The sequence below is a fragment of the Culex pipiens genome, chromosome 2, assembly GCF_016801865.2.
Source record: "Culex pipiens pallens isolate TS chromosome 2, TS_CPP_V2, whole genome shotgun sequence".
NCBI classification, from domain to species: Eukaryota; Metazoa; Arthropoda; class Insecta; order Diptera; family Culicidae; genus Culex; species Culex pipiens.
The window spans coordinates 124178237-124250325 of record NC_068938.1 but is presented as its reverse complement, the minus strand read 5'-3'; the positions used below and the strand labels follow the sequence as shown (position 1 = coordinate 124250325).

General features: G+C 35.1%; 4 protein-coding genes across 4 annotated transcripts in view; 1 reads left to right on the top strand and 3 right to left on the bottom strand.

Annotated features, from left to right (window-relative positions):
* LOC120415007 (uncharacterized) overlaps positions 1 to 26434 on the top strand; it is a 280829-nt gene extending 254395 nt beyond the window's left edge. Inside the window, exons 6-12 of the mRNA XM_039576367.1 lie at positions 5618 to 6020; positions 6079 to 7950; positions 13574 to 13782; positions 13845 to 14079; positions 18055 to 18205; positions 18258 to 18377; positions 25465 to 26434. Coding sequence (XP_039432301.1) covers positions 5618 to 6020; positions 6079 to 7950; positions 13574 to 13782; positions 13845 to 14079; positions 18055 to 18205; positions 18258 to 18377; positions 25465 to 25654 — 3180 coding nt within the window. The 3' untranslated portion in view covers positions 25655 to 26434. The remainder of the gene's footprint in view (positions 1 to 5617; positions 6021 to 6078; positions 7951 to 13573; positions 13783 to 13844; positions 14080 to 18054; positions 18206 to 18257; positions 18378 to 25464) is intronic.
* A 27061-nt stretch (positions 26435 to 53495) lies between these two features.
* LOC120415022 (putative odorant receptor 83c) lies at positions 53496 to 54985 on the bottom strand. Its single transcript, XM_039576387.2, has 4 exons — positions 54198 to 54985; positions 54043 to 54142; positions 53898 to 53987; positions 53496 to 53840 (listed from the first exon to the last, which is right to left on the bottom strand). Exons 1-4 carry the CDS (start codon positions 54983 to 54985, stop codon positions 53625 to 53627), a joined length of 1194 nt encoding a protein of 397 aa, XP_039432321.1. The 3' UTR covers positions 53496 to 53624.
* A 1043-nt stretch (positions 54986 to 56028) lies between these two features.
* LOC120414995 (putative odorant receptor 83c) lies at positions 56029 to 57397 on the bottom strand. The gene is made up of 4 exons (XM_039576353.1): positions 56610 to 57397; positions 56456 to 56555; positions 56302 to 56391; positions 56029 to 56241 (listed from the first exon to the last, which is right to left on the bottom strand). Exons 1-4 carry the CDS (start codon positions 57395 to 57397, stop codon positions 56029 to 56031), a joined length of 1191 nt encoding a protein of 396 aa, XP_039432287.1.
* A 363-nt stretch (positions 57398 to 57760) lies between these two features.
* On the bottom strand, positions 57761 to 61628 carry LOC120415023 (putative odorant receptor 83c). Its single transcript, XM_039576388.1, has 4 exons — positions 60841 to 61628; positions 60670 to 60769; positions 58034 to 58123; positions 57761 to 57970 (listed from the first exon to the last, which is right to left on the bottom strand). The coding sequence occupies exons 1-4, from the start codon at positions 61626 to 61628 to the stop codon at positions 57761 to 57763; spliced, it is 1188 nt and encodes a 395-aa protein (XP_039432322.1).
* Positions 61629 to 72089: the final 10461 nt, after the last annotated feature.

Here is a 72089-nt window from a genome sequence, read left to right as displayed (position 1 = left end):
AAAAAAAATAATTGGATGATAAAAAGTAAATTTTCGTAATACTAAACTGCCCATGTTCGCATAATTGTCCCATCCGAGTTTTTGAAGTAGTTTGGTTCAATTGCCTATAACATCCAGTACTTTCTTCTAGAAATCAGGAGGAAATCCAGTTTTTTCGTGAAAACTTAACACGTAGCCTTATGTATGGGACAAACTTCAAAAGCGTTTTTCTCAGCTTGCTGTTTTTGCTTATGAGACATTTATGCGAACATGGGCAGTATACAGCAGTTCCGTATGAAAGTTAAAGAAAAAAAATATAAGTGCTTCAATTTGGCTCATAATTTTTCTGGGGGTTCCTTGGCCAAAATAATTTAACCCGTATTTTTTTTTATTTGGCCATTAGGGTGGCCTATGCCGTGTTAGGGTTTTCGTAATTGAAACTTTTGGTACCCTAACATATATAGATCATCGCTTAAATTTTCGAGTTACCGCAGTTTTAGTGAAAAAAGTTGATTTTTTGCCGATTTCACAAATTTCCCGTTTTCGCTCGCGGCGTGTCGAAAAATCCGGATTTTATTTTCAAAAAATCATATCTCTGAATCCATTTAATGAACCTCGCCTAATTTTTGATTTGTTATGTAAAATTGTCCGACAAATCCATTTAAAATATTTTCAGATATAGGCTCTTTTGTCCAGACACCGTCAAAATGGCATTTGATGTTTTCATAAGACTTTTTCAAATGTTAGGCAAGATTTTTGAAACTCCTCATTATTTTTTCTTGAAAATCAAACTTATCATCTTTTATTTGCGCCGAAGGCAGCTAAAATCAGTTGAAATGGAGAGAAGTTATGATTTTTTGAAAATCGACGAAAATGGCAATTTTATGGACCACCCTAACACGGCGTAGGCCACCCTAATGGCCAAATAAAAATTACCGGTCGAATTATTTTGGCCAAAGAACCCCCAGAAAAATTTTGAGCCAAAAATTTATTATTTTTTTCTTTAACTTTCATATGTAACTGCTGAATATTTTGCATGGAAATTCTTTCACAATTGTTTATCAGTTTTTAAGTACTTTTATGTATTTATTATCCAATAAAATATGTTGTTGCAGCAATTCGTAGTTTGTTTTCATACTAAAAATACATATGGTACACTTGCCCCACCTGAACAAGATTTTTTTGAAGCTCTCAATAAATATAACGAAATGAGTCATTCTCCGTCAACTCACACAGCAGTTGCCCCGACCCCTCTTCGATTTGCGTGCAATTTTGCTCTAATGGGTTATTTTGGTTCCTGATCATGAATCCGAGGTCCATTTTTGTATATTTCGTGACGGTGGGGCGATACGACCCCTTTCATTTTTCTGGTTTTTTACTAAGACTCGTTTTTTCAGTGATTTGTAACTCGCAACCGTGAAGAGATAGAAATTTGGTGTCAAAGGGACTTTGGTGTAAAATTAGACGTCCAATTTGATGGCGTAATTCCGAAAAAACGTATTTTTCATCAAAAAAAGTTTAAAAATAGTTTTAAAATCGTTGCCATTTCCCGTTACTTAACTGTAAAAATCGTGAGACATGTCATTTTAAGGGAAATTTATTGTACTTTTCGAATCTGAAATAACCCAGAAGAGTCATTTCTTCATTCAGAACAAAATTTATCATTTTAAAATTACGGTTTTTTTTCTAACTTTGCAGGGTTGCATTTAAGAGTGTAACTTTGTTCTAAAAAGTTGTAGAGCAAACAAAAACAAAAAATTTGATATGTAGGCATAAGGAGTTTGCATGTATTTTTTACGAGTTATCAGAATTTTACAAAAAGGTTGTAGCGGAAAACGGCAAAAGTGATGAGAATTGGTCGAACGGCTTAGAGTGATTAAAATGGGTATATTTTCCCTATGTTCATGTAAAAATTTTTGGTTTTTCATGAAATGTGGTCGCAATAATATGAAATTCACAAAGCCAAAATATAAAATTTGTTGAACAGCATTTTTCTTCACATTTGAAACTTGTTTTTTTTCAACCAAAATAGTTATGATGTTCAGAGAAGTCTGTTCAACCAACCATGTAGGTATTTGGGTGGATTTAGCAAAGTTATCAAATTAATTTATAGCACTGACCAGATTACCCCACATGGGTGGTCGTCTTACCCCGCGTATTTCATATATATACGATTTAATTTTTTTTTCAAATTGCTTAAAAGTATTACAAGCTGGTTTTCATACCAACTAATTTATGTCATTTTTATAATGGACTATTAGTAGAACAATATGTACCTGATTTGAGATCAAAATAATCTGTACACGGAAAAAAATCAATTCTCGAAATCGTGAATTAAATTCACGAATGCAAGAACCACGAAGGAATATATTCACGTTTATGGTGCAAATGCACCATACTCATGAATAAATTCCTTCGTGGTTCTCACATTCGTGAACTTAATTCACGATTACGAGAATTGATTTTTTCTGTGTAGTGTTAATTTTATGTGACTTCTCCCTTAGGGTGGCCGTCTTACCCCCATCTCCCCTATGTCGAAAATCAGCCTTTTTTGCAGTCTGCTAAATGATATTATTATCATAACCTTTAAACAGCTCTATCCAACTTTACAAATTTAAATACCAAACCAAGGATCCTAAACAAGACCGAGAAGACCACATCCGGACAAAATTCGTTCAGCCAAAGCCAAGAAAATCTAGTGCTTTTTATCAACATTTCTTTTTCGAGTCGATTAGTATAAATGAAGGTGGGTCTGGGAGGTCAAATTAAAAAGTTCGTTTTTCGAGTGATACGTCGTTTTGGCGGTTATGTGGTAGTAGAATTAACTAATTGTATTGCTAGTAACAATTCCTCATATTGGAATTTTTAAGAATAGCGATCGTATGAGCGATTGTACCACTTGTCCTGAGTATTTGGCTTGCCCCACTTTCCCCCACTTTATGGGAAAAAGCAATTTTTATTATTTAAAATATTATTTGCTGCCGGATATTTCATAACTTTAGAAAAGTTAACCTTGAAAAATGAAAATAATCACTTGAAAAAAAAGCCAATCTCTTTATGTTTGAAGCCTGTGTAATTTTGAAACTTGATACAAAAGTCATATTTGTATGGAAGTTTGTGTTCAATCCATTTGAAAATCCTAGACCGGCTACAAAGTTATGAGAAAAGAAGTATGTTTTTGTTTTTCCAATTCAATATCCAGTGAAATTATGGGAAAGTATAATCTGTATCAGGCTTGGATTATGCTGATCAGTTCCACGAAAATGTATGGGGAAAATATCATCTCAGGATTTTGTCATAATGTGTTATCCATAATATTATCGAAACAATTAGAAAAATTGTCTCCTAGTGGTTTTCCAAAATTTTCCCGTTTTCGTGTACCCCCATGGCCAGCCTTTCTTCTCAGTAAAACATTGACCTTTGGACAGCACTCATAAAACCACCACTTTATGATTATTAGTTTCCGCCATCATTACCGGTAACCCCTCCGACAAAACTGATTATTCGCCAGTCCAGCTCTAGATTGGCACCAAACTTCACCACAGCAGCAGCTCACCGTTTCCACGTGGAAAAAAAAATCCAACTTTATCCCTTTCAAGTACCAAACTTTCCACTCTCAGGGTGGTGGCGGCGGCTTAAGCACAAATAGGAAAACTCTTTAATTAGTTTGTTTGTCCTTTTGATGACTCAGACGATAATTTGCTTTTGTCGCTCTCCGATTTCGGTGACAACCGCCGTCGGTGACTCACCTGCGTATTTTTATCTCAAAATGGATTTTTTCCTACCCCCCGGTTTTCGTGGAATCCCCCGGGTTGATACTCGATATAGCACATGATAATAATCGATTTAAAATTATGTAAATTGCGCTAATATCTAATTCAATTGCTCGTTGCTGGCTGAAACCAGAGGAAAAGTTATACTTTTTGCTGTCGGAAATGGTCCCAAATTCCCCACGCAGCATCTTTTTCCGATATCGGTGTCGAAATATTCATGAGTCTAATCGAATTAACCTATGGGCAGAATTTATTCAATTTTCAACGATTCTTCCCCTCTTTTTAAGGGAAAAAAGCGCTCCTTAATTTGAATATCTGTCTTCTGCTCTCGTTTTTGCTATATAAATTAAAGTAGACGCTGTGATTAAAGCATAAATTAAAAGTGTCATAAATAAGGGTCTCTTGTCGAACTAAGCTAAACGCGTAAACGCGTAAGATTTGTGCCCCGAAGGTATCGTCGGAACATCGTTGATCGTGGGATGGCAACACATGTCAGCTCTGCAGCGGAAAGTGCCTCACCAGGGCACCAGTCAGTCACGGGGGATTTGATCTGGTGACGAGAGTTGCCCCAGGGATATCATCCATTTAAGCTGGTAGAAGAGGACCGATTTCAGTGCTCTGATTTGAAAAATTGCTAAAATTGTTTTTAAATGTAAGGTTTGATATAAAAACTGGGGGGCTATGAAAGTTTTTTTTTCAATTTAAAATTTAAGATAGTTCAGATATTACGTAACTCAATATTTAACACATTCTAACTGGTCCTTTCCATCGCAACAAACTATAAAAAATGTCATTAAAATGTCGCAAACTCCCACCTCTCTCTACATGTAATATTTGAAAGCTCCACAATGTCTCCTGATTGGACACCATTTTAAATAATGATAACTCGGAAATAATTGGACAGATATGGAATGTTCAAAAAAAAACTTTCGTGAAATTATTTTTAATAAAAAAAAGCCAAAAAAGATCAATGATTACATTGCAAACCATCCAATATTTTCTGAGATATGGTCATTTCAAAAATGAGGTCCAATTGGGATAGTGAAAAACCATTTTTGATTACAAATGTCATTTGCATCTTAAAACTCGTTTTAAACTTTCGATTGCAAATTCGATTTTACAAAAAAAGGTCAACAATTTTTTTTTCAAAATATACTCGCTTGGATTTTTATCCTCAGAATAAAAATCTGTAGAGGTGACTACACGGATAAAAAAGATGAACTCTTTTTTCTCCGTGTAGTCTCTTTGGATGATTCCATAGCATTTATAACCCAAACTTGTGGTTTTTATTCTTTGGCTTAACTTTATTTTTTTAAATAAATTTACAATTCTGAACGATCTCATTTATATTTGAAACTTAAATCGCTCAAAGCAAATGTCTCTAGCCTTAAAATCAATTACACAGTGATTAGCCAGATAAGAAATCTAATTCTACATCTTCTGCATTCCCCTTCTTAATTATGTATGCAAACCGCAAACAAATTAAACGGATCGTTTCGCTGATGCGAACTGCCTTCTGATTGAAAACCCTTCTCGAGTTTATGGGCAATGCCTACTCGAACGTGAATTCACCGAAAGAGGCCAATTAGGAGCACGTTCCAATTGTAATGTGGTAATCACTTTAATTGTGCAGGAATTCGGTACTTACAAAACGCACGCAACGCCGTCCGGACGTTATTCAATTGAAATTGCTCCCACTTGAGCTTTGAATGGAAAAGGATTCAGCGTAATTTGATTCAAATGCCCACTGGTATAAAAGGCAGCAGACATGACCCCCCTTACTCAATTCACCATCTCAACCAACAATTATGCCGAGATCCAATTTCCCACTTAAATTCCCGTTTTCTTTCTTCTCCCCCGCACAGGTTTCATTTCTCGAACCGCTGAACCTTCAGCAACCCTTATCGGCAGCCGTCCCAAACAACTGCAGCAGCTTGGGACCGTCAGTGGTCGGCATCGGAACCGGAACTCTACCCCATCAACCGCAACCGTCCCTTCAGCAGCAGCAGCAGCAGCAACCTCAACAGCAGTTTGTACTTGCTCCTCCTACGTCGGTGGTCAATCCGCTTGAGCTCGAGGAAGAACTCATTGATGGTGTTCGGGAGACTGCGACGCTAGGACCAGCAACCGTTGCGATCAAAACCGTTGAGGAGGTTTTCGATACGAGACGGAGTTACAAGAGGAGCACCGGGAGATCGCAGCCACGACCTCATCGGAGACGCAGCAGCAACTCGGAGGTCAAGTACATCAATCAAAACTTTAGTTCAGGTAAGTTAGGGGGATGATGGGTGGTTTATGGGACTACTAAACTGTGGTTTGATTTCAGGATCTTCCGCGCCCATTTCTTCCGAAGAAGAGGACAACAACGACGACGATGAGGAGTTGAACAAGATTCCGGAACTCAACTCACCCGATAGCATCTCGGAAGACCTAATCAACCCTCTACCGCAACGTCACAGTCCAATCAAGACTACCGGACCCGACACAGCGAAACGGAATCCGTCTCCTTACTATTATTCGGACTTGTTGAAAAATAAGGGTGGACAGCAGGAACCTGAAGCGCAACAACAGACTGAAAATAAGACAACAGGAAGTCGAGCTTCATCGAGTGGAGCACGTCAACGAGAACCGGGAACTCGTTACAGGAAGAGCAGCAGCCTCGACACCCCAGCCGCGGAGAAAGAAGTCTGTCTTCCGAAGCGGTATTCCATCACCGAAGAGGGAGTTCGCATAATCCGGTGTGACTCACCCTCAACCACCACCTCCGACGACTCGGACTGCTCTGAATGTCGAAAAAGAAGAGACTGGCATGCGCAAGCGTTGGCAATAGTACGGTCGGCGAACTGTAACCTTCCACCGTCGGGCGATCCCTCAATGCCACCGCATCGAATGCTCGGTCCAGCAGCAGCAACAGTCTGTGCCTGTGCCACTCCCGCGTTCGGCGAGGACAACGATGAGCTCTTCCGACCGCGAAGTATCTTCTACGTGCATCAACCGGGCGCCCAAGACTGCGCCGACTGTTCGGTACTGAGCGATCACTCGGCTGCAGCGGCGGCGGTGCACGAAGACATGACGGGCGTCAGGACGCGCCAAATCTACGAGACGGCCTTCGATTCGAAGATTACCCGTTCGGACGACGACCTGGATGAAGTCGATCGGGTAACGAATCAATCGGTGCTGATTCAGCTCAGCAGAAGCAACAACAGCAGCACCAGCAACATGGTCTCCAGCCAAAACAAGGAGAATCGCGACCGAAGCAAGCGGGCGGACACCAAGCGACCAAAGAGCCTGCTGAAAACGCCCTCCTCAACCCAGATCCAAACCACGGTCGACATCGAGAACACCTCGGAAGCGAACCTCTCCCAGGATCTGGAGAAGCTCCAGCTAGACTCACAACTAGACAATATTACCAACGCCAACTCCACGTCTTCCTCGCAACTTCCACTTCGTGGTTACACGCCTTCCCCGCCCTCTACCGCACCCCTTCCGATGAAGTTCCCCGTCAAGCACGAGCGGTTCTTCATCAACAGCATCAAGAGTGCCCCCAACCTTCCCTCCTCGAACGCGGCCCAACATCCGCGCTTGCGGGATCTCCGCCTAGACATCCAGGCGATACGAAACAGCGAAGTTCCTCCTTCCGGCAGTTGTGACGGCAGCATCAACGATTCTTCCTACAATAGTCCTAAGAGCACCGAGCGGCCACGTTCCACCATGTGTCTCGAGCCGGAGCGGGTCCTCGAGCTCAAACGCAGCCATCGATCCCACAAGCAGCGGGGACGAAACTTCTCCTCAACGGAGAGCATGGCCACCTCGGACAGCGGCGGCAGCATGGAGTCCCTCAAGTCCAGCACCAGCGAGGGCAACCGCAGCACGTCCAGCTCCGACTCGCGTCAGTCCTCCTCCCTCAGCTCGCACAGTTCCGATTCCGGACCAACAATTGCCTTTCCGCTTCGCGCCCCCGTGGTCGTCCACAACAAGCTGAACATCCTGAGCCCCATCTCGGACAAATCGTCCCAGGAGCCCGGCTCGGAAACCTCGGACATCAACAGGAACAACTCGCAGAAACAATCGCAGGAGGAGATCAACGCGAGTGGAACCCTGAAGAAGGAGAACGACGAGAACGAGACTGCTGCGGTGAAGACGTCAACGGTGCCTAAGAGACGATCCGCCCCGAACAAGGCGCTGCTGCTGATAACAGGTTAGTGGGGTGTTACCAGGTCAATGGGATTCATGAATCATCCATAAGTTGGGGTAGCAGAGCTGCAAAGTTGGGTAGTTTTCATGATGATTCTTACTACAGCAACAACTCACATACAAAGTTATTGATAATTAGCCAGCTCTGATCCGGGCTTTTAAGAATTTGACGACTCCGACTACGACTCCAACTACTATTCCGGGTCCATCTAATTACCCGACTTCGACTACTGATTTCCATTGAGTCATATCTAAAAAGGCAGTGTCGCTGAGTAGGGTTTCTTTTCGACGCATCTGACTTCGACTCCAGTTTCTGAAAACTTAATGACTCCGACAACGACTACAGCTTATGGAGCTTTGGCGAATCCTTGAAGTCGGTCAATTCTTCAAAATGTCCCGACTCCATCAAATTCGACTCCAACTACATCTCCTTTACAAGGTTGTTGAAAATAAGCAACGGACTCCAACTCTGAGTCCAGCTGCGTGTCCGCTGACCTACTAAAACCCAAAAAAAAGTGTCTGGATGACCTAACATATTAACAATTAGGTCATAATGATCCGTAGATCAATGAAGCTACCAGGGTTGTCGAAACGGGAAGACCCAAAGAGACTCAACACAATCGACTTAGATTCCAACACTAACTTCTTTATCAAGTGTTGGAAAGTAGTCTACTGCGATGACTCCAACTCCGACTCCGGTTCCTCAAAACGACCCGATACCACCAACTCCGACTCCGACACTGCGGTACTGCAGTACCAACTCTAACTTCATCTTCTCAATGTTTGATGACTCCGACTCCGATTGCCAGCCTGAATGACTGTTAAAAAGACGGTCAGAAAGTTCTTGGTTATCGCAATCCATAGATCAATGAAGCTATCAGGGTTGCTGAGTCGCTTTTCCGAGCAAATCCAAGATCCAACTTCGTCTCCGGATGGTGACGGTCTAGCAATTCTAAAGCGACTAATGGCCTATCTACAATCACTTAGCTTAGAACATCTAAGTAAAGTAGTTACTTAGGAAAGTCTGCAACTTACGTTCGTCATCCACAATCAACTTAGAAAACTTGCTGGGCTGATATACGTTGCTATGCAGTTGTTTGTTTACCTTTGATATGGAAACGTCAACTTACCGTAGATTTTGAAATTTTCCAAACCAAACGTCAGTTTCTAATTTGATTACTTTTCCATTGTAGAAACTCAGATTCATTTCCATTGATTCAAATTCCTAAGCTAAGTGAAATTTTCTAAGCTAAGTGATTGTAGATAGGCCATAAAGCTCTCCAAAAAGAAACAACGCCACCGATTTACACTGCAACTGCAACAACTACTCCGGCTGATCAAAATTTGACGAGTTCAACTCCGACTTCAATTGCGACTACGGCACCACAGATCTGGAAGCTACCTTAATATGTTCTCTAATATAATCTAATCTAACCCATTCTTTCGGAAACATCTTGAAGGATGTCGGGGCTATAACTTCCAAAAATTGTCTTTTCAAAACGGCCTGGCCATCTGCGTAAAGTTAACCGCAAAGATGATTAGTTGATTTGGTGTTCAAACAACAATACACTGCTGAATCTACGAATAGGCTCATCGTCGTTGAGTTGATGAACTAGATCTTTAAGCTAATAGCTCCACACGGAAAGAAGGTTTATCGTGAATCTTACTAATTTTCGGTTAAAAACCCTAAAAAAATTGGTTGTTTTTCCAACCACGATTTTTTTTAGCTGGAAATCCTAAAAAAAATCCTGGATTTGACAGCTGGATCCAGGTCCTAAAAATGATAAATCTAGCTAAATTTTTAGTAAATTTTAGTAATTTGCAAGCTGGAAAAATGCTGTCAGTCTCAAAAGCTGTATGTTTTGAGAAGGTCTGTTAGCTATTTTAGCTAGATTTTATGGTATTCTAGGAAGTTTTATAGTTAGCCCAGCGAGTTTTTAGGCTGTTTCAACCAGTTTTTTTGGAATCATTCTCAAAATTTTCCATTGATGGCTGCGAAGCCAGGTATTTTCACACATCTTTTTAGCTAGTTTAGCCAACTTTGCTTGGTATAGCTAATTTTTCCACTATTTCTACAAGTTTTCTTTCAAAAGCCTCCGTTTCTGCCTGCAAAGCATGCATTATTCACCCAGCCTTTTGGCTGATTTAGCTCGTTTTTTGTTCTTTTAATTTTTCGACTGTTTCAACTGGTAATTTCGAAATCATTTTTAAAAATCCCTTGCTGCCTGTAAAGTTGTTTTTTATTTTCAAAAAGACTTTTGCTGGTGTAGCATGATTTTCCGCTATTCTTGGTACGTTTTTTGGTAGTCCAGCAAGTTTTTTGGATGTTTCAATAGTTTCCAGGCTTTTAAACTATGTTATAGTTGATCATCCTAATTGTACGGCTTTGTTGCGATATTCTATTGACAAATAAAAAAATGAAATACAGTAATACAAAAATACAAAAATACAAAAATACAAAAATACAAAAATACAAAAATACAAAAATACAAAAATACAAAAAAAAAAACAAAAATACAAAAAAAACTTACAAAGAGTTATTTTGGTTAAATTATAGTAAATTCATGTTAAATTTAAACTATGTTTTGCATTTAACAAAGTTTAAATATAACATCAAATTACTTTCACTTAAACAAAATAATTTTACTTTATCCAACTTAATTTAACTAAATTTAACTTAATTTAACATACTTTAACATAATTTAACTAAATTTAACTTAACTTGATTTAACTTAACTTAACCTAATTTAACTTAATTTAACTTAATTTAACTTAATTTAACTTAATTTAACTTAATTTAACTTAATTTAACTTAATTTAACTTAATTTAACTTAATTTAACTTAATTTAACTTAATTTAACATAATTTAACCTAATTTAACTAAATTTAACTTAATTAAACTTAACTGAACTTAATTTAACTTGATTCAACTTTATTTAGCTTAATTTAACTTTATTTAACTTTATTTGACTTTATTTAACTTTATTTAACTTAACTTAACTTAATTTATCTTAATTTAGCTAAATTTAACTAAATTTAACTTAATTCAACATAATTTAACTTAATTTAACTAAATTTTACTAAATTTAACTTAATTTAACTCAATTTAACTCAATTTAGCTTAATATAACTTAATGAAACTAAATTTAACTTAATTTAATTTAACTTAATCAAACTTATTTTAGCTTAATTAAAGTTAACTTAATTTAATTTAATTTAACTTAATTTAACTCAATTTAACTTAATTTAACTTAATTCAACTTAATTTAACTTAATTCAATTGAATTTAACTTAATTTATTTTAGTTTAACCTAATTTAACTTAAATAAACTTATTTTAACTTAATTAAAGTTAACTTAACTTAATTAAACTCAATTTAACTGAATTTTACCAAATAACTTTAAATTTAACTAAATTCTACCAAATTACATTAAATTTAACTGAATTCTGCCAAATGTAATAACATTTGAATAAATGTACTTACATTTACCTATATTCATCTACATTTACCTAAATTCAACTACATTTTTCTAAATATAACCATTTTCAACTTAATTAAGCTCAATTTAACTGATTTAATTTAATTTTACTTAATTAAACTTGATTGAAATTAATTTGACATATATTCACTGAATTTAACATAATTTCATCTCAATTTTACTTAATTTAACTTTATTTTACTTAATTTTACATAAATTTACTTTATTTTACTTAATTTTACTTAATTTTACATAATTTTACTTAATTATGCTTAATTTTATTTAATTTTGCTTAATTTTACTTAATTTTGCTAATTTTTTTTAATTTTACTAAATTTAACTTAACACAACTTAATTTAACCAAATTTGGGCAAATTCAACTAAATCACACAAAAAATAACTAATTTCAACTGAATGTATCTGAATTTAACTAAATTTTGCTTAATTTAACTATTTTTTTTAAATTCATCTTAATTCAACAAAATTTAATTGTACTTATCTAATCTTTACTTTATTTTACTAATTTAAACTAAATTTAATCAATTTTAACGAAATTTTACTAATTTCAACTAAATTTAACTAATTTTAACAAAATTTTATCAATTTAACTGATTTTAACTGAATTCTACATTTTTATTTAAATTTTACCAAATGTAACTTAATTTAAGTAACCTTAAATTGATTAAACTTAATTTCACTTAATTTAATTTAATTGAACTTAATTTAACTTCATTTCTAACAATATTTAACAATATTTATGGATGTGCTTAAAAGGCATTAGGCACCCTATTTGTTCGGAGCTGTCAAACATTGGCCAATCTATGTCTAGACATTCTGTACCCGCCGCCCCTCCAGGTGGACAGATGTCCATACAAAAAAGTATACTGTGGACAATCGCCAGCCTCCCCTTTCCCCTGCCAAAGTGTTTACGTGGTTTAGGGATGCTCCCACTTTATGTTAAGTACATGTTTTTACCTACGCATCATCCAAACAATAACGAGAGGCTCAACTTCTAACCACTTTCTCTCAACACAAAAAACTTCTCACCTTATCTCAGGAAGGTGCTGTGTCCTATCCCTCGCCTAGACCAGACCAAAATCCATGATAAAGCTGACAGACCAAATCTGTCAGACCAAGACTGTCAGACCAAAGAGCAAAAAGTAAACAATCTTGGTCTTCGACGTAGGTGCACACAAATCAACAAAAGAAAATTTGAAAAAGATTTTATTTTTCCAATTCAATGACTGGGTTTGGACTGCAAAATTGAATGGACGTCAGAAAATGATTAAACAGTGCGGCGTCCTGTCCACAGACAATTAAATTAGCAGTTAAAAGCCTTATTCTTCCACTTTAATTTTTGATCGCATTTTCGATTCACACCTGAAAAATCTTGAAATTATTTATACGGATTTGTGACTCCTCTCTTTCCACCATTCCCTTGCCTTATCTACTGAAACTTACCTTCAGGTGCCGATCCGCAGAAAACCTTCCAGGCTTTTGATTTATTCACTCACACAACACATTCTATCACCTTTTGCACTTGCACTTGCACTCAAACAGCACACATAACCATCAAAAAACTTCGCGAACTGAGCGGCTCAAACAGGATCGAACACGATACAAGACGATGCTTTGTTTTGGTCTCGAACTGATGACCTGTCAAAAAATCCATGTTGCCAGTTCCAGCTAATTTTTTGGTAAAATTACGCAAAATTGTGCTGAAACACCATTATTTTTGGTAAAATCTCTCCTGTCATTTTGATTTGGGCTGTCAGTTTTGGAAAGCAAATCAGCAATCAGGGTTAGCTATTTCACCAATCACAGGTTGGTAAATTTAGCTGTAATTTTAGCTGATTCAACCAAAAAAATCACTGTTTCACCAATTTGAAGCCAGCTAATTTGAATTGTTAAATTTTGGATAGAACTCTTTTCCGTGCAGAGAGCTCATGACGGGTTGGGTAGCTTTGGATGACGTATTAGCTTCGATGCCAACTCCAGTTTCTGGAAATTTAACGATCCAACTCTGTGAAACTAACTGAAGGCAAAGATAAAATCGCTCGTTGAGACTTAAAGATCTTTAGAAATGACCCTGGAATGAAATTCAATGACCCTTAAGAACACATATTCTCCCTCTTCTCCCCTAATAGGTCCCGAGATCCAGGGCTCCGACAGTGGCATCTCCCTTCATTCGCGCGAGGACGTCAAGTCGCGAACCAACTTCCTGAACCTGGGCATCCAGCGCGCCTCCCTAGGTCTGGAAAAGTCCGACAGCGGCAAGCCGACCCTCCCTCAGGAATTCAGCGATCTTCCATTCGACATGCCAAAGCTGCGCCGTCGGCGGGCCCACATGCAACAGGTTCGTTTTCAATGCTTGACCTCGGTCCAAACATCGCACTGACTCTGCCCAACCTTTTCCAGGAACCCTGCACCTCCGGCAGCGTCACCTCGGTGGACGTCGGCGACCTGCCGTTCGACATGCCAAAGCTGCGGCGGCGGCTCCGGATGCCCCAGAACCAGCAGATCCAGCAGCTCGCCGTTCCGTCCACTTCGGGAATCTTGCTGCAAACGAGCACCGAATCCAGCGGGCTGTCCCAAGCGTCGTCCAGCCTGTCGATGCGGGACTCGGACAACAGAGCGGCGGCACTGGCTGGGGGTAAGTATCGCAATCGCTGCTGCCAGTAGTAGGCCATTACATTTTTACGACCATATCACGTTGCGGTTTCGGTAAACATTTCAATCATGGCAGGCTTCGCGTCTGGAAGAGGGGTGCTCGTGTGTATTTGCCAGGGCAACACATCCCGCTTTTTAATAATTAATTTCCCACTCACTTCACGGCCTGCTGCGGTTGTTTTCCAAAGTCGGTACACCGATGCATGGACGCTACGAAGTGCTCATGTTACACACGCACGCTAATGACCGTTCTGACAGCAGCAGCAGGCCATGCAGCATGGGACTCGTGTACACCTTGAGCTAGGCAGCGGACAAGATTCGATCTCTAATGGACATTTCATCCATCAGATTGTGTGATTTATATGCGTAAAATGTTCATAAATTATGTATCGAACGTGGGTCGTAATGGTCAGAGCTTGAGCCGAAGGTGTTTGGTGGATGAGTTAATCTCTTCTCTTGTTTTTCGTTACAACCTGGAAAAGTTTGAGGGTTGGGCGCAGTATTGGTAGAACGTGAAAACTCACCCTTCTTGTACCTGGTGGTTGTTTTCTATCACACACTGCTGGTAGACAAAGACTCCTCTATCAGACGCAGACCACGTGCAACCGATTGGTATCGTTTGCACGTGGAGAGGAGGATACATGTAGATTGCACGATACGTTGTTGTCACCATCATGTTTTGCGTCAATTTTCTTCGAAAGCATAAAGAACTGGTGAATTTGAAAATGATCAATAGCTTATTTTGAATGTTTTCAATCATAGTACAAAAAACTAACTTAATCCACCTATGTGGTTGGAGCCTTCCTCACAACAATGGCTGTACACAAGTTTCATCTATTTTTTATATCCGGCTTCCAAAAAGTACATCGATATCACTTAAGTGGCCATGTCTCGAGACAGGGTTGCCAGATCTTCAATGTTTTGGACTCGTTGGAAAGGTCTTTGATAACCTAACCAACAATGGGTCGGATAGTGGATCCGGACATAGTTTACATACATTTAAGTGAGATCCGGCTTCATAAAAGTACATCAATATCACTTAAGTGGCCATATCTCGAGACAGGGTTGCCAGATCTTCAATGTTTTGGACTGGTTGGAAAGGTCTTTTGATAACCTAACCAACGTTGGGTTGGATGGTGGATCCGGACATAGTTTACATACATTTAAGTGAGATCCGGCTTCAAAAAAGTACATCAATATCACTTAAGTGGCCATATCTCGAGACAGGGCTGCCAGATCTTCAATGTTTTAGACTCGTTGGAAAGGTCTTTTGATAACCTAACCAACAATGGGTCGGATGGTGGATCCGGACATAGTTTACATACATTTAAGTGAGATCCTGCTTCAAAAAAGTACATCAATATCACTTAAGTGGCCATATCTCGAGACAGGGTTGCCAGATCTTCAATGTTTTGGACTCGTTGGAAAGGTCTTTTGATAATCTAACCAACAATAGGTCGGATAGTGGATCCGGACATAGTTTACATACATTTAAGTGAGATCCGGCTTTAAAAAAGTACATCAATATCACTTAAGAGGCCATATCTCGAGACAGGGTTGCCAGATCTTCAATGTTTTAGACTCGTTGGAAAGGTATTTTGATAACCTAACCAACAATGGGACGGATGGTGGATCCGGACATAGTTTACATACATTTAAGTGAGATCCGGCTTCAAAAAAGTACATCAATATCACTTAAGTGGCCATATCTCGAGACAGGGCTGCCAAATCTTCAATGTTTTGGACTCGTTGGAAAGGTCTTTTGATAATCTAACCAACAATGGGTCGGATGGTGGATCCGGACATAGTTTACATACATTTAAGTGAGATCCGGCTTCAAAAAAGTACATCAATATCACTTAAGTGGCCATATCTCGAGACAGGGTTGCCAGATCTTCAATGTTTTGGACTCGTTGGAAAGGTCTTTTGATAATCTAACCAACAATAGGTTGGATAGTGGATCCGGACATAGTTTACATACATTTAAGTGAGATCCGGCTTTAAAAAAGTACATCAATATCACTTAAGAGGCCATATCTCGAGACAGGGTTGCCAGATCTTCAATGTTTTAGACTCGTTGGAAAGGTATTTTGATAACCTAACCAACGATGGGTCGGATGATGGACCCGGACATAGTTTACATACATTTAAGTGAGATCCGGCTTCAAAAAAGTACATCAATATCACTTAAGTGGCCATATCTCGAGACAGGGCTGCCAAATCTTCAATGTTTTGGACTCGTTGGAAAGGTCTTTTGATAATCTAACCAACAATGGGTCGGATGGTGGATCCGGACATAGTTTACATACATTTAAGTGAGATCCGGCTTCAAAAAAGTACATCAATATCACTTAAGTGGCCATATCTCGAGACAGGGTTGCCAGATCTTCAATGTTTTGGACTCGTTGGAAAGGTCTTTTGATAATCTAACCAACAATAGGTCGGATAGTGGATCCGGACATAGTTTACATACATTTAAGTGAGATCCGGCTTTAAAAAAGTACATCAATATCACTTAAGAGGCCATATCTCGAGACAGGGTTGCCAGATCTTCAATGTTTTAGACTCGTTGGAAAGGTATTTTGATAACCTAACCAACGATGGGTCGGATGATGGACCCGGACATAGTTTACATACATTTAAGTGAGATCCGGCTTCAAAAAAGTACATCAATATCACTTAAGTGGCCATATCTCGAGACAGGGCTGCCAAATCTTCAATGTTTTGGACTCGTTGGAAAGGTCTTTTGATAATCTAACCAACGATGGGTCGGATGATGGACCCGGACATAGTTTACATACATTTAAGTGAGATCCGGCTTCAAAAAAGTACATCAATATCACTTAAGTGGCCATATCTCGAGACAGGGTTGCCAGATCTTCAATGTTTTGGACTCGTTGGAAAGGTCTTTTGATAACCTAACCAACGATGGGTCGGATGATGGACCTGGACATAGTTTACATACAGTTAAGTGAGATCCAAATATATGTGAAAACACATTTTTATACATAACTTTTGAACTACTTATCGAAACTTCAATCTGTATAAAACTCGATCTATGGGACCCTAAACCAAGTCGAATGCAACAAGTTCGGGTCAAATCGGTTCAGCCAGTGCCGAGAAACATGAGCTAGTTTGTTGGTCACATACATACATACACACACACATACACACACACATACACACACACATACACACACACATACACACAGACATTTGTTCAGTTTTCGATTCTGAGTCGATATGTATACATGAAGGTGGGTCTACGACGTTTTTATACGAAGTTCATTTTTAGAGCAGGATTATAGCCTTACCTCAGTGAGGAAGGCAAAAATGAAAAGAAACAGACATAATTAACTAATACTGCCGTTCTACGAACAGGTCCTCTAAACAAATGTGTTGGGTGTTTCTCGCTTGTTCACGTTTTTACAAACTATTTTTTTTGCTGTGCAGCCCTGCCCAATTACTGCTAGCCGAACCGAGCCCACCATTGTAAATGTTTAGCACGTGTGTCTCAATGTCTCCCAGCGTCACATGTTTGCTCATTTCCCTGTAAAACGAGCCTTTTTTTTGCTGCTGCAATTTTCCATTTCGCGCATCCCGCGCTTTTTTCCCGAGTCAAAGTGGTGGAGGGATTGGTTTATCAACATGTGTTTGGCATAAATAATGAATTAATCAGGCGACGGACACGAGCACTAATTGCTCCGAACAAATGAATTCAGGACCGGGGACTGAGCCACATGTGGTCATCCTCGTCGTTTCGGACACACATTCCAGTCACGCGTTGCCAGCCGATTGTTGAAACCGAACCGACGGCGATGATGATGTTTTGGAGGGCGCGAAACGATTACATCCAGTGATGCGATAACAACCATGTGTGGACCATGGGTAGAATAGTAATTTGCATTGATTGGACTAAACAAATGGCATTTTTTGTTCTCTCTTCTCTGAATTTCAGGATTTTTCAAGCAGAGTCTAACGCTGAATCTGAACGAGTGCAGCGCAAAGCCGGTGAAGAAGTTTGGCACGCTCGATCTTGGCCTCAACTTTAATACGGCCCGTTCGAACGTGGATCTGATCGATGCTTCCATTTCGCTGGATCGACAAGGGTAAAGAATGACAAAATTCAGGAAAACAAACACTAACTTTGAGTCATTTTAGCTGGTACCATGGATCGATCAGCCGAATAGACGCGGAAAAGATTTTGCGGCCACTGGGCGAAGGAAGCTTTCTGGTGCGGAATAGTGAATCAACCCGGCAGGACTATTCGCTCACTTTGAAGTAAGTAGATAGAGTGATAACTCAAAAAATGTTGAAAATTTTGAACTTTTTACAAAACGCAAATCAAAATAAAATTTCAAGAATATCTTAAACTCAATTACGGACTTCATTATAAACACCAAGCAACTAAAATCAATCTTATAGCATATGTATGGGTCCTGGACCCCGATCTGATTAACCTGAAGTATCAAATAGACGATTCAGATAGGTTGGCGAAGTCAACCTGTTCAAAGTTTTAAAATTTACGGCGGCGTCTTATGAATTGAAAGTGTTCTTTTCCAATCCTATTTCGTATCAGCTTGGGTACCTTTTTGAACATCCGGTACTTGCTGCTGCCTCCGGATTCTGCTGAGTAATAACTTGACTTGCTTGCCACGGTTCTGTAACCCACCGTACTGACATGGCTGAAATATCCGTACTGGAGTTCGTACCGTGCCGTGATCATCTCAGCAGGGTTGTTTCGCTGAAGTTCTGGTCTTCGTGGATCCTAGTCTAGGTGAAATTAAAACGGCCGATAAATTTCATGTTTCTTTATTGCTCTCCAAAATCCTTCTAACGATGGTCTCAGAAATTGCTCGGGAGAGGGTGAAGCAACGCCTAGATGATCATTTTAGACCAACCTGAATAAAACAAATTGAGATGATTTCCTCCTGTTTGTTCTGATTTATAACTTGTCAGGGATATCAAAAACTGCAAGCTAGAGCAGTTGATGTATCGATATGGCATGTGGTTAACATGCCGTCATCACACTCATGAGCTTATTTTGGCCAATGCTTGCGCTGTGTGTTTCAGGCCGTCGAAGTCTTTCCAGACATTCCGAAAGACAAGAACAGACCATTGGTAGTCACCAAAAAGTGGGCTGCTCTGAAGGAAACGGTAGTCAGTCGTTTTTAGGGAAACACCAGAGAAGTTCACATGGAAGAAAAGCAAGGATCGGTGTCCATCATGGCAGAAGAGTTTTAGTGGACGGGAAGTACGGTAAGAATGAAAGTCTCGAATATATCCTTTTTACAAAAATGTTGCACGGTAGGTACTTGAAGTTCCCGTCCCTGTTAGGGAAGCGGTCTGCAACCTGCAGTGTTGAAAATCCGACGACTATGATTTAATTTGCGATAAATCGTTGCCTGTTACACCGAACCAATAAGATTGCTGAGACTAGTCTTGATTCTCAGAATGCCACGACTAGCTGTCAGTCGTCAAGTGTACAATCGTTGATTGTAACAACATAATCATGTGGCTTTATATCAGGCAATCTTTATTCGCTAGGAAAGATTTTCTTTCAACCATGCCAACGAAAAAAGTCCCTGTTGCGCGGAATTTTCAACACAGCGCACAACTGTGCAACGTATTATTTTCCCTCACAAAACAAAGGCTGATTTTCTTAAACCAAAAAGTCATCAAATTATAAAGATGAACGAGGTAATTTTATAGTGGGAGGATCAAGTGAATAAAGGGGCTCAAAAGCGGAACCGTTTTGCCTTCCTCACTGAGGTAAGGCTATAATCCTGCTCTAAAAATGAACTTCGTATAAAAACGTCGTAGACCCACCTTCATGTATACATATCGACTCAGAATCGAAAACTGAACAAATGTCTGTGTGTATGTGTGTGTGTATGTGTGTGTGTATGTGTGTGTGTATGTGTGTGTGTATGTATGTATGTGACCAACAAACTAGCTCATGTTTCTCGGCACTGGCTGAACCGATTTGACCCGAACTTGTTGCATTCGACTTGGTTTAGGGTCCCATGGATCGAGTTTTATACAGATTGAAGTTTCGATAAGTAGTTCAAAAGTTATGTATAAAAATGTGTTTTCACATATATTTGGATCTCACTTAACTGTATGTAAACTATGTCCGGGTCTATCATCCGACCCATCGTTGGTTAGGTTATCAAAAGACCTTTCCAACGAGTCCAAAACATTGAAGATCTGGCAACCCTGTCTCGAGATATGGCCACTGAGGTGATATTGATGTACTTTTTTGAAGCCGGATCTCACTTAAATGTATGTAAACTATGTCCGAGTCCATCATCCGACCCATCGTTGGTTAGATTATCAAAAGACCTTTCCAACGAGTCTAAAACATTGAAGATCTGGCAACCCTGTCTCGAGATATGGCCCCTTAAGTGATATTGATGTACTTTTTTGAAGCCGGATCTCACTTAAATGTATGTAAACTATGTCCGGATCCACCATCCAACCTATTGTTGGTTAACTTATCAAAAGAACTTTCCAATGAGTCCAAAACATTGAAGATCTGGCAACCCTGTCTCGAGATATGGCCACTTATGTGATATTGATGTACTTTTTTGAAGCCGGATCTCACTTAAATGTATGTAAACTATGTCCGGCTCCACTATCCGACCCAACGTTGGTTAGGTTATCAAAATACCTTTCCAACGAGTCTAAAACATTAAAGATCTGGCAACCCTGTCTCGAGATATGGCCACTTAAGTGATATTGATGTACTTTTTTGAAGCCGGATCTCACTTAAATGTATGTAAACTATGTCCGGATCCTCTATCCGACCTATTGCTGGTTAGGTTATCAAAAGACCTTTCCAACGAGTCTAAAACATTGAAGATCTGGCAACCCTGTCTCGAGATATGGCCACTTAAGTGATATTGATGTACTTTTTTGAAGCCGGATCTCACTTAAATGTATGTAAACTATGTCCGAGTCCATCATCCGACCCATCGTTGGTTAGATTATCAAAAGACCTTTCCAACGAGTCTAAAACATTGAAGATCTGGCAACCCTGTCTCGAGATATGGCCCCTTAAGTGATATTGATGTACTTTTTTGAAGCCGGATCTCACTTAAATGTATGTAAACTTTGTCCGGATCCTCTATCCGATCTATTGCTGGTTAGGTTATCAAAAGACCTTTCCAACGAGTCTAAAACATTGAAGATCTGGCAACCCTGTCTCGAGATATGGCCCCTTAAGTGATATTGATGTACTTTTTTGAAGCCGGATCTCACTTAAATGTATGTAAACTATGTACGGATTCACTATCCGACCCATTGTTGGTTAGGTTATCAAAAGACCTTTCCAACGAGTGCAAAACATTGAAGATCTGGCAACCCTGTCTCGAGATATGGCCACTTAAGTGATATTGATGAACTTTTTTGAAGCCGGATCTCACTTAAATGTATGTAAACTATGTCCAGGTCCATCATCCGACCCATTGTTGGTTAGGTTAGGTTATCAAAAGACCTTTCCAACGAATGCAAAACATCGAAGATCTGGCAACCCTGTCTCGAGACATGGCCACTTAAGTGATATCGATGTACTTTTTGGAAGCCGGATCTAAAAAATTGATGAAACTTGTGTACAGCCATTGTTGTGAGGAAGGCTCCAACCACATAGGTGGATTAAGTTAGTTTTTAACTGTCAAAGTGGAACCATTTTACTGTTCGCAAGAAGCAGCAAGTATTGTAATCGATCATTAGGAAAATTATTGTAAAAAGTAAATGTGGTTTGTTGATACTCTGCTGCCTTGCCTGTACTGCAAAATGTTAACTTCTTCCTTAATCAAAAATAAAACCATCCTTTAACGATCCTGAGGTGTTTGGTGGTCTCTAATGCAAGTTTCTGCTCGAACCTAAGAGTCCAAAGGCTTGAATGGGGAGAGCAACCAAACCTATTTTTACCCCAAGGAACCTTCCACTCCAGGGTTCGAACTGACGACCTCTGGATTGCGAGCCTTACCGCCGCCAGTGATTCCACCGGAGCAGGCTTGGTTTGGTGTGTTGTTTGTACTTATAGCGTGGAGACGACTCCTACACTTGGAATGACTTAACGGCCTAACAACATCCAAGGCCGGGACCGACGTTTTACTTCCTCATCCGATGGAAGGTTGGAGCAGATTGGGAGCAGATGGGAATCGAACCCATGATCTTCCGATTACTAAGCGGACAGCTTTACCATTTGAACAAGCCTGCTGCCAGCCTGTTAACTTCTTTCTTTACCTAGCTTATTATGGAATTCAATTTCACGCAATGAACATGGCAGATTTCGTCAAGGGTTTCCAGAAGCGTTTATTACTTGCCAGTTTGCCAATTAATTACTCAAATTACTGGTCCAAAATGATTAATTAAAGAAATTACTTAATAACTTTTCACTACGATAAAAAAACATTTAATTTAAATTTAAGTATTCATTTCTACGGTTCTAAACTAAATTATTTATAAATAGCTCATTCGATATCTCTTTCAAAAATTATGCTGTTTACTTTTTTTGTACCAATTTGGATATTGTGATTTTCACGTATAATTTTTATTGAAAATAGCTATAGGCGATGAAACCGAAACTTTGGTTGATGTTTACATGATATCATATAGCGAGTTAATTGGTTTGAAATTTGGAATTGTTTTATTTGATTATAAAATTGATATTAGTATTTAAGCATCCCATTTTCCGGTGAAAAATAAGTAGCTCAATTGATATCTAGGACCTTTTTCAAAAAAAAAAACTCTGGATATGAGCAATGATAATTGTTCCATGGCCAATTTAACCTGTTCATTAGCTGATTCAAAATTCCATTATGTTTCACGTTTCAATCAACCGAACCATTATCAATCAATTGCAAAAGAAGTTTATTTAAGTCATAAAGCAAAAAAATATACTGTACTGTTTTACTTCATAATATAATTTAAAAATATTTTCAGTTTACTGGAAGTCAAATGCCATTAAAATATAGAAGTTGTTTGAAAAAAGGCCATAAACTTTTAAAATATTTGCAGCGGCTCTTCTTGAAAATTGTTAAATTCATCAAAATAACGTTAAATTTTAAAATGTTTTTCAAACATTGTTTTGACATTACTTTGTATGTTTTTTTCTCAAGCAAATTAAAAAAAACCTGTTACTGAAAATATGGATAATGTGAAATGAGACATTTATATTGGATTTAATTTCTGCATCTGAATATTAGTCGATTTTAATTTCACTGAGTTTAATTTTTAACATTGAAACATTTGTCTCAGAAATATTTCGAAATTTTTCGGGAAAATAGCTTAGCTCTTGATATAGAGATATTACAGGACTGTCAATTTCTGCAGATGATGAAATTATATAAAAAATGTAAATTTTAAATGGCTATCACTTGAAAACTTTGTTTTTATCAATGACAATTTTGACTGCCTATAAGAAGGAAAAGCATAAAAAATAATCAATTCTAATGTAGTTCTTGCAAAAAAAAAAAACATATTTTAATAATAACTTAATAAAAATGAAAAGATTTCGGATTCGCAAAACATTTTTCACGGGGTAACAGCTTCGATGATAAAAATAAATTTTAGGAGAGTTTTAGGAGAGAACTATGGTGAATAAGGCCTTCTACATACAGAATAGGTTTTTTTAATCTCAGTGTTTCACTCTTATTTGAAATTAATAAAATACTGTTGTAATTGATTATATATAAAAAATAAATAGTTTCATGGAAGAAGTACAATTTAAAAAATCAATTACTTTAATTGCTCAAACATTTCTGTAATTACCATTTAATTACTTTAAATCACTCTTATTACAATGAATTACTAAATAATTAAAGAATAACCTAATTACCAGCTGAAAATCAAAGTAATTATTAATTACTTGCCAGCCTGAGGCCTTGCTGGAAACCCTTGGATTTCGTTTCAAGTTCGCTGTGAGAGGGCTCATTACCAACAAAATCGCCAGGCCCCGGGGAACCTTCTTTGAGGGCACCGGCCACTCCAGGTTGTGGCCACTACTGTCGAAATGGCCATTATTATGTTCAGTATCAAAAAGCATGAATTTTGATACCCATATTGCCACAACTCGTATGGTTCTGTAAATGTCCCCCCAGGCCCCGAGGGAACCTTCTTTGAGGGCACCGGCCACTCCAGGTTGTGGCCACTACTGTCGAAATGGCCATTATTATGTTCAGTATCAAAAAGCATGAATTTTGATACCCATATTGCCACAACTCGTATGGTTCTGTAAATGTCCCCCCAGGCCCCGGGGGAACCTTCTTTGAGGGCACCGGCCACTCCAGGTTGTGGCCACTACTGTCGAAATGGCCATTATTATGTTCAGTATCAAAAAGCATGAATTTTGATACCCATATTGCCACAACTCGGATGGTTCTGTAAAAGTTCCCCCAGGCCCCGGGGGAACCTACTTCGAGGGTACCGGCCACTCCAGGTTTTTTCCACCACCAATTCGAAATTTTTCATGAGAACCGCCGCATCATAGTGGCTTCAACGCGGTCCGCTTCGCTCGAATTTCCTCCTTCTGCTGCTGGTGGTTCTTCCTTCTGGTTGCTGGTCCTCTTCTTCTATTGGCCGCTGCTGCTGCTGCTGCTCCGCGCCGGCCCGACGTGCACAGTTCGAGTGCTCGTTCCAAAGTGACTTGCTTTTGCGAAATTTTCTGCTTAAATAGCGGCAGAGCCGGAGAACGGCACAAAAGAGGCGCAGTCTCGAATGCATACGCTCGCTCTGATTGGTCATCTGTCCGATTTGTACTGAAAAATTACTCATTTTGGTTGAATGTTTTAAGTGCTTTAACTATGTTTAGTCAAACTATCTATGTAGTCAAACAATAGCTGAAGTCTTCCTCTTTCGATTGGTGGTCCAACCGTCTGTATTGATTCACAGGGAAAAAAGATATAAGCGTTCAAAATGTCCCCTTTTTTAACGCTTAAAAGTGACGCTTTGGATCGAATTTCTGAACTGGCCCCCCAATATAGTAAGTAGAGACATAGTCCTATGTAAAAAATCAATTGCCGTAATCGTGAATTGTTCACGTTTATAGTGCAAATGCACAATATTCATGAATAAATTCCTTCTTGGTTCGCAAATGACCCGTCGAGAGCGGGAGGTATTAAATTACAGAACGAAAAAGTCAAAGCTTTCATTTGAGGGAACTGAAAAATGTATTGACAGATGGAGCAATTTTGACAGCCAGAGTTGACTGTATTTCGAAATAATTAGAGAATGCTGTTTGAATAGATTAAAGATTTTATCGTAAAAGCAAGGTTTATTGGGAAATTTGAAAACGACAACTAGAAACCGCTTGTTCCAAAACAAATCCTCATTTTGTTACATTTTCCCTCTTTTTTTGCAGGAGCGCCAAGGGCTTCATGCACATGCGGATACAGCGCGACCCGGACTCGAGCCAGTACATCCTCGGTCAGTTTAGCCGGCCCTTCCCCACGATCCCGGACATGATACGACACTTTTGCCTCAACCGGCTGCCGGTGCGGGGCGCCGAGCACATGTGCCTGCTGGAACCGGTCATTGCGCAGATCCTCTAGGGCGCGGCCCCTTAAAGCTAGCTTTTATTTCATAGAGTGACGATAAAATCTCTTTCTCTAACAATCCCAATTTTGGGTGACGTCAAAGTTGTATAGAAACAAAGCTAAATTAAAACTGTTGGAAAATACGAGCGCGCGTAAAAAATGGCGCCAACTGTAGATTTTAGTCAGGTTAGTGAAAGGAAGGAACCCCACTTTAACCAGCAGAAACTTTAATACACTCACACACACACTCACTACTGTTTAGAAAGACACTTTCACAGAAGTCAACAATAACTTGTAAACAGTGAAAAGGTCGTTTGAAGAAAGTATATCGAGAAAGGTTTGCCAAAGTTGGCTGAAACTAGTTTGTGTTCCTTTTTGGGTTAGGTACTACTAAGTTTAACTTGTGACAATAAATCTTGCGTTTGTTTTCGATTGCCATTTGCCACATTTGTACAGAGATGAGTAAAATAATCCATCAGAGCTAGCTAACGATGTGTTTTAAGTGATTGAATGTCAGTTTGTGCTGTACTCTCAAATATTATATTGTGATAAAGTTACTTTGTTGAAGATTAATATAATTGCCGACAGCAAAGCAGAACGATTCTTCTGAGTTTCCAAGCCGTTATGGTTTCACTTAAGATTGCGAGTGTGAAAAAAACGAACACATTAGAGATGGAATAAGTACGAACAGAAATGCCAAAATTAAACTGTGAAAAGGGAATATTTGCAATTTTATAACCAACAAAAGAAAAACCAAGTGAAAGTGAAGTGCAATATAACAAAAAACCCAAAATTTTAGCACGTTACAAGCTAGTCCTAGGTTATAGCAGCTAGTCTTAGAAATGCAACAAGAAGCAAAAACTAGCAGGTTCTCACCAGAAACAGAAACAGCAAAAGCAGCAACAGCAGCCATTTAGTGAAAAGTTCACCAAAGTTGTTTTAGTCGTAGACTAGTCCGGTAGGACGAGTGCATTTTAATTTGAAACAGTTGCTCCAAACCGAGCCACACTCTCACACAAACACAAACACACAATCAAACGCCAAATTTCGAAATATTACATTCCAAAATGAACGATCAAATTCAGCAGAGAATATCTTACCATCAGTGCTGTGTAGAGTAGAGGAAATTATAATCTCCATAATACAAAATGGATTCCAGCGATCAATCCTTCTGAGGTGAAAAGTTGCCAACAGATTGATACTATTAAATTTGGGCAGATAACAAAAAAAGTGAGGAAGAAAGAACAGAAACACACACACACACACATACATATTAAAAGAATCACGTAGTGATGAAAAAACATTATTGAGGAAATATATTACAAAATATTTAGCAAGTTGTGTTTCATTCCGTCGTGACGCTTCAGTGGCCAAAATGCCTAACAAATTGACATTTTTGAAAAATTCGTTTTTTACGTGTTAAATCCCATTTAAAATTCAAATGCAAAGCGCCAGCTCCTTTTACGTACAATCAAGCTTTGGATTTAGGCTCAGTACACGCCCACCGGAACAAACCCCTGAATGCCCGCCAAAAAGTGTTTTTTGGTTTTATTAAATATATATTGAAAGAAGGCGCAAGCGTAGGCCTCGTGCTTATTTTTGTATAGGAAATCCAAAGTTTTTATTTTTGATGGGCTATTTCTCGGGAATGGTTTGGTTTAGTTTAAGATATGCGTTGATTCTTATGTAAAATTGTCCGGGAACACGAAGGTGATCAAATGTCGTTAACCGCGTTACGCTCCATGCATTTTTTTTAAATGTCATATTGAAATGTTTTACGAGGGGAAGGAGGGGATCCAAAAAATCCAAATTTTTGCGTTCCGTAATAAAAGAACGCTTCCCAAGAAAAGGTCTAGATAAAAAGTTAAATGTAACTTGCATTCAATATTGACTGCAAGTTGAATGGAGATGCATTGGAAATCAACCTTTTGCAACCAGCAGGGCAAATAAGGGGAAAAGACTTTATTTTCATTTGACTTCCTATCTGGAGCAACACGAGAAAAGGGCACATAAGAATTTTGACAGCTGAAACTATTTAGCTATTTCTGCGGCTTCAAATATTTTTTCACAAAACTAAAAGTGTAAAAAAACGCCTACCTTTTCCTGCTATCACTTACCACAACGGGTTTTGTTAAATAGTAACATGTTGCCTGTGGAATTGCAAAATAGTCTCATCTGTCAAAATGCTTATGCGCTCTTTTTAAATGTTGCTCCCGTAATGATAGGCTGGTGCAAATTGTTTTCTAAGTTTTTATCAGATTTAGGATCGAATTGATTACTGTGAGGACAGCACAAAAAAAAATAGTTGCACTCCCTCTTAAGCTGAAGAGAATTTTCTCAGCCATATGAAGAAAAAAAATATAATAAGACATACGAAGCTCTAGTTAATTTGCAATATGTCTTAACAACCTTTACGACCTTCTCTTAATTGTTTTTTTTTTCTTGTAAACAATTTTACAATTTTAAGAAGCAGTTTAGTGAATATCTTTCGCGATTTCAATTGTAATTATCTTAGTATCCAAGCTTCATAATAGACTTTTTGAGTTGTTTGAACTGTTCACCCGGGCAGACGGTAATAACAAAATTCATGCCATTTCAATAACAAATTCTGTTAAAATAACAAAAAGTGTTATGGAATCTTCCTGAAAAATCCATTTCTGCATAATGGTTTAATAACGGTTTATGTTATCATAACAAAATTTGTTATTGGTCTGATATTGATTGAAAGCCAACACAACTTGAGAATAACATTTTTTGTTATGGAAGAATAACTCCAATTGTTATTGGGATGATCGGATTAGTTGTTAAAATAACAAAAAATAATAACAAAGATTTGTTCGAAGAATAACTAAAAATGTTATTAGTCTGTTATTACAATAACATTCCAATAACAAAAAAATCATAACGACGAATAGCAAATCTTGTTATAAATAACGTAAAATGTTATTGGCCTAGTATTTTCAAATATCAAAAAATGTTATTCCCAAGCTATTTCCGTCTGCTCGGGCAAACAAATTAAATTTAGCACCGAGATTTTTGTTACTCACAATTTTACGTTTTGAAAAATACGGGACCTTTGATAAAATGTTTGATGCATCCCTTATAGTGCTGTATACAAAATTATTTACAGCAAAGATTGACTATTTTTACAATCCGATTTTTGCAGGATTGGGTCCGTAAATTCGACAAAGTGGAAATAAAAAGACTACAACTTCCTTGAATGCTGTCTATCCTTAATTGTAGACGTTATATTTCAAACCAGAAATAGAATAATAAAATGTGAAAAAAATGTTTTTTCCCCTTACAATTTGACTTGTTACATTTTTTCCAAATAATTGTTATGATTCACCTCCTAAATTTTTTAAAATTTTCACTACAAATAAAGCTTGAAAATACTGCAGAACTAAGTTTTGATAAGTTTTATATAAATTCATGAGGTTTCTGTAGCGAAATTATTGACCTAAGTTTCCAAACGGGCACCTATGCTTATGCTTAAATTTTCGACCTAGGTTTCCGAACATAACGTAGTACTAGGTTTCTGTCAAACTTTTAATTGTTTATATGTGAGCAATTCTCGCTGAAACCGTCCCACTAGATGCACATATTCTCAGATCGTTACGGAAATGTTTTCATTCGATTCATCGCATCAAAAAAACCATTAAAACAACCTTCGAACCAATGAAAATGTCATCCGTTAGCCACCTGTAAATAAAAACTTGTATTGAACTATGGATTTTTTCAAAAAAATGCCCTAATTTGGAGAAATGCTATCTCCCAACATACATTACACAGCAAATAAAGTAGTAATCCAGCTGCGTGTAAAAGGCCTGGGTGTAAAATAAATTTTGCATTATTCTATGAAATTCTGTGTAATATTACACCATGAAATATGTAGCCCATCAGTATGGGAAACCTACTTTATCGAAATGTCAAGCTCACATATACGTTTATCCTTTCCATTTTTTATCGGTCTGATGGCCGAGCGGGCTAAGGCGCCAGTCCTTACTGTAGGTGCTTGGTTTGAGTCCCGTCTGTTGCAACTTTTTTTTTGTGTTTACAAAAATTGTACATGCAGCGTGTAATATTAAGTGTCTTTTTTGACGAAGGTGATGTGCATGCTTTTGCATGCGATTTTACCATCGGATTTTTTGCTGTGTACCCAACATCAAAAAGTTATACATCGTTGGAAAGATAATCGTGAGGGCTTTCAATTGCACTTTGAAAAACATTTCAAAAATGATTTTTTAAGGGTAATTTTAAAGGTTTTTGAGAAACTTACTCTTAATTTTGAATTTTGACCGTGTTCGCAACTACTTATCATTACGTAACCATTTTCATTCGAAAGATTGGACGATTTTGCATGAAATCAACTTGTGAAAAGTAGTGTAATGAAATAGTTTTCGTATAGTTATTAGCGGATGAAAGAAATTGGTAAAATTTCAGTTAAAAATAACCAATGCTCAGACTTCAGAAATGAGGCTTATTTACAGTCAAAACAAAGCAGGAGTACTATTTTATGTACAGATATTTTTTAGGAAGGTCTGCTTTATTTGTATAACCTCAATCGTGCACAAAAAAGTGCAAAGTTGAAATAAATATTTTTTGATCAAGTTAAAATTTTGTGGGGCTGTTGATGCCATAAACACAAGCAAAAAACTCGATTTTCGTCCAAATCGGACTACGCCCCATAATAAGCAAAGCATGTACACAGAAGCAAAACTTGTTTTTCCAGGAAATTTGGATTACATCACATTTTAATTGTTATAATGACAGACCTAATCGTTTGTTGCTGATCCAGATTCGCATGAAATGTATCCTAATGCACCAGAACTAATAATCACACCTCGCAAGATTTCATTCTAGGAATGGGTTACACAGGTCTTCAAGTTTAGTTCGTTTGAATGGACCAGAAACACTTTATCTTTCATTCTTTTGATAGCCATTTTAAGAGAGAGTTCGATTAGTTATAAGAAAATGATTTTTTTTAACGGAGTGTACTTTTGTGAAACAGTGCTTAATTACAACTATGCTGTCGGCGTTCAATTCTCAACTAAAAGGATGAATATAAAAGCGATCCTTCTTCAACATTGGCTTCAATTACAGCATAATTCTTACTAGAGTTACTAGAGAGGAACAATGGAATTCGTGAAAGGACTACGTCGCTTCAGGATCTTCCAGCATTCTCAAACGAATCCCGCTGAATTTCATCGCCACGTGATTGTGGCTCCAAACGCGGCCGCTCGCCTGGCCGGGTTGGACATTTTCACCGAGGGTTACACAATTTTCCAGTGTACGGTGTTTTTCGGCATATTTTTCATAGGAGTTTATCTGTTTAATTGTGCGTTTACCGCGTACGAAGTACGTGACAATACGAAAGATTTGATATTTTGCCTTGTAACTTTTGGAATGGCTCCGCATGAATCGGTTAAATTTTACACTTTTTTGGTTTTTCGTGAAAAATTCCTATGGATGCATCAGTACACGATGAATTTGTACCGCGAGGAGTGTTGCGATCGTACCAAAAACATGATGATGGACAATATTTTCTTGCTGAGTGTGATTGTGAAAATGATGATGATTAGTTATGCTTTTTCTATCATTTCATTGGATTTGTTTCCTTTGGCTTATTCGTTGATCACGGGAGAGAAGATTTTTCCCTTTGGAATTTATATTCCATTTGTGGACCATACTACTTGGTTTGGGTATTTTGTTAATTTTATGCTGCAAATTTTGCTTACTATTTATGTAATATCTGAAAGCATGGGACCGGACAGCATGTACATGATAACGATGAGCTCGTTTATGCAAATCGATTTGATAATTTCGTCTCTAAAAGACTTGAGCAACAAAACTCTTGAAAATGACCCTAATGTTGGGCAAAATTTGAAAAGCATTGTCAAGCGCTACCAAGAACACGTGAAGTAAGTTATTTTTTGGATATTTCTGTATCTTCCCATCTAAACTTTTTTTTATTTAAGGTATTTGCAAACCGTCGAATCTGTGTACAGCATATTTTTCTTCGTTTCCTTCGTCAGCTTGGCCGCAACTCTTGTACTAGCATTGTTTGCAGTAGTCACTGTAAGTCATAGTTTAATATAGTCCAACTCATTAATATCAATTAAAACTTCTATCGCAGCTCTCGTGGTACCAGTGATACGTTTTCATCACCTTCATCAGCTATGAACTATTCTTCAGCTGCTTCCTGGGAACCATACTGGCCGTGAAGGTAAAAAGCACATAATTTCTCATTGGCACCCAACCTGTGATTTACCAACTTTCAGAGTGAACAACTGCAGCTGGCAATTTATGAGGTGCCGTGGTACAAGCTACCATTACCGAACCAGCGATCGATGCAAATTCTGCTGCATGCGTCCCAAAAGCCCGTTTGTTTGACGTTGATTTTCTACCCCATCGATATGCCCACGTTTTTACAAATGTACAAAACAATCTACAGCATTTTTACCATGCTGCTGACGGTTCGAGAGGAGTAGAGGAGGAAATGAAGTTAAAATGCTGTAAACTGACGCATTCAATGGAATATGAGATACTTTCTAAATCATATTATTAAAATAAAACGTTTTCAAAACAACCAATGCGCTAATAAAAATGTAAGCCAGATTTTATGTACACAATGAATGTTAAAAATCGTTAACCACCACCTGAAATGATATCAGTTTATACATATTTGCTTTTATTTAAGGTAATTTGATATTTATAACCTAGAATTTATTGCACAACGTTGTTTGTTTTCCATGAAAGATCGATTTTTAATCGATTCCCAGTGAGTAGATTGCTTTGCCGAGCAAGACAGGAATCGAACCCGTCACCTTCCGCTTACAAGGCGAAACCCGTAACCTTATTAGTTTTTGAAATGTCTAAGTATTAATGAACAAAAAAATCGGGAAAAAACATTTTGCAGTACATCGGAATTTCACAAAAAATTAAAATATTTTTAAACGAGCTCAATCAAGATAAATATGACTTTCAACAACAACAAATTTTCAACTTGTTTTCAGTCACCAGAAAAACTCGCAATTCGAATTTTTCAAAAATATTTAGACAAGGCCGAATGGTTTTTCTCCAAATCTTGTATGGAGAACTAGTGCTGTTCGCTACTCCCACATTTTGCATGCAATTTTTGCTTGTATACATACAGACTACAGACGGAGTATAATCAACTACCGTCAGTGAGGGGGGGAATTGAGTCTGGGGGGTGAGATTGTGTCAAAGTGATTTTTTACGGATTTTACAATTTCTCAGGTTATTCTCAATGAAACTAAATTCTGTTAAAAGGGTTGTGTAGGGGACATCTTAAGATGACTTCGCTGAAAAAATCTCGTTCCTAGACCAAAACCTGTTATTTTGGTAGCTGTTTAAAGTTGAGGTATGTTTTTGGCCAAAAATGACCTCTCGAAAAATCATTTTTCTAATATATTTGTTGAAATTGCTCGAAAACTACCCAAATGTTTGAAAATCTCGACTTCAAACATTGTAGCAAGTCAATACGATTCCCTCGAACAAGAAACAGTGTGGGATGACTTGTTTTTAGCATATCGTTGTATTTGCACATCATTTTAGTTTCATTTGACTCAATGTCTAAGGAGTGAGATCGGGTCAATTGGCATTTAAGGTAGTGTTCATCAAAATCCACCATATTTTGGGAAAATGTTAGTAAACTATCTAAGAACAAATCTACGTTGAAAGATTTCCGATGTTATTTAAATTGTTTTTGTTACTAAGAAATTACGAGAGGTGTATCGTTTTTTTACCCATAGTTACCCCCTCTGACGGTATTCAAATTTGGCTAAAATGGGGTCACATCACTCGAATGTTATGTCAAAAATAAGAAAAAAAAAGAAAAAAAAATTTCGTGATTCGATTATCCAAAGTCCCATACAAACCTTTGGATAATCGAGGCTTCGGCAAATCGAGTCTGGACTGTACTTTATGTTTTCAAGGACTTTTTCCACTGAACCTGAATCTGCTCCCAGAATTGAGAAAAAAAAAAATAAAATTACAGTTTGTGGTCATATTTTGGGTTTCTATCGATTTTTATGATTATTTTAATATACAGTCATGCCTCGGTTTTGCACGCCTCGGTTTTGCACTGCCCCGATTTTGATTCGTTCAGCTGCCTCGGTTAAGCACGGTCCAGTGCTTAACTGAAGCACAGAGCTTATGGGATTTTGGCTATATGGGAGACATTGGATTTAATCGTATGAAAAATCATGCAAACATCAAAAAATTATAGTGTTTTGGAATCGGGATGATGTCAGCTATCCATTAAAATTATAATTTCATGAAAATTTTCACAAAAAATACGTATTTTTACTGTATTTTGAAAATGCAATATTTCTCGAAAAAATACTAAAAATTATTGTTATTGCAATATGGGTATCAAATGATTGGAATTTTTTCATGCATTTCGAATATATAATCATTTCACACTCAAAATTTTTACAAAACTACGTATTTTCGAAAAAAAACTAAAAATTTCAGTTTTTACAATACTGGTATTAAATGATCGGGATTTTTTCATAACATTTCGAATGTAATAACAATTTTTTTTTGAAAATACTCAAAATTTTCACAAAACTACGTATTTTCGAAAAAATACTCAAAATTTCAGTTTTAACAATATGACTATAAAACGATCATGATTTTTTCATACACTTCGAATTTAATAACAATATTTTTTGAAGATACTCAAAATTTTCACAAAAATACGTATTTTCGAAACAAAATACTCAAAATTTCAGTTTAAACAATATGAGTATCAAACGATCAGGATTTTTTCATACATTTCGAATGTAAAATCATTTCTTTTGAAAACACTCAAAGTTTTCACAAAATTACGTATTTTCGAAAAAAAATACTAAAAATTTCAGTTTCACAATATGGTTACCAAATGATCGGGATTTTTTATACACTTCAAATGTTATAACAACATTTTTTGGAAAAAAAAACTCAAGATTTAGTTTTTAAATATGGGTATCAAACGCTCGGGATTTTTTCATACATTTCGAATGAAATTACAACTTTTTTTAAATACTGAAATTTTTCACAAAACTACTTAAAAATGTTTGAAAAAATCCCGATCGTTTGATACCCATATTGTATATAATGAAATTTTGAGTATTTTTTTTCGAAAATACGTTGTTTTGTGAAAATTTTAAGAATTTTCAAAAAAAGTTGTTATTACATTCGAAATGTATGAAAAAATCCCGATCGTTTGATATCCACATTGTAAAAACGAAGATTTTGAGTATTTGTTCGAAAATACGTAGTTTTGTGAAAATTTTGAGTATTTTCAAAAACAGTTGTTATTACATTCGAAATGTATGAAAATATCCCGATCGTTTGATATCCACATTGTTAAAACGAAGATTTTGAGTATTTGTTCGAAAATACGTAGTTTTGTGAAAAGTATGTAGTTTTGTGAAAAGTATTGAGTATTTTCAAAAAAAGATGTTATCACATTCGAAATGTATGAAAAAATCCTGATCGTTTGATACCCATATTGTAAAAACTGAAATTATGAGTATTTTTTCAAAAATACGTAGTTTTGTGAAAATTTAGAGTATTTTCAAAAAATGTTGTTATTACATTTGAAATGTATAAAAATATCGAGATCATTTGATACCCATATTGCAATAACAATATATTTTTGGTTTCTTTAGAGAAAAAAAAAACTGCATTTTCAAAACACAAGAAAAAAACGTTTTTTTGTGAAAATTTTCATGAAATTATAATTTTAATGGATAGCTGATATCATCCCGATTCCAAAACACTATAATTTTTTGATGTTTGCATGTTTTTCATACGATTAAAACCAATGTCTCCCATATAGCCAAAATCCCATAAACTCTGTGCCTCGGTTATGCACGCCTCGGTTTTGCATCCCCCATATGCGGTGTTAAACAGAGGTATGTCTGTAAACCCAAAATATGATCAAAAATCGATTTATCCATGCAAACGTGCATATCAAAATTCAATTCAAATTGTTTTCAGTTGATTGCACCTCTGTTTTCATCAATCTGAAGGTTAAAGTATTAAGTAGTCCAGATAAAATTCCTGCTTGCGATGATACACTATACCTTCCCTTTTTGAGCAAAGTGAACCATGAAGGGAAACATTTGTTTCTTTAAAAGTATTCACTCTTCAAAAAAATTGTGCTATTTGTTGCCTACGTTTACCTGGACTGTGTGGAATTTGATTTATCACAAATCTCCGATTGTGTAATACAACACATGCTGCAGATTCGGACACTCTTTTAACGTTTTCATATGACACGTGGTAGTAATGACTGCATACTTAATGTAAGTGTTAAAGGTGGATTTTTTCAGCGCGTGTGCACGTGTTTCGAAATATGCACCGCTAACATTATTTATAAATCAATACGAAGAGAGCTTATTTTGGGAGAGGTGGAGCCGTTTAAAAAGATGTAAATCTCATGTTGGATTGCCATTCTGCATAAAGGATCTTTGGTGACAATTCAACTAAACATTGGTTTATACGAATGTGTTGTTGGCTTACTTATAAAGATGTATGGTGTAATGAGGTTAGTAAATACTTCAACTCAATCAAAAAACAAACAGTTATGCTCTGTAATCACAGCACAACAAAAAAGCTTTCATATTATCAATGAAAACATAATTCACATTGTCAGTACAAATATTGTTTTGTATTTATAATGGTCTTGTTGTTTTCATTTATTTTGTATTTAGCTGCTAGAAGTTTAGAAAAATTCCATTAAACGATTAATTGGAAATGATTAAATCTTCAGTTAAAATTATCGACACGTGTCTTAATTGAACATTTACCAAATAGAAAATGTTAAGTCATACTATGCGGCAACAATGTAAAGAATATTCTCAGCCATGTTTACTGGCACGTGCCAGTAAAATATATGGTACATTTTAGCTGTAACTAGTAACAATCAACTAGTAACAAGTAACACACTTCAACAAAACGAAATACAACATGAACTAATGATGCATTTATAAGTACCGTAAACTGGGGTGACTTTGATAGCCCGGGGTGACTTTGATAGGTTTTTCAAATGCCCGTCAACTTAATATCTAAACATTTTTGAGAATTTTGAGTATGTAAGCATTAAGGGATAGCTTATTATCGAACATATATGCAAAAATGTGACTGTTACATTGGATGTATCAAAATTAGTGGCCAAATCCAATTTCTATCAATGTCACCCCGGGCTATCAAAGTCACCCCAGTTTACGGTAGTCGTAGAACTTTTGATTTCAACTTTATTTTGTATACTTTGATTTTAAATTAAAAATACTAACTGGACGATTGCTGAGTGTGTTTTGAAAATGTTGTTATCCGCCTTGAGCCCTCTACTACCCATTTTTCCAAATGAATTGAGTAGAGATGACAAAAGTTTGATAATTTGATAATCGCAAAGGGAAACATGTAACATATTATTTTCTGGAAATATTTTTGCAGTGTTTGGTCAACAAAACCTCCCTACAAACATTTATACCACTAAGGTTACGTAGGGATCCTTGCGCACTTTAGATAGGTGTTTACTAACATTCCTTCCGTTCCCCAAAGGATAACTTGGACCCGGTGAGGATCCCCTTATGCCCTGGGTAGCATTACAAACTCATCAAAACATGAAGACATGGTATCTCCCTTGTTGGATTATTGTTCCGGATGAGGGTCTAATACAACCACACCAAACAGTGGGATAAGCGTTGTGGAGCCATCCGTGGATAGGGCGTCCTTAAATGCTAATGCTAATGCTAATATTTTTGCAGTGTTTGGACAAAATTGGCTTTAATTTGGGGTGAAGATTCTTCAACTATAGGCGAGAATTATGCTCTTTCATTGAGCTTTTGTCTTGCAGACGCGTGAAGTTTTATTTTGATTATTTTTCTGTTTAAATCACTCCACAGCATTCTCTCACTAACTTGTAAAACAAATTAACATTTTAGTTAAGATTGTTATCTTAATTGTTTAGCTAAATATATAATGGCGTCATCCATAAAGTATGGAAAGCTTGAGTCAGGGTTATTCAAAGACACCCAAAAAGCAAAAACTAAAAATTTGGTCTATTGGACCTCCAGATCAGAACTTTCTGTTGAATTGGTTGACGAGTGCTGGGTTGTGCAATTCACGGCAGACAGGGAAATAAGTTCATTGAGTATTTACTGGATTAGGTACGATAACAGCATTACTTATAACTGGAATTCCTAATCTAGATATCACAATCTGACGATAACCAAAAATATTTTCATGGTTCTGCGGTTGTCCACGCTCCATACAAAAAAAAAAATGTTTGGATGAAAATTGTCCACGAGGAAGGGAGGGGAGAGAAGTTTGAGATTTCGAAACAGTGTCCACGTGGTTTATGGATGGTCCCTTATCAATTTTAGGCCGAATATAGATGTAGAGGATGATCCAATCATCATAATTAACTTGAATTTCATTACATTAGAGTCAAGTTTTGGTCATCGATGCGGAATAACAAACAACTAATAAATATCACATTCTAATAAAAAATAGACTTGGCGGAGATTTGGAGCTGTTAAAATAAAAATGCGTTTTTTTTAGGAATACTTGATTTTGAGTAAAGCCTCATCTACAATCAAGTCATCAAGTTGATCCAGATGTCCGTCGAGTATCGACTGACTGACATCGAAGTAATAGGGATCGCAACAACCGATGGTCGGTACTCGACTGACATCTGGATCAACTTGATGATTGTTTTGCGTAAGTTTGATTGTAGTTGAGGCTTTATAACAAGATAATTCGTCCAACGCAGACGCAGGCGCAAAAAATTGCACAAGTTCATTTTTTTCCAAAATCAGTCAGTTTGAAACTTAGGGGTTGCTTTGTTAAATGCTCGATGACAGGTAGACAATGATGACAAGCGCAAAGTTCAGCATCTGCTTCTGTTTTGGACGGAAAATCTTGTTCTTAGCTCGATTTTTTTTTTAAAGTTAGCTTTTTGCAATCATGACTTTCTGTGTCCAAACCCGAGCAGGGGTAAATAACACGGGAATACCAAATTTTGGTATTACTTGGGCAAATAACAGGGACCAAAATGTGCCCTTGGTTGCCCAGTAATCGATGGTAAAATACCATGAAATCATACCAAAGTCTTGTATGTGGAAGGGCACAACAATACCAAACCATGTTATTCCAAGGGTAAAATAATACCTCAAAATAAAACCATTTCAATACCAAGTTGAGGTCTTCTGGATTTTTGAACATTGTTTGAATACCAAAACTTGGTATTGCCATGGTTTAATTTTAAGTATTCCCGCGCCCTTGGAAAATCAGATTTTGGTATTCCTGTGGTCTTCCACATACTTGATTTTGGTATGATTTCATGGTATTTTACCACCTATTACTGGGCAACCAAGAGCACATTTTGGTCGCTGGTATTTGCACAAGAAATACCAAAATTTGGTATTTTCATACCATTTTTAGTGCAACAGTTGCAGTTAGTGAAAAAAAAACGGAAATGATCCATTTAGAGCGTCCAATTTCCCGTCCCGGGAAAAAAATCCCGGGAATTCCCGGGATTTCCCGAAAAAAAATATTTCCCGTTTCCCGGGAAATTAGTAAATTTCCCGGAAATTCCCGAAATTCAAGCATTTTCTTAAATTTTTGGAACTATTTTTTTGAAAATGCTCTGAAAAATAATAAATGAACAAACTCAACATGATTTTGTTCAATTAAACGTATTGTTTGGTTTATATATAATTAATCAGATTATCAGAAATTATGATATCAGAATTATTCCTGATAATATTAATTTTTGAAGCAACTGGGAATAGATCTTGCTTAATGAGTATTGAATTATTACAATTAGGTAAGCTTTTAACAAATTGATGTTATTTAATCAAAACATTATTAAGAGGCAGTATTTGTAGATTCTGCTCGGTTTGTTCTAGAGGTCGTATCGAGGTGCTCCGATTTGGATGAAACTTTTTAGGGTTTTTTTTTTTTTTTTTTTAATTTATATTTATTCAGTTTTTCTTTTCCATGTACATTCATTCAGTTAAAATATTATTGAGTGTCCAATCACAATCGATGACTTTTCACCTCAATTTTAAATACTAGCAACTTTCATTTATTCATGAAATATTGTAGCTTTCGCTATTCAGTGATTTCAAATGTAGGAGGTCCTACATGTACAAAAGGGAAAAGGGATACATTAAAACTAACTTATAAACTATATAAAGAGCGGATCAATGCAGCTGAAGACTGCAATGATTTTTGTCGAAATGCATCAATTATCTTATTGGACATAACATCCAAAGTGTCAACTTCGGCTAATTGATGAAGTTCACTGGTGCTGAACCAGGGAGGAAGTTTCAGAATCATTTTCAGAATTTTGTTCTGAATCCTCTGAAGTTTTTTCTTCCTGGTTAAGCAACAGCTTGTCCAGATCGGCACAGCATAAAGCATGGCAGGTCTGAAAATTTGTTTATAAATTAACAGTTTATTCTTGAGACAAAGTCTAGAATTCCTGTTTATAAGTGGATACAAACATTTAATATATTTGTTACACTTAACCTGGATACTTTCAATGTGATCCTTGTAAGTAAGGTTTTTGTCAAAAGCAAGTCCAAGATATTTCACTTGATCCTCCCACTTTAAATTTACCTCATTCATCTTTATAATGTGATGACTTTTTGGTTTAAGAAAATCAGCCCTTGGTTTGTGAGGGAAAATAATAAGTTGAGTTTTTGCAGCATTTGGAGTAATTTTCCATTCTTTCAAATAAGAATTGAAAATATCCAAGCTTTTTTGTAATCTTCTTGTGATGACACGAAGGCTTCTACCTTTGGCGGAGATGCTTGTATCATCAGCAAAAAGTGATTTCTGACATCCTGGGGGCAAATCAGGCAAGTCAGAAGTAAAAATATTGTATAAAATTGGACCCAAAATGCTTCCTTGAGGGACGCCAGCACGTACAGGTAGTTGATCAGATTTGCTGTTCTGATAACATACCTGTAGAGTACGATCCGTCAAATAATTTTGAATAATTTTCACGATATAAATCGGAAAATTAAACCTTTTCAATTTCGCAATCAAACCTTTATGCCAAACACTGTCAAATGCTTTTTCTATGTCTAGAAGAGCAGCGCCAGTAGAATAGCCCTCAGATTTGTTGCTTCGAATTTAATTTGAAACTCTCAACAACTGATGAGTAGTTGAATGCCCAAAGCGAAATCCAAACTGCTCATCAGCGAAAATTGAATTTTCATTAATGTGCGTCATCATTCTATTAAGAATTATTCTTTCGAATAATTTACTAATAGATGAAAGCAAACTAATGGGCCGATAGCTTGAAGCTTCGGCAGGATTTTTGTCCGGTTTCAAAATCGGAACTACTTTGGCATTTTTCCAACTACTGGGAAAATATGCCAAATCAAAACATTTGTTGCAAATTTTGACCAAGCTACTTAAAGTTGCTTCTGGTAATTTTTTAATTAAAATGTAAAAAATGCCATCCTCACCAGGGGCTTTCATATTTTTAAATTTTTTGATAATAGATTTTATTTCATTCAGTTCCGTATTAAAAACTTCATCTGATGAAAATTCTTGTTCAACAATATTCTGAAATTCTATTGAAATTTGATCTTCAATAGGACTTAAAACATTTAAGTTGAAATTATGGGCACTCTCAAACTGCTGAGCAAGTTTTTGAGCTTTCTCCCCATTAGTTAATAGAATGTTATCACCATCTTTTAAAGAAGGGATTGGTTTTTGAGGTTTCTTAAGAACCTTTGAAAGTTTCCAAAAAGGTTTGGAATAAGGTTTAATTTGTTCGACATCTCTTGCGAACTTTTCATTTCGCAGGAGAGTGAATCTGTGGTCAATAACCTTTTGCAAATCTTTTTGAATTCGCTTCAGTGCAGGATCACGAGAACGTTGATACTGTCTTCGGCGAACATTTTTCAGACGAATCAGAAGCTGAAGATCGTCATCAATAATGGGAGAATCAAATTTGACTTGGACTTTAGGAATAGCAATATTCCTAGCATCCAAAATTGCATTAGTTAAAGATTCCAAGGCTGAATCAATATCAGCTTTGGTTTCTAAAACAAAATCATGATTTAAATTGTTCTCAATATGATGCTGATACCTGTCCCAATTAGCTTTGTGGTAATTAAACACAGAACTATTGGGTCTGGTAACTGCTTCATGAGAAAGTGAAAAAGTTACTGGAAGGTGATCAGAATCAAAATCAGCATGAGTCACTAAAGGACCACAATACTGACTTTGATTTGTCAAAACCAAATCAATTGTTGATGGATTTCTAACAGAAGAAAAGCAAGTTGGCCCATTCGGATATAAAACCGAATAAAGACCAGAAGTGCAATCTCTGAATAGAATTTTACCATTGGAATTTACTTTTGAATTATTCCAAGATTGGTGTTTGGCATTAAAATCACCGATGATCAAAAATCGAGATCTATGCCGAGTAAGTTTATTCAAATCCCTTTTGAAATAATTTTTATTTTCCCCAGTGCATTGGAAAGGCAAATATGCAGCTGCAATCATAATTTTCCCAAAAGAAGTTTCAAGTTCAATGCCCAAACTTTCAATAACTTTCAACTTAAAGTCACGTAACGTGCTATAAGTCATACTAAGGTGGATAACTATAGCAACTCCACCGCCATTTCGATTCATTCTGTTATTGGTTATAACTTTATAATCTGGATCACTTTTCAAATAAGTGCCAGTTTTTAAAAATGTTTCGGTTACAACAGCAACATGCACGTTATGAACTCGTAAAAAGTTGAAAAATTCATTTTCTTTCGCTTTTAAAGAGCGAGCATTAAAATTCATAATTTTGATGGAATTAATTAGATCCATGATTAAACTTCAGGGTAAGAACAACATCATTCGCAAATTTTAATCCAATCTGGATAGCTTCCATCATGGATGTAGCATTACTCATTGTTTGAATCAAACCAAACAGTGAGTTTTGCAAAAAAGTCATTTTTTCAAAAGTAACATCGCCGAGATCAGAAGATCCCAAAGCGTTGCCAGCAGAAAAATTTTCAAATGAAATTTGAGGTACCTGCCCAATTTGAAAATTGGTAGAGGATTTAAAATTCGTGGATGAACCCGAACCCGAAACGACGTTGGCATAAGAAATACCATTGCTGTTACCTAACTTTTCCATGGTAGGGGTATTGTTCGAGTGAGACAGCACGAACGTTTGATTTAAAGATGCAGGTACAACCTGACTTTGAGAAAATTTCGGTTTGGTTTTCGGCTGATGCTTAGCACGAGAATCCAAAACCTTTTTTCTGATGGGGCAATCCCAGAAATTTGATTTGTGATTTCCACCACAATTTGCACATTTAAATTGGGTGACTTCTTTCACAGGACAATTGTAACTTTTTAGGGTTTGTTTGTCTATACATGAGATGAACTCATGCCAAATATGAGCCCTCTAGGTCAAAAGTTAGGGAATTTCATGGACTATAAGCCTACGGTATTAACTTTTTGGCCAATCGCAGTTTTTCTCATAGTTTTACGATTTTTCTAGAACAAACATTTTACAACGTTAGTTTTTGCCCTATAGGCCAAGAAGACGGCACTTTTTTGTCTCAATTTTGTCATATTCGGAATCCTCGGACAATTTCACGTAAGTTAGAAATATTGGAGTTGTAAATTTGATTGGAAAAATTGTCATTTAGAATGAATTACAATATTTTTTAACAATTTGTTGGATTAGGGGTAAAACAGGTTTTCGCCTACTTGATACAGCATTTGACGTATTGATCACAGGATAAATAAGATCCATTTCTTTTTTCAAAAATATTTTATTTAATTATTTTTTAAATCAAATTTACAACTCCAATACTTCTTACTTACGTGAAATTGTCCGAGGATTCCGAATATGACAAAATTGAGACCAAAAAGTGCCGCTATGGAGGCCTACAGGGCAAAAACTAACGTTGTAAAATGTTTGTTCTAGAAAAATCGTAAAACTATGAGAAAAACTGCGATTGGCCAAAAAGTTAATACCGTAGGCTTATAGTCCATGAAATTCCCTAACTTTTGACCTATGGGAGTATGGGTGTTGGAGGCTGTTGCCAAAAGTTATTAAGGTTTTAAAAAAATCCATTTTAACAGTAATTTGCAAAAGCTATGAGAAAAAGTTAAACCAATCCTGGATGTCTATGGCACATTTTGAAGGGCTTCAAAAGACCATTCGAATGCATCTAAGAGAGTTGGAATTGGTGAAGTTTTACGGAAATGCGAGCAATTTTAAGATTTTTCATGTTTTTTGGACCTCAAACTTCAATGCCCGTTTTACCCAGCTTCACTTTGTCGTAGAGGACTCATATTTGGCATGAGTTCATCTCATGTATAGACAAACAAACCCTGAAAGTTTCATCCAATTCGGAGCACCTCGATACGACCTGTTTCACATCGGTGAAAAACTCGCTCTTAACTCCTTACCTCCAAATTGAAATTGAGATTTTTTTACGTTTTTGTTTACCATGATCAAATGAGATGAAAATCGAATTTGTGCAAACAGAATTAATTCAATTGGTTGAATACCTAGTACTAAAGAAATTACAATTTGAAGTAAAAGAATTATGGAGAACTGGTGCAACTACAGGTGTTAGAGGGTTAAATGTGAAAAAATAGGAGACTTTTTGAGGCAAGTTTAAAATTTCTCGTAAAAGAATACCAAAATACATTTTCTTGTAGTTGAATGATTTTTTACATGCAGTCAAGCTATTAATTGATCTTCCCACTTATTTAAACCATAAATTTTGATGTCCTATACAATTTTGTTGCATAATATTAATTAAAACCAAGATCATAACAATTTTCAATAAATTCAAAATTTCCCGGGAATTCCCGGGATTTCCCGGGAAATTGGCTGAAAATTTCCCGTTTCCCGGGAAATTTGTAACCCCGGGAAATTGGACGCTCTAGATCCATTAGGGTGTAATATGGTTGTATGGAAAAAAATAAAGTTGTCCAAATTTAGCGAGCACAGCAATTTTTCAGTTCCTTTTGGGGTCCTAAACAACTCCCCAAAGTTTGGAATCGATTGGTTAAGTCCTCACTTCCCGAGCATGGGTAAATAACAAGGGAAATGCGTAATAATACCTTTCTCTGGTATCAATACCAAATTTTGGTATTCCTGGACCCTTTAAAATTTGTCTTAAGGATTATGCAAGAGCAAAATGAGCTATCATACCAATTAAAGGTATTGTTTTGATATTGCAAAATTGCAGAATTTGTCAATGGTCGAACACCACATATTGGTATTCTTTTGGTATTACAGTGTTTTATCAAATTCCTCTGAAACTTTGGGAAAATTTTGACCAATTTTGACAAAAATAATTAATTTTGCGCTAAAATGATGTCTCAAAGCGAATGCTTTCATTCAAAACCGGAAATTTCAAACTTGATTTTAAACATTTTTGATATACCCCCTACAGAAATGACTTGAAATTGTGGAAAATTTTCTAAGTCAGGATGGCACATTTTGGTATTATTTGAATATTGAAAGGTTTCATCAATTTTCTCTGAAACTATGGGAAATTTGTTAAAAAAAATATACGAGTTAATTAATTTTGCGCTAAAATGACTTGAAACCCAGTAATAGATGGTAAAATACCATGAAATCATACCAAAATCATGTATGTGAAAGACCACAAAAATACCAAAATATGATTTTCCAAGTGCGCGGGAATACCTAAAAATAAAACCATGGTAATACCAAGTTTTGGTATTCAAGCAATGTTCAAAAATCCAGAAGACCTCAACTTAGTATTGAAATGGTTCTATTTTGAGGTATTATTTTACCCTTGGAATAACATGGTTTGGTATTGTTGTGCCCTTACACATACAAGATTTTGGTATGATTTCATGGTATTTTACCATCTATTACTGGGCAACCAAGGGCACATTTTGGTCGCTGTTATTTGCCCAAGTAATACCAAAATTTGGTATTCCCGTGTTATTCACCCCTGCTCGGGTTTGCGCAAAGCGATTCAATTTTCCATATAAATTTGTATGGGAAAAAACATTTTTTGGGATTTAAATATTTATAAAATCCACGTTTCACACTGTACTAAAACCGGATTCATATTCGGATGCTCTGGAAGGTGCTCTACAACTTTCCCGAAGAGAGTATGGTGCTAACTTGCTCCTATAAAAAGATACAGCGTGTTCAAAACTCGTCTAAAACGTGTTTTTTGCTCGAAAATCACGTTTTAGACGAGTTTTGAGGACGCTGTATCTTCTTTCAGGGACAAGCTAGCACCATACTCTCTTCGGGAAAGTTGTAGAGCACCTTCCAGAGCATCCGAATATGAATCCGGTTTTAGTACAGTGTGAAACGTGGATTTTATAAATATCAAAATCCAAAAAATGGTTTTTCCCATACAAATTTATATGGAAAATTAAATCGCTTTGCGCAATGTGAGGACTAAACCAATCGTTCCCAAACTTTGGGGAGTTGTTTAGGACCCCAAAAGGAACTAAAAAATTGCTGTGCTGGAAAATCGATTTTGATATTACACCCTAATGATCCATATGCAACAGCCAAATCTACTCACCTGATGATTCCATGTTGTTCTTAGTGATATTCTTCACCACATCGAATGCATTTGTCGTTGATGAACGGCCTGTGCTTGAAGTTCTTAAAGATTTTTTTTTTTTTTTTTTTTTTTTTTTTTTTTTTTTTTTTTTTTTTTTTTTTTTTTTTTTTTTTTTTTTTTTTTTTTAAGGCCCACCACACTCCCCCACACCAAAAAGCTCTAGGAACTTCCTGGTAGTGGACGCAAACTATCCTTAGCTCGTACACACATAAACAAGAAAATTAAAAATAAAAATTGAGCCAAGGACTAATTAGATGTGCGGTGAGTTAAACTACAAGGATGGTATCCCAGTGGAAGAGTCTTCCTTTTAAGGGATCCACGAAATTAAAATTTATAATTTAAAAGCTAACATTGACGAGTGATTACTTAAAACTAAATTGTTTAATTAAATAGTTCGTTGAGTTTTTGTTTAAAATATTCTTTGATTTTTGCATTAAAAGTGGAGCGGTTATGTACTAATTGCAAATTGCTTGGAAGTGAATTATATAGCGTAGGTCCTGTAAACTTGATTCGTTTTTGGCCACGTGTTGTAACTGCTCTAATGCTTAGAATGTTATTCGATTGGCGGGTTCTTCGTGACAGATTCGAATTTGTAAATTCTATGGTGTGGTGAAATATAGGATTGTTAAGTACATCATGGACAAAAAGTAATGTCTGTTTTTCACAGAGAAAGGCTAGTGGTAATATGTTATGGCAATTATCAGAGTAAAGTTCATGAGTTGAATAAAGTATTGGTTTTTTGAAAATAATTTTCAGGCATCGGTTTTGTAAGGTTTGTAACTTTAATAAATGAGAACTAGCGGTATGTCCCCATACAGAAATTAGGTAATTTATTTGAGAGTGGATGTAGGCATAATAATATGTTAACAGCGTTTTTGATGGAACAAATATCCTTACCCTCCACAAAATTCCAATGTACGACGAAACACGTTTTTCAATTAAGTTAATGTGGTTAATCCAGGACAACACAGGATCAAATAGAATCCCCAAGTATTTAAAACAATACACTTTTTCAATTATGTTACAACCAAGCCTAACTTGATCGTGATCGGGCACAATTTTTCTAATAGATTTGAATATCATATATTTCGTTTTGGAAGCATTAAGCGACAATAAGTTTGCATTAAAATATTCATTCAAAATTCGAAGATCTTTTTCCATGAGTGATATTATTGTGTGAATGTCATTGTGAGGATAAAATAACGCAGTATCATCCGCAAAAAGTCTTGCATTTCCATTAAGTTTCAATCTACCCAGATCATTAATAAACAATAAGAATAATAATGGCCCAATGTTACTACCTTGTGGTACACCAACGTTGATGGGAGATAGAGAGCTACACTCACCTTCAATGTGAACAAATTGCTTTCTATTTGTTAAATAACTTTTGATTACTTCATTAGCAACACCTCTGATACCATAACATTCTAGTTTGTTAAGTAAAATGTTATGATTGAGCGTATCAAACGCCTTCTTCAAATCTAAAAAAAGACCTCCAACAAATTTCCCTTCATCAATTCCTTTCACAACCTCATCTACTAGTTCAATCACAGCTGTTTGAGTGCTAGACCCTTGTCTAAACCCATACTGGAATTTATAAAAAACATCATGTTTGTTAAAAAAATCAATCAGTCTAGATACTAGCATTTTTTCTAAAATTTTATTAAAAACCGACAACGTAGAAATTGGGCGATAATTATTACAATCCCAAGCATCACCAGATTTGTAAATTGGGACAACTTTTGCTATTTTCAGGCAGTCTGGATAAGAACCTGTTTGAACAATTAAATTAAAAATTTGAGATAAAATTTTTGCAAAGGCTACAGCATTCATTTTAAGAACAGCTGCTGGAATTTTGTCAGGTCCACTACTTTTCTTATTTTTCAAATTTTGTATTAATAATATAACTTCATTTACCGAGGAGGGCCGAAGAAATACGGACTCACTTACTCGTTGAACATTACGAAGTGGACAGACATTAGACGCAGGAATATTATTTGCCAAATTTTGTCCAATACTAGAAAAGAAATTATTAAAAACATTGCAAACTTCCACATTATTTGTTATTTCATTGCCGTTATTTATAAGTGTGATTTTTTCCCGACTAGTAGAGTGACCAAATATTGATCGAATATTTTTCCATAGTTTTGAGTAAGGCGTATTTGTTAATAAATTTTCAAAATATTTTTTTTCAGATTTTTAGAAGATTCTAAAAAATAACAAGATTGAAAAATAAGTGTTATTAAATTGAAACTGGATTGAAAATCACCAAAAATCAACTCGTTTTTCAAAGTATTTGGTTATCCCAACTTAGAGAAATTTCAACGTTTTAAAAAAAAATGAAAATTAGCTTTAACATTTTTGGGTTTCAAGTAATTTTAGCGCAAAATTAATTATCTCATCAAAATTTATTAAAAAAAATCCCATAGTTTCAGAGGAATTTGATGAAACTTTTCAATACCAAAACAATACCAAAATGTGCCAAAATTTTCCACAATTTCAAGTCATTTTTTTAAGGGGGTATATCAAAAATGTTTAAAATCAAGTTTGAAATTTCCGGTTTTCAATGAAAGCATTCGCTTTGAGACATTATTTTAGCGCAAAATTAATTATTTTGTCAAAATTGGTCAAAATTTTCCCATAGTTTCAGAGGAATTTGATAAAATACTGTAATACCAAAAGAATACCAAAATGTGGTGTTCGACCATTGACAAATTCTGCAATTTTGCAATATCAAAACAATACCTTAAATTGGTATGATAGCACATTTTGCTCTTGCATAATCCTTAAGACAAATTTTAAAGGGTCCAGGAATACCAAAATTTGGTATTGATACCAGAGAAAGGTATTATTACGCATTTCCCTTGTTATTTACCCATGCTCGGGAATGACATGCTGGACCCCAAAAAATCTAAATGTAAATATTGATAGACCTCTCTGATTGGTCGATGCACGAAGTGATTTGTTTTCCTTTTTTTGGTGCCCTCCAGAGATATCCGGAAAAAGATACGGGATCCATTTCCATAGATTTGACGTTTGCTGAAGGTGCCGAAAAATTGGTTATGTTCTGCTTGCAAAATACAAAAGGGAGCGTTCTTTTATTACGTAAATCGGATTTTTAGATCCCCTCCTCCCTCTTATAACAAAATTTCCATACAAAATTTAAAAATTTTGTATGGGCCGTAACACGGCCTCCGACCCCCCCTCCTCCCAACTGCGTTACGTAATAAAAGAACGCTCCCAAAGAGCTTTTACCATAAGGAACGCTACTCAACAATGGTTCTAGCAATAGTGAAAATGAACCATGGTATTTGGCATGGCATTTAAACAAGGTAGAAAATTAATATAAAAAGCAACTCAAATTTGCAAAAACTTAAATTCTAAAAAGTTATTTTAGTTGAGTTAACAACAATAGCAAAATGGAGTTCATCAAACGACTTCGTCGGTTCAAAATTTTCCATCATTCGCAAACCGACCCCGTTGAATTTCATGACAGTTCAATATTTCGATGGAACACAATTTTTGGGTTCCTCTCTGTGATTGTGTTTGTGTTGACCAGTGTTTACACGGCCTTCGATGTGCGTGATAATGCAAAAGATCTGATGTTTTGCCTGGTAACTTTTGGAATGGCCCCACATGAATCGGTTAAATTTTATACTTTTTTGGGTTTTCGAGAAAAATTTATCTGGTTGCATCAATATACGAGAAATTTGTATCGTGAGGAGTGTAATGCTCGAACCAGAACCATCATGATGGACAATCTCTTCATTCTGCATGTGATCGTCAAAACGATTTTCATCAGCTATAGTGTCGCGTACGTTGTGATGGTTTCATTGCCGTTGGTATTTTCGGTGGTCACCGGTGAAAAAATCCTTCCATTTGGCTTTCGGATGCCCTATTTTGACCAAACCACGTGGTTCGGATATAACAGTAACTATGCATTGCATTTTGTGCTAAGTCTGTACGTGCTGAGTGAGGGCATGGGCCCGGACAGCATGTTCATGGTGCTGATGATGAGCTCGTTTACGCAAATTGATTTGCTGAAATCGTCCCTCCAAGAGTTGAGCGAGAAAATTAACAGAAAAGAGCTTAATATTGGAAAACGCTTAAAACACATTATCAACCGTCATCAGGAGCATCTGAGGTGAGTATTCAATGTGAAATTGGACATATTAAGAAATGTTCGAAGCAAAAAATTCGAATTACATTTTATAAGATTTTACAAATATTTAGGCTGTTGAAAATATCTGTACGGGTGTTTAATGCATTTTCCATCAATTTATTCATAGAAATGTTTAAATTCTGGCTTTTAAGTTGAAAATTAAACTGTTTTAACCTTTTTTTAAATCTTCAGATATTTACAGACCATTGAAGCGGTATATCGGATTTTTTACTTTGTTTCTTTCGTGAGTTTTGGAGCTAATCTGGTGTTGTCTTTGTATGCTGTTGTAAAAGTAAGTCTATGATTTTTTTTTTGCAAAAAAACTTAATTTCGCTCCATTTTCTCTCGTAGCTTTCCTGGTACCAAGGATTAGCCTTCATGTTTTTCATAAGCTATGAACTTTTGTTCAGCTGCTTCACGGGCACTTTGCTGGCTATCAAGGTGAGTTGAGGAATATAACGTCATGATTCGAATTCCCGAACGCTTCGAAACCCGGACACCTCATCTTGTTTTATCAATTATTTGGGTATAAGTTCGCATTATAAATGTCAAAAATGGGTTATTTGATGAATTCTAACATCAACTTTCATTTAAAGTTTGTTTGAACGCTGTAGTTAATGTCAAACAATTAAATAAAATAAAATTATAAAATTACCAAAAAGCGAAACATTTCCCGTGAAATATTTCATAGGCGACCGAAGCACCGGGAAGGCAAAGCAGAAATTTATGGTTTTGATTTCCTTAAATTCAAGCCAATTTTTATATGAAATATCGTTTGTTTTTATGTTAACAGCTTATTTGAGCCCTAAAGAATGCCATTCACTAACATTTCAGTCCAAATTTGAGCGATTCATTAGCAAAAACGAGTGTCCGGAATTCGAAGCAAAAGTGTCCGGATTTCGAATCAGCTTTTATCAGTGTCCGGGATTCGAAGCACAACAATTCATTTTAATTTTCTAATTCTGACGAAAAATTGTTAGAAAAGACATATTTTGCATGCATTCTCTTAAAACTGACTGTTAATACTACATCCTGATGATATTTCTTCATTTCCAGCTTATTACATGATTTTTTGTCAGCTATAACAAAAATGATATGCTACTAAGTGTCCGGATTTCGAATCATGACGTTACTCCCAGCCTTACTTTAATTTCTAATTATTTCCAGAGTGAACAACTACAGCGCGCAATCTACGATGTTCCGTGGCACAAAATGTCCGTGGTCAACCAAAAGAAAATAAGATTGTTGCTGGAAGCATCACAAAAGCCATTAAGTTTGACGTTGATTTTCTATCGCATCGATATGCCCACGTTTTTGAAAATGTATAAAACCATTTACAGCATCTTCACTATGCTGTTGACCGTTCGGGGGGATTAGAAAGAACATCTTAAAACATAATTGAAATTTGAAATATTTTGTTGAATATTACAACCACCAGGTTTAGCCTGTTTGAGTAAGAACTGAGTTAGAAATAGAAATTAGGTTCAATATAAATATGCAAACGGATAGAAATCCTGCAAGCAAATCCGGTAACACTGTGTTGTTGAATTCGACAACTTGGAAATGTTTCCAAAATCGTCACAAGTAGATCCACCCTAACTTGTATTTAACTATATGACAAATCACAAAATTACCATTCAACAACCTCTCAGCCCTTTAGTATATAACCTAAATATAAGGCGAAAATCTATTTATAAACTGATTTTTGATTTAAAAAACGCATTGCACAGTGTTCGGAATGACAAAATTAAGGGGTTACATACATGTAAATCAGCAAAAATGTCAGAGGTTGGTATGAGCAGACTTTTAAACTTTTTTTAACTCTGTTTTCAGAGTATTAAAATATACATTTTCATCTATTAACAACACAAATTTGAGAACATTTGGTTGTTTCATTGCCGAGATTTAGCTTTTTGAAGCTAGCAGTTTCAAAAAAACGGGTGCCACGATATCTCAACACTGTTTTGGCGAAGACTCGTTAAACCGGTCCCGTGTGCATGACGAAGGCCGATTTTCAAAAAGTTTATTTTGAAAAAAGATAAAAATATTTTTGGTTTTTTATGTAAAAAATCGACAGTTTTTTTTTTAAAGCAAAATTTAAAAATCGGACTTCGTCATGCACATGGAATTATTTGAGTGTTTTCACCTCAAATTTCAGCCAATTTGGTCAATCCCATCTCGAGATATCGTGGCACCCGTGAATCAACTCGGTGTTTCGAAAAATGCGCTCAGAAAGTTTGACAGTCCGCTTTGCGCATGGCAAAATTTTGGGCTTAAACCGTCTCTTACTCAGTTCCATCATGAAATATCTTGATGAAACTCTCAGGAGTGATTGAAAATCATCTTTTTAGTGGATTCAATAAATTTTCTGTAGTATGAAATTTGGTGATTTCTTACATGTATGTAACCCATGTATGGAATAAATTGTTATCTCCTTTAATAGACAAAAATCCATCCTTTATTTGACTTTTTTGGAGTTTTTGACATACAGGAAGATGACCTTCCAGGGCGTCAACCGAAATCTAACTTTGATGGATGACGTTTCAAGGCTTTGGTGTCTTCGGCATAGTTGGAGAAGAAAATTTCATGAAAGTTTGTCTAGCATGCCAAATTTCTATCGCTGGATCTACACGAGATATACGCCATTTTTTCAAAAATAGTCGAAAAAAGCACTTTTTGGTGATAACTCAAAAGGTTAGCATTTTAGCGGCCAAGTGAGTTCTGAAGAGTTGTTTATGAAATAAAATCACACATTTTTGCTCAAGACAGTTGAATGTTTTGAGCCTTTATTTTATACGTCACGCTTAAATCAGCCAAAATTTACCCCCCTTTGTCACGCTTTTCCTACACTTATAACATGCAATTTCACACTTGTTCAGACCTCCCTCCTCCCTTAGAGCGTGACATACTTTATTTTTTCACACGGGGTGGACAAAATGTCATAAAACTTGGTATTCGCGTGGTCACTTGGGAAGGAATGACCCATATAGTATATTTTTAAATCACTGCAAAGATATTTCGATTAATTTTTTATAAGGACTATTTTCTTCTATTTTGCTGGGGTGATTGTTTTCAATGCTTTTTAAATTTTATTTGGCCTTTTTTTTAGAAAACTCATCAAGCATATGAGTTAAGAGTGGCATAACAGAACAAACATGATTTATTTATGCTCGATGTGGCTTCAATTCTGTTAGCGTTAATTTGCTTCTTCTTGAAACGACAACAACATGGTAAACATGCTGTAGATTGATTTGTAAACTTGCAAAAAAGTTGGCATATTAAGTGGAGCGAATATGATCGTCAAACAGATAGGTTCTTGGGACGCTTGAAGCATAAACCGAAGAGCGTTCTGATTCGGAATCGACAACTTGTACCAGGAAATCTGATAAATCTCATGCTGGAGTTGTTCGTTCTGTAAAAAAAGCTTATTGATAAACTGGAAGAAAATATGCTAAAAAAGTGTTAATACCTTGATATCCAGCAGTGTTCCCAAAAAACAACCAAAGAACAATTCATAGCTGATGAAACCAACGAAGATGTATCCTTGGTACCAAGAGAGCTAAACAGAAATCTATATTTTGGAACACGTCAGATAAGATTCATCAACAACTTACCGTTACCACAGCAAAAAGAGCCATTATCAGTACCGATGCCAAACTAACAAATGTTATAAAGAAATAAAAGCGATAAACTGTTTCAACAGTTCGCAAATATCTGAAAAAAAGTTAAAACTCATAATAATTGATCAAAACCTAGTTTCAAAACTCACTTTAAGTGCTCCTCATGACGTTTGATAACCGAATTAAGATGAGCTTGAAGGTTTTCATCATCTTTATCAAGTATTTGGGAAGTTTCTTTTAAAGACATCATTAGTAAATCGATTTGAGTGAAAGCACTCAACATCGTTATCATGTAGATAGTGTCGGCCGCCATATCCTCAGCAGAAACGTAAATCGTGTCGTACAGATGTACTGCGTAGTTGATCAAATATCCAAACCATTCAGTGCGATCCAAGTACGGAATGTAGAACCCGAAGGGAAGGATCTTCTCTCCCGTCATAATTGAAAACAACATTGGAGCTGTAATCAGTGAGATGCTAGTGAAAGCATAACACATAAGCATGACGATGATTGCAACTTTGAGCAGAAAAATGTTGTCCATCAGCATGGATTTAGTTTCAGCGTTGCATGCCTCGCGGTAAAGTTGTTTCGTGTACTGATGAATCCAGACCAGCTCCTTCCGGTAAACCAAATAAGTGTAGATTTTAGCCAATCCTTGTATTCCGATTCCACCCTCAACCAAACAATAAATCAAATCTCCTGTATCGAATCGTACTTCGTAAGCGGTAATAGCAGTACAGTAGAAGTAAACCGAAATCATCATGATCAAGGAGAACCAATTCCACGTGAGAACTTTGTAATTTTCACTAAACACATCCAGACCGATGATTTTGGCAATCCTGTTAGGAATCACAATTAGACTGTCGTAAAACTCGAACGGCTCCGTGTAAGAATGACGAAATAATTTGTAACTATTCAACTTTTTGATTAAAGTCATGGTGATGTACTTTTGCTTGGGCCAGTTATTCTTGTTCTGAGATTTTGTTAAGCAACTACTCCTATTTAAGGTTTATCAATGTGAAAAGCAATGGAATGTGGAAAATTATTTTCCAGCGAAAAAAACTTTCCTATCGTTTTGAAATTCACAGAGTAAACATATAACTAGAATAAGTGGCACCTTTAGTGAGGCAACTGACAATGTAATTGCATCAATAGTATCGATTAATTGTTGATCGTTTCTAGATTTACAACAATAGTTCGTGTTCCAAAACTCCAGCACTTGCTGCAACAGAAAAGCTTAAAATATTTGAACTTTTGAAGGATGAATAAAATCAAAAAGCATTCTTAATTGAGCTTCCTAGACCCACCATCGCGTGTATATATCGACTCAGCATCATATTCTGAGCAAATGTCTATGTGTAATTCGGCACTGGCTAAACCAATTTTGACCATTTTAGTCTCATTCGGGCGGATCGTCTTAGGACATAATTTAAAAAAATATCATAGAGCTCTGTGAATTAAACGAATGTTTTATGCTTTATTGATATCGGGTTTTGCGAATCTTGTCAATAGGTGCAAAATTGCGTTCTTAACTCAATTTGGCCCAAAAAATCAGAATTCTGGATTCGATTGCTTAGTAAAGGGAAGGTAGTGCATCGTCACAAGCTGGACCTTATCAACGACACCTTAGGAAGGCGACCTATGGAATGTTAACATTAACCTTAACATGTTAACATTAGTTGAGTTAAAAACTGCCACTGAATCCGCTTTGTAAATGCCGGCCCCGATACTCTTCAAGGGTGTTCCCCTCAGCAACAGGGAAAGATTTACTTTTACTATATTACACCCTAATGACCCAGGAAGGACGAACTATTTGCAATAACCGAGGTGAATTTTGTCTTTCAACTTCGTTTTCCAAAATTCGGAAAGAGTAAGATTTTTACAAAACTAGGAATTACAATACCTTGCAATCTTCAACAACTACATTTATTGCAAAAATCTTTATAAAATAAAGAATGAATCAAGTATCATTTAACCAAACTATTCTTCCTCCTGCACCGTCAGCAGCATTGTGAACATGCTGTAGATCGACTTGTAAACCTGTAAGAATGTTCCCATATCGAGAGGGGCAAAGATCACCGTCAAACATACTGGTTCCTGGGCGGATTTCAGCATAAACTGGAGCAACTTTTGGTGCGGAATGGATAGCTTGTACCAGGATATTTTGTAGATCTCATGCTGCAGTTGCTCGTTCTGGAATGGTGCAAAACCAGCGGTTAGAACAAGATTATTTCGATGAAACAGTTGAATCACCTTCATAGCCAGTAGTGTTCCCAGAAAGCACCCGAAGAATAGTTGATAGCTGATGAACGCGATAAAGACATAGCCTTGGTACCAGGAAAGCTGTAAAAGGTTTTTTTTTATATTAGTGAATTGATTATTTTATGAAAATTTTGAGCAGACTTACTTTGACTACAGCAAACAGCGACATGATCAAAACTGATGCCAAACATAGGAATGTGATGAAAAAGTTGAAACAGTAGACAATTTCTACAGTTCGTAAATAACTGGAAGAATGAACTTTTAAAATGAAAGTAATACTTATCCATTCACAAACTTACTGCAAATGTTCTTGATGGCGATTTATGAGCTTTTTGAAAAAGTTTTCCAAATCCTCGTGTTTTTGATCTACCATTTCGCTCATTTCTTCCAGTGACATTTTCAGCAAATCAATCTGTGTGAATGCACTCATTAATGTCATCATGTAGATTGAATCCGTTCCCATGTCCATAGAGGACACATAAACCGTCATAAAAATGTGCAAAACATAGTTAGAGAAATAACCAAACCACGTGAATCGATCCCAATAAGGAAGGTAGAAGCCAAAGGGGAGGATCTTTTCTCCAGATGCGATCGTAAACAGCAAAGGAGCAACGACCAATGAAATACTGGTGAAAGCATAGCACGTCAGCATAACCTTGAGTATAACACTTAGCAGAAATACACTGTCCATCAGAAAAGACTTCGTGCGGGGATTGCACTCCTCGCGGTACAATTCCTTCGTGTACTGATGAATCCACACCAACTTTTCACGAAAAATTAAAAACGTGAAAATTCTGCCGGCTCCCTGAATTCCAATTCCGATTGTCACCAGGCAAAAAATCAACTCCTCGGTACTTTCACGAACAGCATAAGCAGTATCGAAACTTGTGTAAAAGTACGTAAGCATACCCGTGACCACTGGTGCCAAATTCCAGGTGAAAACTTGGTGGTCCTTGTTCAATACGTTCAAATTGGTAAGTTTGGCAACCATGCTTGGAACCACAATTAGGCTGTCGAAGAATTCCGATGGATCGGTGAACGAATGTTGGAAAAATCGATAACGGCGAAGTCGTTTTATAAATTCCATGGTACGTTTCAGGTTCGGGAATCTCTTCTTTTCGAAACAGTCAAGAAAACTGGGTTTGATTTTATGGTGAGAAAAGGCTTTTATTCATTGTTGTTTGATTATACGTTGTGGAGAACATTCTAGAATTTAATAGTAGTTTACATAGTAGCTGTTGAGTGCTCTTCCGAGTAAAAATGACTTTGCAAATTGCAAAGGCAAATTCGCGGAAAAGTGTGCAAAACTGCGCAAAAACTAACTGTAAAAATGTAAAATTGCCAATTTGTTCAGTTTAAATCAAAAGACTTCATTAACTCGATCGGTATTTGAATAAATTTTAAGATTCAGCATTTTTTAATTCTATTTTTTGCGTTTTCTGTTTTATTATTATTCCTCCTCAACGGTCAGCAACATGGTGAACAAGCTGTAGATCGACTTGTAAACCTGCAGATATGTGCTCATATCGAGGGGAGCGAAAATCAGCGACATGCAGACGGATTCCTGTGAAGATTTCAGCACAAACTGGAGCATCTTCTGGTTCCGGATGGACAGCTTGTACCAGGTGACTCTGTAAATTTCGTGCTGCAGTTGTTCGTTCTGAGGTGAGTAAAGTGAAGTACGGTTAGAAATGGGATAAAATTGGTAAAAATGTACAGTTACCTTAATTGCTAGCAATGTGCCCAGAAAACAACCGAAGAACAGTTGGTAACTGAGGAACGCGATGAACACATAGCCCTGGTACCAGGAAAGCTGAACAGGATGAAAAAAGCTGTATAGTAAATATGTATACCCGAGCATGGGTAAATAACAAGGGAAATGCGTAATAATACCTTTCTCTGGTATCAATACCAAATTTTGGTATTCCTGGACCCTTTAAAATTTGTCTTAAGGATTATGCAAGAGCAAAATGTGCTATCATACCAATTTAAGGTATTGTTTTGATATTGCAAAATTGCAGAATTTGTCAATGGTCGAACACCACATTTTGGTATTCTTTTGGTATTACAGTGTTTTATCAAATTCCTCTGAAACTATGGGAAAATTTTGACCAATTTTGACAAAATAATTAATTTTGCGCTAAAATGATGTCTCAAAGCGAATGCTTTCATTGAAAACCAGAAATTTCAAACTTGATTTTAAACATTTTTGATATACCCCCTAAAGAAATGACTTGAAATTGTGGAAAATTTTCTAAGTTAGAATGGCACATTTTGGTATTATTTTGGTATTATAGTGTTTTATCAAAAATGAGATAATTAATTTTGCGCTAAAATGGCCTGAAACCCAAAAATGTTAAAGCTGATTTTTTTTTATATACTCACTAAGATTAATTAAAAAAAAAACGTTGAAATTTCTCTAAGTTGGGATAACTAAATACTTTGAAAAACGAGTTAATCGACAGATTATTGAATTTTGGTGAATTTCAATCCAGTTTCATTTAAATAACACTTATTTTTCAATCTTGTTATTTTTTAGAATCTTCAAGAACTTCAAGCACAGGCCGTTCATCAATGACAAATGCATTCGATGTGGTGAAGAATATCACTAAGAACAACATGGAATCATCAGGTGAGTAGATTTGGCTGTTGCATATGGATCATTTCCGTTTTTTCACTAACTGCAACTGTTGCACTAAAAATGGTATGAAAATACCAAATTTTGGTATTTCTTGTGCAAATACCAGCGACCAAAATGTGCTCTTGGTTGCCCAGTAATACATGGTAAAATACCATGAAATCATACCAAAATCATGTATGTAAATCTGATTTTCCAAGGGCGCGGGAATACCTAAAAAACAAAACCATCGCAATACCAAGTTTTGGTATTCAAGAAATGTTCAAAAATCCAGAAGACCTCAACTTGGTATTGAAATGGTTTTATTATGAGGTATTATTTTACCCTTGAAATAACATGGTTTGGTATTGTTGTGCCCTTCCACATACAAGACTTTGGTATGATTTCATGGTATTTTACCATCTATTACTGGGCAACCAAGGGCACATTTGGTCCCTGTTATTTGCCCAAGTAATACCAAAATTTGGTATTCCCGTGTTATTTACCCCTGCTCGGGTAATGTTACAATTATTAGATATCAGTAGGGATTTTTCACGACAAAAATTGGAATTTCGCAGCCTGCCAAGGGGCCATCCATAAACCACGTGGACACTTTGGGGGGGAGTGGGAGTTTGGCGATTGTTCTCTCTCCATAAAAAAAAGATTTTTTTGTATAGATAATTGTCCACGAAGGGAGGAGGGGGGTATGAGATTTCCAAAAAAGTGTCCACGTGGTTTGTGAATGGTCCCAATTACAAACATATCTGAAGTTCTAAGCAATATCACGGTACACTCAAATCTGCTCCGGATCCTATTAGACCATATTGAATCTTAAGAAGTTAAGAAAAGTACTTCAAAAGTTATGATAAAAACCATTTTGAAGAATGACTTAAAGATTGTAAAAAGAGTGGTTCTTGTAAAAAAAAAAACTTGTCATGTTATATATTTTTAGAAAGGTATTTTAAAAACCTATTCAATGAGCCTAAAGGATTGGAGATCTGATAAACTTTTCAAAAGTTATTGGCACTTAAGTGTTATTTACACATTTTTTTGAGGCCGAATCTCAGATATTTTGATGAAAACGTTGCCCGGATCTATTATGCGACCCAACGCTGTTATACGATTTTTATATTCAACTTTTTTATAAAAAAAGTAGAACTCCTAATGTAAGCTCATTTAATTTATTTTTAATATGTTGGTACTAAAAAAATACATCTTATGAGCCATAGTGCGTAATGATGCAAAATCTGGTTAAGAAAGTTTTTTTTTGAATTTTTTTTAATACCTAAAATATGACAAAAAAATAATTTATTTTTTTAAGCATAATTGAATTGGCAAAAAGTTTTCATGTCAAACTTATGCAACAATTTTTGTTTTTTTTTTCAGTAAAAATATTTCCAAAATTTTATAATTTGTTCAAAAAGGTTTTTCTGGATTTTTATTTACAAACGTTTTCAATTTTTTGAAGTTCGAATCCGTGAAGAGATAATAATTTGGTATCGTGGTATTTTATATAATATTGAACGCCCGTTTGGAAGGCGCACTGAATGATTGAATCTCACCTTGGTGAGATAAAGCCTTTCTTATTATAGAAATATATTTACATTACATCGTGTAATGCCATGTGGGAGAGTTCAAAGAAAGCGGAATAATAACGATTTCTGGAAATTAAAGATATCTTCTAAATTGTCTTATTTCAGAAAGTTTTGGAAAATCGCATGATTAAAGGAAGAAATACTTACTTTTAGTGCTGCAAACATAGCCATAACCAGAACTGATGATAAACAGGCAAAGGTTAAGAAAAAATTTACACGATAGACCTGCTCAACGGTTTTCAAATACCTGTAGTAAAATACAACAACAAAATAATTAATTTGTATTGATCATTACTGACCAAACATTAAAAAAAATACTTTAAATGCTCCTGGTGCCGTTTTATAACTTGTTTGAAGAAGTTGTCCAAATCCTTGTCCTCGTTATCGATCATCTTGTTCATTTCCACCAGCGACATCTTCAGCAGGTCAATTTGGGTGAACGAACTCATCAGCGTCATCATGTAGATACAATCCGTTCCCATATCCAGCGACGAAACGTAAGTCGTCAGGTAAATTTGTATCGCATAGTTGCAGAAATACCCAAACCACGTGTCACGATCAAGCTGTGGGATGTAGAAGCCAAAGGGTAGCGTTTTCTCTCCCGATTGGATCGTGTACAACAGTGGAACCAAAATCAACGAAATACTCGTGAAAGCATAGCACAGCAGCATTACTTTGACGATGACACTGACAAGAAAGATATCACTCATTAGCTTGGTTTTCGTGCGTGGACTGCACTCCTGGTGGTACAAATCCCGCGCATATTGATGGATCCAAACCATTTCTTTGCGATAAATCACACAGGTGAACACTTTCGTTGGAACTTGAAACCCAATTCCGATCGTCACCAAACAGAAAATCAACTCTTCAGTGCTGTGACGAACTTGGTACGCAGTTACGAAACTGGTGTAGAAATAAATCACCATTCCAACGAATACCGTGAACAAACGAAACGTGTAGACCTTGTAATCTTTGCTCAACACATTTATTCCGGTCACTTTGGCAATTCTGCTAGGTGCCACAATTAAACTATCGTAAAACTCGGACGGATCGGCGTAAGACGTTTTGAAAAATCTGTTGTAACGTAAACGTTGCACGAAATCCATGATTGGAACTCAATTCAGGCGAGTGGCACTTTAATTTTTAGAACTATTCAGAAAATCTTGCTTGTTTTTATTGGGAACAAAGTGGCTCCTCTATCCTTCTGTTGTACAAAATTATATGTTGCATCTCCACGTGCAAGATAGAGGCACCACGTGCGAAGGTATTTTTTGCTGAACCATATAGGGATGGATTGTTACCTTTCCCGAGCATGGGTAAATAACAAGGGAAATGCGTAATAATACCTTTCTCTGGTATCAATACCAAATTTTGGTATTCCTGGACCCTTTAAAATTTGTCTTAAGGATTATGCAAGAGCAAAATGTGGTATCATACCAATTTAAGGTATTGTTTTGATATTGCAAAATTTCAGAATTTGTCAATGGTCGAACACCACATATTGGTATTCTTTTGGTATTACAGTGTTTTATCAAATTCCTCTGAATCTATGGGAAAATTTTGACCAATTTTGACAAAATAATTAATTTTGCACTAAAATGATGTCTCAAAGCGAATGCTTTCATTGAAATCCGGAAATTTCAAACTTGATTTTAAACATTTTTGTTATACCCCCTAAAGAAATGACTTGAAATCAGGGCTGTGGAGTCGGAGTCGGAGTCGGAGCCGGAGTCGGTGGAGTCGGGTCTTTTTGGGGACCTGGAGTCGGAGTCGGAGTCGGAGTCGTCAAAACTCGAATAGCTGGAGTCGGAGTCGGAGTCGGAGTCGGCTAAATTTTATGAGCTGGAGTCGGAGTCGGAGCCGGAGTCGTAGATTTCTGATTGACCCGGAGTCGGAGCTGGAGTCGGAGTTATCAAAATATTTTATATAATTTCTGAACTTATTTATTGTTCAATATTTGTTATAATTCAGGTTAATTCCCATTTTTTAAATTTATTTATTGAATCGCGTGCACTGCGTTGACATTTTTATAATCAATTTATTTTTTTGGTCAAGATATTTATCAAATGTCATGATGTTTTCGAAGCATTTCTATTGTGATTGGAAAGCTCTTATTGTGTTATTTCACTAAGATCACAGAATCATAATCTGCTAATCCTCTCTTGTCAATGTTTGCATACACTATACTATAGTGTCATAACTCATAAAATAGTAAATAATTGTGGCTGTGTAGTCAAAAAATTAAAATATATTAAAATGGTTCTTTACTGTCTCTTTTTGCTTGTATTTACAGTATGTAAAATAAGTATTTACACCCCTTGGGCCCTATGCACATTTTGTGATGAAACATGTGAACAATTTAAAGTTTGACAGAAACCTAGTACTACGTTTTGCACAGAAACTCATGCCGAACATTTTGGTACAAGTTCATGAAAAGATGATTTTTATAAAAAGATCTATAACAAATACTATTACAAAAATCAAAAAAGGTACAAAAATAGTTTGTACACCATTCGAAAAATTAACATAAATAAAGTTATTTGATGACAATTCACCATAAATCCAGCCTCCCAACTCCAAATAGGCATCTTTGACCGATTAAAAAAGTAATTTGGATTGAGTATAAAGTTTACTAACTTCTTAGTATAAAAGTTTATATAACTCTGGAAATTCTATATAATACTTATATAAACTTAATTTTGCATACTTTTAATTCAACTAAATGTCAATATATTACTAAAGAATTGCTAAGGTTTTAAGTAGATCCTTTTTGTTAATAGGAAAATAAAGGTTCACTATCAGTACTAAACAAAAAAAATGTTACATTTGTAAAATTGACATTATAACTAAAATAATAAAATATCAATCTACTACTTGGACCGAAACATGCTGAAAACATTTAAAACAAACAAAAATAATCATTGAATTGATTACATATATCGATTACCTCAATATTTACAATTTCTCTTAAAGTGTTGATTCTTAAGGATCCACTACACGCGAACATTTTTTGATTCAATTTTTTACGGAAATTGTCATAACTCTGAAAAGAAAACAGTTAGAGTTCCACTTTATGTATTAGGTAGGTCCTGTAGAAATGTTATGCAAAGTTAACATAATTTTCGCAAGTTTTTTTTTTGCTTTTTGAAGAAACTTTTGAAACAATCCGATCAGTTTAGGTCGTGTAAACTTTGCATAACTTTTCTACAGAACATAATACAAAAAGTGGGACTCTAACTGTTTTCTATTCTGAGTTATGACAATTTCCGTAAAAAACTCGAAGCAAAAAATGTTTGCGTGTAGTGAATCCTTAAATAATATTTTTGAACAAGTCTAATTTTTCAAAATACCCTCAATCGGGGTGATATAATTGATATAATTTTAATTTTTTTTTTTCAAATATTAGAATTTTCTCATGATTTATATGTTTAAAGTGTGTACTGGGCTGGATCACACAATTTCCATATACGTCCTCTGAAATAAATTCAAAAGAGCTTTAAAAATTGTGACTTTAAAAATTGTCTATTTCAAAACCAGCGTATCTTTGATAGTTACTGTGTTTCTTTAAAATTTCAGCCTAAAATTATTCAAATGGATTTTATATGTCAATTCGATCATGAAGGTTAACTTTCTTTTAATATTTCATTTAAAAAAGTACAGTTGAAATTAGTGTAGCTAGTATATAAACTTAAAAAAATGAATGTAAATTTAAAGTAGTTAAATAAAAAGTTCCAATTTTTCAAACATTAAAATTTAAATTTATTTTGAAAATTGTTGTGCAGAAAATGCGTTTAAATCTGAAGATATTTATGATTTTTGTTTCAAAAATGCTGAAAACATGTAAAATAGAACAACGAACACTTATCTACCAAGCTTAGTATGGTTCCATATCATTCTGTTTGTATAAATAATTCGTATGTATAATTTTGTTAAACACCCCGAACATAAATGTCATTATTCGCGCGAGTGTGAACTGAAATGTGAGTGATGTGATTAATTGAAATTTTTAAAATATGTTAAATACAGATTAGGTGGCGGAGTCGGAGTCGGAGCCGGAGTCAACAATTTGTGGAAAGCTGGAGTCGGAGTCGGAGTCGGAGTCAGCTAGAGTTGGAAGGCCGGAGTCGGAGTCGGAGCCGGAGTCATCAATTTGTAGAAAGCCGGAGCCGGAGTCGGAGTCGGAGTCGGCTTAACTCAGAAAGCCGGAGTCGGAGTCGGAGTCGGAGTCGCTTGAAACATGACCCGACTCCGCAGCCCTGCTTGAAATTGTTGAAAATTTTCTAGGTCAGGATGGCACATTTTGGTATTATTTTGGTATTAAAGTGTTTTATCAAATTCCTCTGAAACTGTGGGAAAATTTTGACCAATTTTGACAAAATTATTAATTTTGCACTAAAATGATGTCTCAAAGCGAATGTTTTCATTGAAAACCGGAAATTTCAAACATGATTTTAAACATTTTTGATATACCCCCTACAGAAATGACTTGAAATTGTGGAAAAATTTCTAAGTCAGGATGGCACGTTTTGGTATTATTTTGGTATTAAAGTGTTTTATCAAATTCCTCTGAAACTATGGGAAAATTTTGACCAATTTTGACAAAATAATTAATTTTGCACTAAAATGATGTCTCAAAGCGAATGCTTTCATTGAAATCCGGAAATTTCAAACTTGATTTTAAACATTTTTGTTATACCCCCTAAAGAAATGACTTGAAATTGTTGAAAATTTTCTAAGTCAGGATGGCACATTTTGGTATTAAAGTGTTTTATCAAATTCCTCTGAAACTATGGGAAAATTTTGACCAATTTTGACAAAATTATTAATTTTGCACTAAAATGATGTCTCAAAGCGAATGTTTTCATTGAAAACCGGAAATTTCAAACATGATTTTAAACATTTTTGATATACCCCCTAAAGAAATGACTTGAAATTGTTGAAAATTTTCTAGGTCAGGATGGCACATTTTGGTATTATTTTGGTATTAAAGTGTTTTATCAAATTCCTCTGAAACTGTGGGAAAATTTTGACCAATTTTGACAAAATTATTAATTTTGCACTAAAATGATGTCTCAAAGCGAATGTTTTCATTGAAAACCGGAAATTTCAAACATGATTTTAAACATTTTTGATATACCCCCTACAGAAACGACTTGAAATTGTGGAAAAATTTCTAAGTCAGGATGGCACGTTTTGGTATTATTTTGGTATTAAAGTGTTTTATCAAATTCCTCTGAAACTATGGGAAAATTTTGACCAATTTTGACAAAATAATTAATTTTGCACTAAAATGATGTCTCAAAGCGAATGCTTTCATTGAAATCCGGAAATTTCAAACTTGATTTTAAACATTTTTGTTATACCCCCTAAAGAAATGACTTGAAATTGTTGAAAATTTTCTAAGTCAGGATGGCACATTTTGGTATTAAAGTGTTTTATCAAATTCCTCTGAAACTATGGGAAAATTTTGACCAATTTTGACAAAATAATTAATTTTGCACTAAAATGATGTCTCAAAGCAAATGCTTTCATTGAAAACCGGAAATTTCGAACTTGATTTTAAACATTTTTGATATACCCCCAACAGAAATGACTTGAAATTGTTGAAAATTTTCTAAGTCAGGATGGCACATTTTGGTATTAAAGTGTTTTATCAAATTCCTCTGAAACTATGGGAAAATTTTGACCAATTTTGACAAAATAATTAATTTTGCACTAAAATGATGTCTCAAAGCAAATGCTTTCATTGAAAACCGGAAATTTCGAACTTGATTTTAAACATTTTTGATATACCCCCAACAGAAATTACTTGAAATTGTGGAAAATTTTCTAAGTCAGGATGGGGACCATCCATAAACCACGTGGACACTTTTTTGAGAATCTCGAACCCCCCCCCCCCCTTCGTGGACAATTGTCCATACAAAAAAAATATTTTTTGTATGGAGCGTGGACAATCGCCATACCCCCCCCCCCCCCCCTAAACTGTCCACGTGGTTTATGGATGGTCCCATGGCACATTTTGGTATTATTTTGGTATTGAAAGGTTTCATCAATTTTCTCTGAAACTATGGGATTTTTTTTACCAATTTGGACAAGATAATAAATTTTGCGCTAAAATGACTTGAAAAAAAAAAACCAAATACTTTGAAAAACGAGTCAATCGAAAGATTATTGAATTTTGGTGAATTTCAATCCAGTTTTATTTTAATAACACTTATTTTTTCAATCTTGTTATTTTTCAGAATCTTCAAGAACTTCATGCACAGGCCGTTCATCAATGACAAATGCATTCGGTGTGGTGAAGAATATCAAAGAATATCACTAAGAACAACATGGAATCATCAGGTGAGTAGATTTGGCTGTTGCATATGGATCATTTCCGTTTTTTCACTAACTGCAACTGCTGCACTAAAAATGGTATGAAAATACCAAATTTTGGTATTACTTGTGCAAATATCAGCGACCAAAATGTGATCTTGGTTGCCCAGTAATAGATGGTAAAATACCATCAAATCATACCAAAATCATGTATGTGGAAGACCACAGGAATACCAAAATATGATTTTCCAAGGGCGCGGGAATACCTAAAATTAAAACCATGGCAATACCAAGTTTTGGTATTCAAGCAATGTTCAAAAATCCAGAAGACCTCAACTTGGTATTGAAATGGTTCTATTTTGAGGTATTATTTTACCTTTGGAATAACATGGTTTGGTATTGTTGTGCCTTCCACATACAAGCCTTTGGTATGATTTCATGGTATTTTACCATCTATTACTGGGCAACCAAGGGCACATTTTGGTCGCTGTTATTTGCTCAAGTAATACCAAAATTTGGTATTCCCGTGTTATTTACCCCTGCCCGAGCATGGGTAAATAACAAGGGAAATGCGTAATAATACCTTTCTCTGGTATCAATACCAAATTTTGGTATTCCTGGACCCTTTAAAATTTGTCTTAAGGATTATACAAGAGCAAAATGTGCTATCATACCAATTAAAGGTATTGTTTTGATATTGCAAAATTGCAGAATTTGTCAATGGTCGAACACCACATTTTGGTATTATTTTGGTATTAAAGTGTTTTATCAAATTCCTCTGAAACTATGAGAAAATTTTGACCAATTTTGACAAAATTATTAATTTTGCACTAAAATGATGTCTCAAAGCGAATACTTTCATTGAAAACCGGAAATTTCAAACTTGATTTTAAACATTTTTGATATACCCCTTACATAAATGACTTGAAATTGTGGAAAATTTTCTAAGTCAGGATGGCACATTTTGGTATTCTTTTGGTATTAAAGTGTTTTATCAAATTCCTCTGAAACTATGGGAAAATTTTGACCAATTTTGACAAAATAATTAATTTTGCACTAAAATGATGTCTCAAAGCGAATGCTTTCATTGAAAACCGGAAATTTCAAACTTGATTTTAAACATTTTTGATATACCCCCTGAAGAAATGACTTGAAATTGTGGAAAATTTTCTAAGTCAGGATGGCACATTTTGGTATTCTTTTGGTATTACAGTGTTTTATCAATTTTCTCTGAAACTATGGGATTTTTTTACCAATTTGGACAAGATAATAAATTTTGCGCTAAAATGACTTGAAAAAAAAACCAAATACTTTGAAAAACGAGTCAATCGAAAGATTATTGAATTTTAGTTAATTTCAATCCAGTTTTATTTTAATAACACTTATTTTTCAATCTTGTTATTTTTCAGAATCTTCAAGAACTTCATGCACAGGCCGTTCATCAATGACAAATGCATTCGATGTGGTGAAGAATATCACTAAGATCAACATGGAATCATCAGGTGAGTAGATTTGGCTGTTGCATATGGATCATTTCCGTTTTTTCACTAACTGCAACTGCTGCACTAAAAATGGTATGAAAATACCAAATTTTTGTATTACATATGCAAAAACCAGTGACCAAAATGTGCTCTTGGTTGCCCAGTAATAGATGGTAAAATACCATCAAATCATACCAAAATCATGTATGTGGAAGACCACAGGAATACCAAAATATGATTTTCTAAGGGCGCGGGAATACCTAAAAATTAAACCATGGCAATACCAAGTTTTGGTATTCAAGCAATGTTCAAAAATTCAGAAGACCTCAACTTGGTATTGAAATGGTTTTATTTTGAGGTATTATTTTACCCTTGGAATAACATGGTTTGGTATTGTTGTGCCCTTCCACATACTAGACTTTGGTATGATTTCATGGTATTTTACCATCTATTGCTGGGCAACCAAGGGCACATTTTGGTCCCTGTTATTTGCTCAAGTAATACCAAAATTTGGTATTCCCGTGTTATTTACCCCTGCTCGGGTTTGTGCGCGTGTCAGAATCTCAGAAATTGTTTATTTAAATTGAAAAGTATTTTTTAAATACGTTAGCACGTGACTCAAATTAAAAAAAAATATGATTCAAATAATATGTCCTTACAAACAAATATGATTTTTTTCTGGGAGTTTATCCTGCCTTTTAGTAATGATTTTTTTTAAATGACTTTCAAGCCATTTTTTGAGAAGATTTCAATTCATTTAAACATGAGCAGTTCTTCCAAAATAAGTTCGACTTCTACAATATTTTTCAAACTTTTTATTTTATTTTTAAAAACAGGCTTTTCTTGCTTGTCGTAAATTATTTGTGAGTTTTTCCATTCAGTTCCATTCCAACATGAGCAGTTCTTTGAAAAAATAAGTTCGACTTCAAAAATATTTTGGAAGTTTATTTTCATTTTTAAAAACAACCGATTCTTGATTGTCAAAACATTTTTGTGAGTTATTCCATTCTTTCAAATATGAGCAGTTCTTCAAAAAAAGGTCGACTTCTAAAATATGTTTTAAGCTTATATTTTATTTTTACAAACTATTTTTGACTTTTTATTAGTTTAAGAACCTTGTTTAGGGCATTCTCTTGCTATTTCACTAGTGAAAACTGATCTTTTTTTTTTAACAAAATACTGCATTTCAATACCATTTTGTCAAGAGCAGTAAAACACTGTTTCCAAATTGCCTGTTCTGTAATTGTGGGATTTTATTGTACCTCCCACAATTAAGAAACACCTCATTTTAACTGAAAATTCCACCAAAAAATGATCAAGCTTTTAACAAAACCATAGTCTACGATTGTGTTCATTGGTTTTAGTGATTGTAGTCATTATTCTGTTGAAAATATGTAATTCTGAAGTGAACACAAGTTTGTTTACATCTATAAGAAAAAAGTGTTCCGAAATTGTGGATTTTGTGAGTCAACGATTTTCTTCAAAAATTTACATTAAGCATTAAAATGTGCAGTTTTTTGGCACATCAATCGAAAGATCACAACAAAAGCTTTCAAATGAAGGTAAAAGCGAATCATTGTGTTCAATTATCGATTTTCTATGATTTTTAGAACATTGACCGAGCTGTTAACTGTTCAGAATGTGTGGGATGACTCTCTTTCTGTAATATTTTTTATGTGTTTATTTTATTTTTAAAAATCGATGGAATATTTTAGAAACTTTTACATTCTTTAAAATTGAAATACTTTTGATAAAAGAAAAATTCTTGCTTCTTAAATATTGTTGCAAGTTTTCTATCCTTTTTCAATCTATCTGTCATGGTCACAATAGATTCTAAGAAAAATTTGACTGCAAAAACATAGCTGTATTTTTGTATTTTTGTATTTTTGTATTTTTGTATTTTTGTATTTTTGTATTTTTGTATTTTTGTATTTTTGTATTTTTGTATTTTTGTATTTTTGTATTTTTGTATTTTTGTATTTTTGTATTTTTGTATTTTTGTATTTTTGTATTTTTGTATTTTTATATTTTTGTTTTTTTGTATTTTTGTATTTTTGTATTTTTGTATTTTTGTATTTTTGTATTTTTGTATTTTTGTATTTTTGTATTTTTGTATTTTTGTATTTTTGTATTTTTGTATTTTTGTATTTTTGTATTTTTGTATTTTTGTATTTTTGTATTTTTGTATTTTTGTATTTTTGTATTTTTGTATTTTTGTATTTTTGTATTTTTGTATTTTTGTATTTTTGTATTTTTGTATTTTTGTATTTTTGTATTTTTTGTATTTTTGTATTTTTGTATTTTTGTATTTTTGTATTTTTGTATTTTTGTATTTTTGTATTTTTGTATTTTTGTATTTTTTGTATTTTTGTATTTTTGTATTTTTGTATTTTTGTATTTTTGTATTTTTGTATTTTTGTATTTTTGTATTTTTGTATTTTTGTATTTTTGTATTTTGTATTTTTGTATTTTTGTATTTTTGTATTTTTGTATTTTTGTATTTTTGTATTTTTGTATTTTTGTATTTTTGTATTTTTGTATTTTTGTATTTTTGTATTTTTGTATTTTTTGTATTTTTGTATTTTTGTATTTTTGTATTTTTGTATTTTTGTATTTTTGTATTTTTGTATTTTTGTATTTTTGTATTTTTGTATTTTTGTATTTTTGTATTTTTGTATTTTTGTATTTTTGTATTTTTGTATTTTTGTATTTTTGTATTTTTGTATTTTTGTATTTTTGTATTTTTGTATTTTTGTATTTTTGTATTTTTGTATTTTTGTATTTTTGTATTTTTGTATTTTTGTATTTTTGTATTTTTGTATTTTTGTATTTTTGTATTTTTGTATTTTTGTATTTTTGTATTGTTGTATTTTTGTATTTTTGTATTTTTTGTATTTTTGTATTTTTGTATTTTTGTATTTTTGTATTTTTGTATTTTTGTATTTTTGTATTTTTGTATTTTTGTATTTTTGTATTTTTGTATTTTTGTATTTTTGTATTTTTGTATTTTTGTATTTTTGTATTTTTGTATTTTTGTATTTTTGTATTTTTGTATTTTGTATTTTTGTATTTTTGTATTTTTGTATTTTTGTATTTTTGTATTTTTTTATTTTTGTATTTTTGTATTTTTGTATTTTTGTATTTTTGTATTTTTGTATTTTTGTATTTTTGTATTTTTGTATTTTTGTATTTTTGTATTTTTGTATTTTTGTATTTTTGTATTTTTGTATTTTTGTATTTTTTGTATTTTTTGTATTTTTGTATTTTTTGTATTTTTGTATTTGTGTATTTGTGTATTTTTGTATTTTTGTATTTTTGTATTTTTGTATTTTGTATTTTGTATTTTTGTATTTTTGTATTTTTGTATTTTTGTATTTTTGTATTTTTGTATTTTTGTATTTTTGTATTTTTGTATTTTTGTATTTTTGTATTTTTGTATTTTTGTATTTTTGTATTTTTGTATTTTTGTATTTTTGTATTTTTGTATTTTTGTATTTTTGTATTTTTGTATTTTTGTATTTTTGTATTTTTGTATTTTTGTATTTTTGTATTTTTGTATTTTTGTATTTTTGTATTTTGTATTTTTGTATTTTTGTATTTTTGTATTTTTGTATTTTTGTATTTTTGTATTTTTTGTATTTTTGTATTTTTGTATTTTTGTATTTTTGTATTTTTGTATTTTTGTATTTTTGTATTTTTGTATTATTGTATTTTTGTATTTTGTATTTTGTATTTTTGTATTTTTGTATTTTTGTATTTTTGTATTTT

Bases quoted from the DNA above. Each gene is read 5' to 3' on its own strand.
- LOC120415022 (XM_039576387.2), bottom strand. From the start codon at position 54,985: ATGACTTTAATCAAAAAGTTGAATAGTTACAAATTATTTCGTCATTCT. The intron at 54,143-54,197 runs GTGAGTTTTGAA...ACTTTTTTTCAG, and splicing joins CGTCATGAGGAGCACTTAAA to ATATTTGCGAACTGTTGAAA. The intron at 53,841-53,897 runs GTATTAACACTT...CTTTTTTTACAG, and splicing joins GAACACTGCTGGATATCAAG to AACGAACAACTCCAGCATGA.
- LOC120414995 (XM_039576353.1), bottom strand. From the start codon at position 57,397: ATGGAATTTATAAAACGACTTCGCCGTTATCGATTTTTCCAACATTCG. The intron at 56,392-56,455 runs GTAAGTCTGCTC...AACCTTTTACAG, and splicing joins CGCTGTTTGCTGTAGTCAAA to CTTTCCTGGTACCAAGGCTA. The intron at 56,242-56,301 runs GTGATTCAACTG...GCACCATTCCAG, and splicing joins GAACACTACTGGCTATGAAG to AACGAGCAACTGCAGCATGA.
- LOC120415023 (XM_039576388.1), bottom strand. From the start codon at position 61,628: ATGGATTTCGTGCAACGTTTACGTTACAACAGATTTTTCAAAACGTCT. The intron at 60,770-60,840 runs GTATTTTTTTTA...ATTTTACTACAG, and splicing joins CGGCACCAGGAGCATTTAAA to GTATTTGAAAACCGTTGAGC. The intron at 58,124-60,669 runs GTAAGTATTTCT...CATCCTGTTCAG, and splicing joins CTATGTTTGCAGCACTAAAA to CTTTCCTGGTACCAGGGCTA.